The sequence below is a fragment of the Microchirus variegatus genome, assembly GCF_963457635.1.
Source record: "Microchirus variegatus genome assembly, chromosome: 8".
Taxonomy (NCBI): Eukaryota; Metazoa; Chordata; class Actinopteri; order Pleuronectiformes; family Soleidae; genus Microchirus; species Microchirus variegatus.
In genome coordinates, this window is record NC_139809.1 from 14,283,835 (window position 1) to 14,355,923 (window position 72,089).

Here is a 72,089-nt window from a genome sequence, read left to right on the forward strand (position 1 = left end):
TCTCTCCCCCTGTCCCTGCAGTCCAACAGTGACAGGAGCTTATTCCCCTCAGCTCTGCACACACTTGGTATTTTCCCTGCTGTCAGCAGCCTCTCTCTACCCTCGCGTTATCCCACAGACCAAGTCAGCATGATGTCATCATGGGATGAGGTGCGCTCTCCCTGGCAAGGTTGAAACAGGGTTTTCGGCGAGAGAGGTTTTAAACAATTCCTTCTCAACTCTTTAACCAAGAGAGGGAGAGAGAGAGGAGGAGAGAGGAAGAGGGAAGAGAGAGAGAGAGAAAGAGAGAGAGAGAGAGGCGCGGAGGAGCTGCAAAACATGGTAATCACCAGCAGCACCATCATCATCACCACCACCATCACCTCCAGCTCTGCCGCGCACTCTCCCGTCTCCTCTCCTCCTCTGCGCCGGGGCTTGCGTTTCATGCCCGAAGATCTGCGCTCCCAAAATAACCCTCAGCCAGCATGCCGAAGAAAGCAAAACAAGAAGAGTGGTATTTTTAGGGTCATTAATTTCGACCACGTGGTCCGAAGGTAAACCGGATGGCCGTTGCGCAAAGGTTCCTCGTCAGTATGTCCTGCGAGGCCGGCACGCCGCACTGGACACTGACCGCGGCGGTTCTCCTGGGCTTCCTGCTGGGGGTCGTGTCCGCGTACCCGGTACCGGGCGGCAGGACGAACGCAACTTCGCTGGAGAGACGCTGGGAAACCCTCTTCTCGCGCTCGGTGCTGGGCATCTCCGGGGAGAAGCCGGAGCTGAACTGGGAGAGCGACTATCTGCTGGGCATCAAGAGAGTGCGGAGGCTCTACTGCAACGTGGGCATCGGGTTTCACCTTCAGGTCCTCCCCGACGGCAGGATAAACGGTGCACATAATGAGAACCACTACAGTGAGTTGTAATTATACCAGCCGACACCAATGTAAATGCAATAGAGCTGAGAGAGAGTCAATGAGCATGGATCTGTGGAGGAGCATCATCTGCATGAGCGCATATGTCATCTGTGGAGAGAGGATGGATTTCCTCCACAGCAAAAGATGAATAAATCTATTAAAACCAGTATCCATCAGTTCCACTGTACACCCTCCTCCTCCTCCTCTTCCTCCTCCTTCACCTTCTTTCCTTCCCCCCAAAGCTCAACCATGACATGAATGTATGGACGCTTTTAGACACAACTTATTTTTACGCAGCGCTGTGAGGGCGGTGCGCAGACCAATGGCTTTGCACGTCAATGCGAAAAAGAAGAGAAAAAAAAGTAGTGCAATAAGCAGATTGCGCTTAATTGGGACGCTGCACCTGAGCGTCAGTGTGTGTGTGTGTGACAGACGCAGAACAAAAGGCTCGACGCGCTTGCGCTGCGGTGACGCGCGCATGCACAGTCAGTGTTTCTGTCATTGTGATGATGATGATGATGATGATGATGATTTTTGATCTAACGATGATGCTTCTTTGTCCTGGTTCAGGTCTCATAGAGATCTCCACGGTGGAGAGAGGAGTCGTGAGCCTCTACGGCGTCAGGAGCGAGTTGTTTGTCGCCATGAACAACCGGGGGAGGTTATATGGAACGGTAGGTATGCACACAATTTCATTTATTGTCCAACAATAACGCCATCATACAAAAAAAAACCCATAATAATTATAATAATAATAATTATATAGGACAGAGTTGCATTAGTGTAGTAGTAATCCACCTGCACCTATACATTTTGATTTCATCTATTTAAAGCAAGCCTGCTGCAGAGGACTGTGGGTAAATAATGATAATAATAATACTAACTTTGATTTATAAAGCAGAACAAAAACGATAATAAACACACAATCAGGTGGTAAAAACCTGCAGGAACAAGTGTTGATTTAAAGGACTCCAGTGTAGTTGGTGGCTGCATGGCGAACAGCCAGAGGCACTGAGTGATGATGAGGTTAACAGATGCAAGGGTTTGGTTTGGTCCACTGGTTCCTGTGTGTGTCTCTGTGTGTGTTTCCATGTTTTTGTTATCTTTCCTGGCGTAAACACTGACCAATGGAGACCAAAACCTGGTCCTAATGGGGCAGAACCTCATCTGTGAAGAACTGGTTAAGATTAAGGCTCAGATTTGACCTGTTGTTGGGGTCAAGGTTGGGGTTAGGCATGAAGTGGTTATGGTTAAAAGCTGTGCACAGTGAATGGAAATCATTGCTGAGTGTGTGTGTGTGTGTGGAGAAGGGGAAACCCCCCGGCAGCTGAATCTGTCAGCAGAGATGGAAATCGATTTTAAGGGCAAAGTGCTTATTTAGCAAAAGCCTCTATAAAGACTTTGTAGTCAAACAAACATTAGCATTAGCAGCAGCTGCACTTTAGCCACAAAACAATAACGTTGAAATAATACAGTTAATAAAGAATAACATCAGAGGAACCAAACTGCCATTGTGCATTAGCTCTGCTCTCCGTAACCATGGCGTTTATCCTGCTGTCACTGATTAAGATTAAGAATTGAGTTCAAGCTATAAGAGCGACGGCTACGCGTTTGTATCTGGATGTATGTCTTCATACTCCTCAGCACACTGTTATTCATCCTTTAATTATGTAAATCTAAATGTGTTATTAATTGCTGGAATTGTCATTAAGACATTAACAGAACAAAAGGAGGCTAAAAATCACACCTCACGTATAGTTTTCCACAAATTCCACAAAGTTGAGGTTGATTGTCCTGCTACAGTGTTTTCAGAAGAAACTCCTCGTGCAATACGATAAACAACACGCCAGATATTTTAATGAGCAAATTAAGGCGCTCTAATGTAAACAGTTGCTGCCAGTTTGACTCGCCAGGCGTCACTACTTCATGTCTCCTCGCGGTGGCGCTGCATATGAATGAAACTTTTGGCTGAAGAAGAGGGAGTTTACAGCGGGATACGTTAAGAGATGCTCCATCCACGTTCAATAGGTAGACTTTATACACTTTGTTCTCTATGTTGTGAATAAATAGAGAAATCCTGCACTTTCAACTTTTCACGTTTACGTTTTGTTTTCTTCCGTAAGGAAGATATCGCGATATGACGCTATTTGATTATCTTACGATATATTGATTATCACAGAATCGTCATATTGCGATATTATTGGTATCGTATCGTGGGATTCCCAATCCCCTACTGGGAAAAGAGGAAAATGGACCCAAAGTAAAAATTTCACCCTTGAATTAACAATATAAGGATATGCTGTATAATCTAATGTTACACGTTTTCTAATCTTTATGTTTTTATGTTTGAAGTTTGACAACACATGGTTGAAATAACCAGTTAGTCAACCTTGAACGTGAAATATTGAATTCTTGCTGCACAGTGATAAGATGTATTTGTAGAATGGTCGGAAAAACCCTTTAGTTGTGATTAGTTTGCTTCCAGGGCAATGATGGTTATATATATATACATGTTCCTGGTGGTGAGGGTGAGGGTGGTGGTGGGGGTTTGGGGCTGGGAGGACACGGCCTCGCTGACACATGGCTGCTGGTTATCTTGCTGTGGCCAAACATATTTGACAGGCAGAATGTGAGCTGCTTATCTGGTCCTGAGTGATGAAGCGTTAGCTCGCGAGCCTGCTCCGTGATCTGATAAGAGATTGAATTAGGCCAAATGTCCTGTGACGGACGGCGTTTCGTTGCTGTACAGTGTGTGAGTCATACATTTATCAGCTCAGCGTATAATTTACATGATGGGAATTTATGTAAGGAGGAGAGAGCAGTGCTATTCTTGTACCTGAAATGTTCCTGTTATTGATTCTTCTTCTAGGTTCAATGTTTCCTTATGTTCATTTAAGAATGAATATCTTATTTTTTCTATTTATGTTCCATCTTTTGTGAATAAGTTGAGAAGTTTGTTACAACTCTTAAACCAATGGTCCCTTCAGACCTTTTTTAAAACAGTAATAGTTATCTTTTGCTTTGGGCTTCACAAATAAGGAAATGACTTCATTTTTTTTGCCACATCAGCACCACATTATCGTTAGAATCAAGACTGTGCAAGAAGCTGAGTTTGTTTCGAAGAAAGACTTTAGAGGAAATCATCTCTTTTGTGGAGGAGGAAATAGCTACCTGCAAGGCTGTTCAAAGAGCTTTTGCCGTTTCTCAAGAAACGATTAGACTGATAATTACATTTTTGGATCCAGAAGGAGTGGAACTATGGCGAGCACGGCGTTTCCGAAGTCGTTAGCACAATAACAAGATTTGAAAGAGTAGATTTACATTGTTGTACTGTTGTACAAATACACTGTTTTAGAATAATTCTATTTTCCTTGTCACAATTATCATTTTCAAATGTAACCAAATCTAAGGCCCGTTAAAAACAAATGCACATGGCCAGGAGAGGAGAAGGGAGGTGGAAGCATCAAGGGAAGAGTTGAGGATAAAAGGGGAGACAATGGATGGATGAATGGATGTTTACGGTGGTGTCGTAAAAATATGCACTCTGTAGAGAAAAAGCGACCAGACTTGCAAAGTTCTGCTTTAAATAGAAATTGTTTGGCCGTAGAATAAGCATTTGACATTCTGATGCGTAAGCGTACGATACAAGAAAAGAATGACAACATAAACCCAGAAAAATAATGAGAAAAGGGCAGAGAAAGATGATAAAAGGAAGAATGGAGGGCATAGTGAAAGAGTGTTTACATCCTTGCACTCTGCAGTTTCACCAGTAGATGTTACACATTCTTACACACTGGACCTTTAACAAGAAGCTTTGAACAATCAGACTAAAGAGAGCAGACGGAGACCACCTCCAAAACTAACACACATTATAGTCGTGCATCTTATTTGTTTAATCTGGTCAAAAATAGTGTGGGAAATAAAGTGAAAAACACAGCAGTTTGTGGTTTTAAATGAGGTATAAAGTCTGAATTAGTAGGACACATTTTGATGGAGTTTCAGGGGATGAAGGCTATGGCTCGAAGAAAGAAAGAAGTGGTTGGATGACAAAGATCCAGATTTTTGAGTTTATTTTTGAGTTTATTTCTTATCATTTTCATTGCTTTTTTAATAAAGGAAACAAACTGAAGCGTTTTGCCACGTTGCACGTTTTATACTTCATTTATGCTATGATCTTTAAGTGTTTGAGTTTTATTGATTGTTTTACTGTCTGTGTGACATGTCAAAGAAAACTTTCTGTTACGTCAGACAATGACGTTTTCCGATTCTGCTTCCTGTCTTTATGCGACGCTAATACTGCAGCGTCAGCGTCCTCATCCGCAAAAGACAAAGAGCATCAGATATTGATATGAATTCATAAAGTTTGCTAAACATCAGCTGATTTAAAAGAAGTTCAGGCTTGTTGTGGTATTACATTTAGGGATAAACTGTCAATTACTTAATTCGGGTACAACATGGTCCATAAAATGTTGAAAAATGTCAATCAGTGTTTCCCAAAACCTGGAAATGATGATGTTCTCAAATGTCTGGTTTCGTCCACAAACCAAAATTATTCAGTTTTAAAGATTTCTTTGTTACATGGAGTAGAAAGAAGAAACTAGAAAAGATTCGCATTTAACCCTTTAACACGCAGTATGGCAGACAACACACTTTGCATTACCGTTATTACGCCACGGTTTGTGTTATCGGAAAAATTCCAACGGTTTATTACGGTAATTTGGCTCATGCTTTGTCAACAGAGCTGAGAGAGTTGGAAAAACGGGTCTGTTTTTTGGACATTGAGACTAAGACACAAACAAATCTTATTTTAAATGTATTCAAATTTCAAACGCAATATCTGGGGTTCATGTACAACTACGGTGTTTTACCTCAAAACTTTTAGTTATTCTTCATTTAAAATTTTTAATACACTATTTTAACATGGAAAAATGGACAAAAGCAAGAAATTACAGGACATTTTGAGGCTTAGGTGTTAAAAGCTTAAGAAAAAACACTCAAATCGATGAATTGATTCTCAAAATAGTTGACAATTAATTAAGTAATGGATTAATCGCTTGCAGCCCTGATTTCCTTAATAGCCTTTTTGTCACAAGATTCATTCCTCGTACCAACAGCTGCGTCTGATCTAAATGCATCTCAGTTTTACTACGTTCTCCATGTTTCATCATCAGATGTCATCCACTAACCTGCACACTCTCTCTCTCCCTCTGTCCTCTGCAGACAGTCTTCCACGACGAGTGCAAGTTCAAGGAGAGCCTGCTCGCCAACAACTACAACGCCTACGAGTCCCTGCTCTACCGAGGCTTCTACATCGCGCTCAGCAAGCACGGCCGCGTCAAGAGGGGCAACCGCGCCACCACTGCCATGACTGTGACGCACTTCCTGCCGCGGATATGACGCAGCGAACACTGGCAATAACAAAGACAACAAAACAACTTGATTTGCACATGTGGATTATTTCCCAGGTAACATTAATGTCATAATAATACGTACGTACAAAAACACAAAAAGACGACATGGACTTTTTAAAAAAAGAGAGAGAAATACGACTATATATCTGAGAGTATTTATTCTAACTTTATATGTATATTTGGTATGAGGAAACTATGGAAACGCCATTCTTTGCTGCTTTGACTATGATTTTCTTCATTTTTTTGGATATGAAGGAGATGGAGAGACATCATTTGTCCCCTCACTTTTCTTTTTTTTTTTAATGGGTGCTTTTGCTGGATTTGTCTTCAGTTAACCCCCCTTTTTTTTGGACATGAAACGGACACATTATTACCTCAAAGTAACCATAACCTGAGATGAAGCAGGGAGAAGAAATGTGTGCGTTAGCTTTCTATGTTTTTGTTTTTCTGTCAGTAACTTGGACACATTTTCCGTTCACTGTGTGTCGGTCGCTGTCCGGGCAACGAGAGCACTTAGAGATACGGCGGTGTTTTTTTTTTCTTGCTTTGTCATGAGGTGGCGGTCGTTGGATTCCACACCCCAACTCCCCCCACCCATGCATGCGAGAAACGTGGTGCTCAAGTCAGAAATAGGAATGAAACACAAGTCATCACTCCCTCAGACACCACCGGCCTAATTCCTAGAGGGCCAGAGATTTCTCTACTTTATTTTTCTTTCCATAATTAGATCAATTAAGTAATGGAGACCCTATGCTGCGCAGGACCCAGTGGAGCCTCTTGTTAATATGGAAGGCCAGATTTAGAGACCCACCCACCCCCTCCTCCACTCCTTCTCCCTCCATCATGTCCAAGGGAGCTTTGACAATCCCAGGTTTTTGCTTTCACCAACTTTGTAGCCAGATCAGACACACGTGTGCAGTATGTATGTGGATTTTACTCAGTTTGAGAGATGTTAAAATTGAGTTGTGTGTCGCATTACTTGTCGGGGGACATCACTGTAGCTAAATATCAAATGTAAACGTCCTCGTTTTACTGTCTGCTTCACGTTCTGTTCTCCCTCGAGATCTGGTCTGTTGTCGGAAATGCGACGACAGGAGCTTTTGTGACTTTTTTGGGCGATGTTTGGCACTTAGACGGTGCGTAAAATTTAAATAATGTACACTATCGTTCAAAAGTTTGGGGTCACCTATACAATTTTCCCAAGTTTTCCATTAAAAGTCACACTTTTATTCATCAAAAGAGTTGCAAAATGAATAGAAAATATAGTCAAGACATCGACAAGGCCTTCAGGAAGCTGTGCTAGCATTAGCACAAAGGTTTTCAAGGGTTTTCTAATCATCCAATAGTCTTCTAACGCCATTAGCAAACACAATGTACCATTAGAACACTGGAAATGGGCCTCTATACACCTATGTACATATTCCATTAAAAACCAGACGTTTGCAGCTAGAATAGTCATTTACCACATTAACAATGTATAGAGTGTATTTCTGATTCATTTAATGTTATATTCATTGAAAAAAAACTGCTTTCCCTTCAAATATAAGGACATTTCTAAGTGACCCCAAACTTTTGAATGGTAGTGTATATATTGTTTGGACGACGTGGACTGATCCCAGATTTTTAAGCTACTTTATGCATTGTTGAGATTGCTCACCAAAAAAAAAGAAGCAGTGAACCAAAGGGTTTTACATTGAGACGTGCATTCAGGATTTATGTGTCTCAGCACAACATACTTGAATTTAACAACTGCTCTGGCGCTTCTCTTTCTCGCTCACACAAAGAGCTCGGAGTGAGGTTGACAATAGCAATGATCTACAGTGGACTCTTGAATTCCGCATGCCTGCTCTGGTTTGTTTGTTTAACTTGGCAAGGATGCGGATAATGCAGGGTGACATACCTGAGCATAAGAGCAGCTCTGTATGGGGGGGGGCTTCGTCGTTTGATGTCAGAGCGGACAGTCGACGCAGGGTCACGGGATTCCTGTCTCTGCGATCGTCTGAGCTGCTTTAGTGCCAAGGTCAGAGGTTTAGTCTGTCTGTGATGCAGGTGGCACTTCTATGGTTTATTATGTTTTTTTACGGAGCTCGGCACTGGTGAGGCTATTTCTTGATAAAGACACTGGTTTGTTGTCTTGTAAAATGTGCAATTTAGAGTCTTTTAAAAAGCTGAAGTGAGGCACAAACATACTGTATATTATGAAAAATGTACATAATGTTCTGGTTTGAAAAGTGAAGCCCAGGGAGTAGGATGGATGTAGCGGTTGAAGACTTGATTTAAGATCTTCTTGAGACGTTAATGGTCTCAATCACTAGTTTCAGTTCTTCTGCAATACACTCTTAGAAATAAAAGTGCTAAGTAGAACCATAAAAGGTTCTTTGGCTTGTCCTCATAGGGGAACCCTTGGCTCCAGGTAAAACCTTTTTTATAAAGGTTCCACCTGGAACCCTTTTGGAGGGTTCCGCCGAGAACCCTTTTAAAACCCTTTATTCAGGAAAGGGGTTTTAAAGGGTTCTCTGGATCAAAATGGTTCTTACTGGAACCATTGGTGTTATCAGAAGCAAATGGTTCCAGGTAGAACCTCAGACTTTGTAGAAGGTCCCTTATTTCTAAGTGTGTAGAACATGGTGTTAATATGGTCATTTATGTTAAAACAGGTGATCAATCACAGCAGATTTGAGTGAACACCAGTGATTAACGGCTGGGATTATACAGTTTTGATCAAATTGTGACTATTGAGGCTTCACACCAGGAATATTATGTCAATTTGGTCGATGTTTTGTGACAAACCTTGACGATGTTGATGGATTTTCGGGAACTTGACCCTGCAATATTCTGGAAATAGCAAACTACCAAACTGTCAGGCTGTGACTTTGAGCGAGTGGCTCTTTACAGATTGATGTGATCGTACAGTATTTTACCTCACCGCCCCCTGTCTAATGTTACTGTAACACACGGTTTACGTGCCCTTTAAGCTCCGCTGATGAATGTGCAGTGTGAGTAAATGTGCGTTGTTCCTGTCATGTTCTGTTTCTGCCAGTTGAGATGGTATCAGGTCAATCAGGAATAATGGGGCAATCGTCTGAGCTGCGGTTCTCTTCTGTCTTTGTCAAAAAAAAAGACGTCAGGGAGGAGGAGGGAAAACATAACGCAGAGGCGTCTTCTGAAGGACGTCTGTCCAGAGAGTGTGTGTGTTTTAGCTTTGAGCTGCCCGTGAATGTAGCAAAAGAATCTTAATGCTTCCAGGAAAGAGGCTCCGGAGAGCGACAGACTGAATATTGTGATTCATGAGAGCTACTCTGACACGGCCGGGATGTTTGGTGTTTTAACGGCCCTGATTTCCCCACCAAATCGATTAACAATGAGCTAATTTTGCTTGGTTGTGAAAGAGATTGTGCAGTTTTGAAATCTTTTTAAATCTCCCCTGCCATGTTTTCACGATTCTCACACGTGGTCAGACCTCGTAAGAGTTTTTTGAGTTTGATCACAAAAATGTATGGTTTTCGTTCAAATGTAGGTCATCAAGGACACATTTTGACTTGATCACAGCTCTACAGTGAGAAAATAATCACTTGTAGCTCATGTCTTTGTTAATTTAGTGGCAGAGAGGAATTAGTTGGCGAGGGATTTTTGGCAAAAATATATAAAAAGGTGCAATTTCTTCTTTTAATAAAGAAGGGAATTATAGGTTCTCTTCTTTCACAAAACGTGCGATGGAAAGCGTCTGTTACTGTATTTTAATTTAACTTTATTATTATTATTATTATTATTATTATGGTCGTTATGTTATGGAGGACACGACACTGTCAGCACGCCGCTTTCCCAGCGGCTTACAGAGACCTGTGACGAGTTGATATTGTGTGCGAACTGAACTTGAGATTGTTTCTCGAGCTCGGTGTCACATTCACTCATAAAAGCTTCGAGGACTATAAGGAATATTATCCTTTTTTTCGCGAGCTGTAAAAAACTTTAGCAACGGTGTTATTCGGACGCAGAGCAGGTTTTTTTTATGACACGGCAGTAACTGAGAGAAGGTCCATTGTTCATGGTTAAATATGACAAATAAATAAATAAAAATATCACCTTTCAACAAACAGTAAAACCCTTTTACTTCTTTAAATCCCCCCATTATGCATTATATGGAGTTCTGAATGGGACTGGGTATGTGTGTCACACTTTTGATTAAGGATCCAGTGTCTGGATTTTGCCATTGTGCTTCTCATACCTGTGCAGCTGGTTTTTAAAATGTGTTGGTTCACAGGGAGCTGGAGGTGTGTGTGTGTGTGTGTGTGTGTGTGTGAGTGAGAGGATCTGGGATCAGTGTGTGTGTGTGTGTGTGTGTGTGTGTGTGTGTGTCCCTGTGTGCCAGCAGCCTTTTGTGTTTCTCTCTCAGTTTTCTATTCCTGCACTGAGGGGAGAGTGCTTCCTCTGAGTCCCCTCCTCCTCCCCCTCCTCTTTTTTAACATATACCTCACCTTCTGCCTTAGTTCCGATTATTGAAATGATTGTAAATTAGTTTGAAACAAGAGACTTCTCCAATCATTTGTTTCTGAAAAAAAAAATATGACGAGTAAAGTATATATATTAAAAAAATAATATTACAAATGGTTTTCCTTTTATTTTTGTACGTATGTGCTGTGCACAGCAGTCGACTGTATTCCTGAGATGATAATAAAAGATGTTTTGTAAAAAAATATATTGTCTTGACGTGCTTTAAAACTAAAGAAGTAAGTTATGAGAGCCTGGTAAAAAATGTTAAACCTTGAGCCAAAGTCATGTTTAGTGCATTACCATGACTTGGTAGGTGGCGTCCTCTTCTGGTGGAACACATACAGAACAAGGTCGACTGAATTCTCGTCTGAAAGTAACTGAAACTGAAACGGGTTAAATCGAATTGTGGTAACACTTATTTTGTGGGTTGGTCATGTCATAAAATCAATGCACATAACTATATAACAATAAGTTTAATTTTGAAATAATCCATATTAATAAAATTATAGAGCAGATTATAATAGATTGTGTGTGCATAGATTGTGTGTGCATTCTCAGGGCGTCAGCTGATTTTTCTGTTGTTTTATAGGGTGACAGGTGAATTGGCGTTAATTAAGGTCTCTGATTGATTTATAAAGTTAAAGCATGTTTGACCTCTGACCTATTTTGACTGATACATTATGTGTTTACATAGTTTATTTCATCAGAACTTAAAGTTGAAGTGGTTTGCCTTCAATTAAATACAATTAACGCAATATTTGTGTCCTCTTGCACGTAACTTAAGTCACTTTTTTTTACTTTTACTCAAAATTGTGGTACTTTTACTTGAGTAGAATATCTCAGTACTATTTCCACCTCTGCAAGAACCTACGATCTTGTTTTTAATGAGGTCAAACCCCCATGAATGAGTTGGGCACAGCGTTCTTGACACAGACAGGTACAGGATGTGCGTATAAGGAGGCTGAGGGCAAGTAATTTACTGAGTCACTCAGCTGTGACACAACATTCACCAGTGATTCACTCTGGTGCTGACCTGTGCTAACGATTAGGGTTAACAACTGATTTGGATTTCAGCGCACACAGACACACACACAAAAAAATTTGAGCAAAGACTAAATATGAGGGCCTACCTTGGCAGAAACAACAAGTACTTCATACATCATTCAGAAACAAGAGTGCAGCTCCCTCACACTGATAACACTGTGTCTCGCTGGTTGGAGCCAACATGAATTCCAACCCTTAACCACGGACAAACAGGCAGCCTTTGAGTCATTTGGGTAAATGAGTTAGCCAGTTAGTGCATCGACCCTCTGCTTAAATAGACCCGCCCTGGACTTTCTCCTCCTCCATTATCTGCCCACACAAACACCATCGGCGAGCATTCGCGCAGCTACAGTGAAGAGAGCAAAGAGAGGACAGCCATCCCCCCTCCGCTGAACATGAGACCGGCGTTCTTCTCGCTCACCCTGACTGCCGTGTTTGTGTCCGTAATGGTGGATTGTAGACCGAGGGTCCAGGACACAGAGCATTATCTTCCACATCATCATCATCATCATCGTCATCAGCAGCAGCACGTCGGCTTCTATGCAGAATCACACGCAGGTGCATCAGCTGACACGGAACACTTGTACTCCGAACTAAGCGGATCGATAAAACGAGTTCACAGAAACTATCTGGGTAAGTTTGCCTGCAGTTTAAAAACACATTGTTTCATTAATGTCAGCAAATGGAGCCTATTGAAAAGTATGTACACTGACTTTTATTCTGGTTTCGTATAATTTGTCAGTGTAATATCATATTTTACAAATATATGCTTTTAAAAATCAAAAGAACACCTAAAAATGAAATGTACAAGCTGAATTTTTAAGGGTTAATCATTTATGAATCTATAGTATATCATATTTTGTATCATATCATCAATACAAACAAAAATAACACAAATTCTGACTGCAAGGAATGTTGCTGTACAGTGAAATAAAAATAAAATACAATTAATGAAATTTATGAAAATAGATAGTAAATATGATACTATTACTTTATTTGGTGACTAACTAAGACTTTCTCACAGTTGTTTTGCCAGTAACAACAGATACAGGCAACGTTGTGTCAATATTTGACTTGAGAAGACAACGGTACCTCTGTATGAACCTAAAGAAAGAGCTGTACGTCTCTGTGAGTATTTAACCACAACTGTATGTGTCTATGAAGTCACTGAATTGTACATCTGTATAAGTAATTGTGTGTTTTTGCCCTTATTTACCCCAAGCAGAGACACATGGACAAAGAGGACTGCCTCTTCCAGCACATCTTTATCGATCTGCCGAGCCACTATGACGCGTTTTACTCCGCAAGTGGGGACAAGCTGCTCAAACTGCAGCGAACTAAAGCCTCCTCGGCTCTGCTGCGCAGATTCCTGGGCCCCTTGGTGAAGAGGCAGAGGAGGAGCGAGGAGGTCAATCCCTCCGACCCTTTGAGAACACACACGCTTCCCTCGCACTCGGCCAAAGACCACAAGGAAGAAACCGTCGCGCAGCCGGAGCAGGACCAGGCCGGCGCCGTGTCCAAGCAGACCATCGACTCGTGCGACGACCCCCTGCGCGTCTTACACTCAAACGGCCCAGTCAGTCCCGTCAAGACTAATATAGCAGACCAGGCAGAACATGAATAAGATAATGGAGTTGAGGTCCATTAAATGAGACAAACAGGCTGCATGGACGATGTGCGTGGACTGCAGTGTTCAGCGAGAGCCACAGAATAACATACAGGGGAAGTGTGAGGCCCACATTCAAGGCTGGTTTGTCATTACCCGAGGTCACATGAGAGCAATTAAATGTCTTAGGAAAAAAGAGATTTCTTATAGAAAATCTATCTCTGGTTGTTTGTTTGTTTGTTTTTAATGGAACTATCGTGCCAGGTAATGTTCCCACAAACCTGGTTACATCACAGCGACAGGTGGCTCTGTTTGAACAGCGGGCAACATAATCGCCAGGCGAGTTTGGGCCGACGTCCCACAGTCCTTTCACCTCATTTGTCGGTTAAATTTTAAACCTTTTGACCAAGAATGGGGCAATGTTTATTTTGCATATGTAAGACAAAGAGAAAATGCTGTAACTAATCTGTAAGTAATTATGAATATTTATAGCTAAATCTAGTGCATACTGGTGTAAAAAAACCAACAACAAAAAAACATTTTCATTAACCGAATCAAATAATGTCAGGTGCCGGACACCAATAGTTACAGCAATAATAATGATAAAAAATAGATATTTATTTATTGAAATGTGTTTTTATTGAAATTACTTTCTTTCTAGTCTACTGTTTTATTATTTATATATTTCATGTTGTATTATATGGAAAAATAAATGGTTACTATTCTCTTATCTGTCTACTTGTATTTTTGTCTGATAGTGAATTTGATTCTTCTTATTATTATTGTTGTTGTTGTTGTTAGAGGCTAATTTCTATCACAGATAAACTTCCTTTTCAAATGGGAATTAATAAAGAATCTGATGTTCAAAATGTCATTGAAGCTACTTAAAACGTCTCAGATACTGCTTTTTTCAATATTTGCTGTCAACATTTATTACTAGGAAACCGATTACCTTATTCTGAATAAGACATTGTTGAATTTATGTTGTTTAAACAAGCTGCCAATAGAATATTCTCTTTATTTTTCTGTGTATATGTCATTACAGGACATAATCCAGTGACACAGTCAGCATCGTCTTTGTTGTAACTCAACATACAGTAAAATCTCAAAGATAGCTTTTGGTGAATCCATGAAAATAAACAGCATAAAACAACACAACAGTATGTAAGTATCAGTGTTTGTTTAAGATGTTTATGACAGTAGGAATAAAACAATTGCAGTAAGTGATCATGGTAGAATCCACTGGAGGCAGAATTCTTCATGTTTTTATTTGATTATTGTTTTCCTACTTTATCCCGCACATAAAGGGAAGAGCCAATTTCAGCTGACACATGGAGGAAAGATGAGGGTCACAAACCGGACAGGTCACAGAGACAAACAACCATTCACTCTAAGGTCAATTTACAGTGTCCAATTAACCACCGGTTGTTTAAAACTGGGACTTGAACCGGTGACCTTCTTGCGTCACGCTGTGAGTGGAAAAAAGTGCAGTAGAGAAACACACGCCTCTTACAAAACACGAGGTCTCGACGTACGCGCTGGCTTGTCCTCGTTAATTCACAACAATGAAGGAGTCACTGATTTGCACAAAGTCAACAGAGCTGCAGTTCCGCTCCGTGTTCCTACGCAAAAAAAAAACTGTGGGAGCGATAAATATAGAAACACGGACTCATCAGATAACAAAGCCGCCTACGTTTACAGTAATGAACAACCAGACTGACACAGAGTGATGATGACACTGCACTACACACACAACACGTACACACACAGAGTATCTCCCATAGCCTGAGGTCAAGTGAAACTGCTCAAATCATGAATCAGCATTTAAATCCGCCATAATTAACAAATATTTTCTTTTAGGTCACTGCATATAATGATGAAGACGCATTTATCTTTATAATATAATTCATATCTCAGTCATTTTGAACAATTGATGGAAATATTTATATTATTTTGTCATTTTTGACACAAATACTACCACAAATAATTATTTTAAATAATATTATACATTCAAAATGAATCCCTAATTCGATTTGTATGAACTGTATGGTGAGGTGACTGAGCCCCAAATAATAAGTCATTTCTTCAGCATTCTTAAAAAACCCTTTAAATTAAAGGGAAAACATGACAAATATGAAGTGTATGAGGTCATTTGGTTTGTTTCTTATACTTTTCTATGGTTAATACATTTTACTTAAATGAATCACATGAGAAGATATTAAGGTTTGAGCTACTTTGTTGGATATTTTGTTTTTGTTATATAAAAGTTTCTTCTTTTTATAATCTATTTCATGACAATGAGCTAACATCTATTGGAGTATGAGCTGACTGCTGCTTGATGTAAACTCACTTTCTTGTTTTCAGTTTTCAGTTTAGGGAGACTTTTCTCCTCAAGTTTTTTATTCTCTATTCAAATTCAAATTCATCTGGAAAACTTTGTGCTCCAGCGTGAAAAAATAAAAAGTGCTGATTGTTATCACTGTTTAACGTGGTCTCCCCTGTGCACAAACACACATTGGATCCCCGACAATGCGAACCTGTCGCCCTCTTCTCTCACGGTGAGTATAAACCGACAGAGACCGGTGTTTGGACTCAACGAGAACATTGTTGCCGTGTCACAACCCTGAGGCAGAGAACAACGCAACTCCTCCACAAAGAAACGCACTACCACGCACATGTAGGCTCCGTGAGTGACGACCAGAGCATGCACAGGGACGCCCCTGACGCCGTCGTCCGGCTTCCCCTCCACCGTGGACGAGCGCGTCTCGTCCTCCTCCTCCTCTCTGTCCGTCTGTGCCCAGTGTTCGCCGCCAACCTGCTGGAGCATTTTCTCCACAAACAGTTTGACCCGTTCCTTCACCTGAACAGAGCAGAAGTCTGCTGTCACCGGACTGGGTTTCTACGCCGGCAGCGTAATGAGATGTGAGTTCATGCAAATGCAAGTTAAAGGTTCAAAACAACACAACATGGAACATCACAACCGCTTTCTGTCACAAACACAAACACATGCCAACTCCAGTTTCATCCTGATGCAACAATCTGTAACTTGCAGAGGGAGGGAGGCCTCTTGCTGACAGGGATTGGGGCGCTGTGGTGCTTACGTCAAATCTATCTTTGTAAACCTGCATCATCATCATCATCACGTACTGGACTTAACTAGAGTTAACATCCAAGTTAAGATCTAATGAATGAAGCTATCGCTGAAATAGAAAAAAAACCCGCCCCCCCGCAGCAGCACGTCCACTCACACAGCCTCTAACACACAAAACACAAAGCCAAGTGGTGACTTTTTAATCAAAGACTGTGACGCACACACTTGGTTGTGTACTTTGACTCCCCCACACTTTTAATTCACGCCAACTTCAGCAGATACATAAGAAAAACACACACACACACAGGTCAAGTGGATGCAAAGAGACCATGACACTGACTGCATTGACATCCCTGCAGAGACAGCGGTTCAATCAGGAGATGAGCCTTTTCTGCCACCTCGTGGCACTTTGTGAGCATTACATCAGAAATGTGCAGACAAATCTAATGTTCCTGTGACAATTCCAACTAAAAAAAAGATAGTTTGTGACTGAGGTAGAATTTTTACTTAAAATATGCACTTAAAGGTAGAACTCTATATATTTAGACAGTCCTTAATGCTTATAACCGACATATTTTTGTATAATTATGTTATTAATCGTTGCAATCACTGATTTGTACCCTATTTGAAGAACTAAACAACGATGCCAACAACAAGCAACACATTTATAACGAGAATAAATGCATTTTATAGCTTCAGAAGTAGATAATTATATCAAACTGAAAAATAATTCCAATGATTGCAATAGTTATGATTATGGCTGGATGTAAAAGTGCAGACAAAAAGTCAAAGGTTTGATAATTGAGCTTGTGGAAGAATTGTATTTTATGTTTAATTACTATTCATTTTAAATTGTTTTGTTTTTAATTGCTGAGGTATTGAGATATCCACCACCGACTGTTTTTCTTTTCGCCTAATACAACTGTATTTTATTCGCAAACCCCAAATTATATCTAAAAAATTAAATAGTAATGTATTTTTCTGTTTCTGTTCTGTTTTTTGGGTAATTGAAACCAAAGCTGGACAGAAAAGCTGTCTGTTAGTGAGTTAATATAGATTAAAAAAACAACAACAACAACACAGAATTTGTGTCTCACCTGCTCCTGAGTCTCCCCCTCTGGAGGAGTGAAGCCTGGAAAAGTCTGACCGGCTGCCCGGGCCATTTCTTTCACATCCTGCACTCGTCCTCCCTCTGCTGTTCCAAAGCTCTGAAAAAAGTAATTTACTCCATACATTAAAGCTATTCATAGACAGTAAGTAAGTCTTTGTTAGAAAATGCTGATGCAGGAAAAAGGTGCCACTCACTATTTCTTTAAGCAAGGGGTCACATGACATCTGGAGACCAGAACAACTATTATTGTGTTTCATTATTGTTTCAGCAGTCTGGAAGGGGGAAAAAAACACACAAATACAATTTATTTACATATTACACTCTTGTTCCTGTTAACTAGCCTACGCTGTCGGGGGCCGACAGCAAGGGGTATATCCGCGAACTTGTCCAATCCTCAACTTTCCAATATACCCAAAGTATACGCACCTGCCACTAACTGTTTTAATTAATTATTAATAAATTCAACAAAATAACTGTTAAATATTATGATATAATGCTGACTACACTTTATACATGTTCAAAGTATCCATATAAACGATATTGAACACAGAATACCTGAACTCATACATTTCTCTCTAGTTTTTAATAAAACTAGTTAACCTATTATACCTTGTTAAATATTATGAATATTAAAATGCTAACCACACCTGCCATATCTTCAAAGTGTCCAAATTTCATGAAAAAGCATATACTATGTTGATTAAATTTCATGAAAAAGCATACAATATGTTCAAACTTTCCATTCAATGCATTAATAAAGAAATGGAGGCTTAACTATTTTTTATATGATAATTAATACATTTATATTATAATGTAATAAATATTATGAATAAGTGCTAAATAAACCCATGATATCCTCAATGTGTCCAAGATCTCAATAATAAAGAAAAAATGCCTTAACTATTTTTTCTGTTTTCACTAATAAGTTAACCAGTTAACTTATTATGTAACTATTACCAATCATAGTCAAAGTAATAATGATTGTTACTTGTAGATAGTTGTTACATGAATCATTGTACAAAATTTGAAGGCAATATCTCCATCAGTCTGGAAGATAAAGCTGAAAATGTGTTTTTAGCATAATAAATTAATTAATTTGCTAATTAATAATAAAGCTACAAAGATAGGGATAATTCTCAGGTGGTATGTGATGCCCATGCAAAATTTGAAGCCAATACCTGCAATACTTTGGAAGATACAGGCGAAAATATGGTTTATATCATTAATTAATTAGTTAATTAATTAATTAATTAATTAACTAATGAATAATAATGGTAGACAGCTCAAAATCAATAGGGATCATCTACAGGGGGTATGTGACCCATAAAAAAAACCTTTCCAGTTATCGCGTTAACGGCTAAAATCTGATGTGGACGCTGACGCGCGAGACCGATTCCATAATATCCGCATTTTTGGCGGATATAATTACCATTTATAAAGTGGAAATTATCATAAAAATGGGTTTAATACATTCAAGAAAATATATGGTATATAGAAATTATGCTAAATGTGCATGTTATTTTTAAAACTAGATCACTGTACCTGCTTGGCTCGCAGAGTATCGCTGGCAAACACGTTGCTGAACACGACGTCTTTCAGGTAAACACCGGCAGCCTCGGCCTGCTGCAGCCCAATGTCAGACAGAGGTGCATCAATCTTCTGGCCTGAGATGTGAGAAATGAGGCGGGGATAAATGTGAGATGAAGAAATGCAGCAAATAGACACCTACATAGTTGTAATGATGTCATTTGTACAGATATTCTGGATTATACTTGACCTTGTAGAAGGCCTTGTTTGTTGTAGTGTGTTTCCCCACTGCAAAACAAAACAACAAAAACGGTTTAATTAAATAAGCCGCTTGTTTGACTAACATGCAGAGAAGGGACATGTTCATCTTTTCATCTCTTCATTAGATTATTAGATATCAGTGTAAATCACTACCAGGAAAAGCCAAAATCCTTACTGTTGGATTAGATTGTATAATTTCCCTTCGCTTTTTATAGAAATAAAGATATTTACATAGAATGGTGGTACCATAAATAACCCATTGTGGCCCACTGGTGGGCCTTGGAGGTACTGCACGTAGTCCTCAAAGAGGAATATAAAGAAAACTGAAAATTTCCAAGCATAATATTATTTCTTCTTGGAAGGAAAAATCAACTTTAATATAAAAATATGATGATACTAGTGATGCAGTGACTTATCCACTGGTGACACATTTCAAAGTAGTGTCTGTGAGACACTACTTTGAAATGTGATGTACAATCTTGTGTCACCTGGATGAGTCAGAGAAAATACTTTTTCTTTACAGAGCTGCTTTCCTTATTCATCATCGGGAAGTATTCGCGATAAAGCCTGAATTGTATGAATAATTTAATGTCAAATGTGTTATTCAGTTAACACTTATTGGTGAAATTGCATATTACAGATGAATACCCTGAATATAAACTGCTAGTATATTGGATAACCTAAGTAGCCTTAAAGTAGCATCTAAACTACAAAAATGTTTAGTTTGTCCACTGTGGGCTTCTGTAGCAGATTGTACACTTGTTTAAATCACAGGTCATATCATGTAAACGCTTGAATTTACCGACAGCCCCTGAAGTAGATTGAAATCGGTGAACAGTTTAAATCCCTGCTGGCTGTTTTGTGAGTCTGTTTTAAGTGTTTTATTTACACTTTGTTATGACGCTAACAGTACGGACTATTATCAGTGTGCCGGTGATGTTAGCAGCTGCACGCGACACCTGCTAATGTAGCATGAAGCTAAAACAAACACACGCAAGGTTAGTGTTAGCATGACGAGTGACATTTAATGTCAACAGCGGTTTTCTCTGTTTATCCGAACAGAGTCAAGTCGTATTTACCGTAAATATATTGTATTTGGAATGTAATTGAATGGACTTACTGTCGAACAAGTGTCAGCCCAAACCTCAGCGCTTTCATTCTGGAACACACAGCAGCCAGCACCATATACAGTAACACAAACACACACGTACACACGTACACACGCCGTCTGTCACTCACAAGAAGAAGGAAAGTCACACTCAGACATTTTTTGTAACACACTATTGGGATAAAAACGTTTCTTTCATTGTTTACATTGTTACACTAACAGTAATAACTTCTCGTGCTGCAGGTAAATCAGGTCGGAACCTCTGAACTCGTACGTGATTGGCTCAAAATCACTTCCGCCTCTCCTCTGATTGGCTCTCTCGACCACCTGTGATCATCAGTTCACTCTAATTCAGTCACTGCTGGCTGAGTGTATTTATTTAACACCTGAAGACACAATTTATCTCATTCTCATCTCATTCTCATCTCATCTCAAACAGTTTTCAACACACAACGACTTTTTTCCAGCTATGTTTTACTGATTATTATTGATAAAATCTATTTTAGATTTTTCACCTGTTGATATTTCCCCTTCTTATATATATAATAAAAACATATCCTTTGTTTTTTAACATGTATACAGTATATCAAAATCAAAATAGGCTAATTGTGTCAGCACATACAAGGAATTTGACTGCAGTTTTTTATTACTGTGTACTAATATATAAATACTGAAAATAGTCACACATACAGTAAATATATAGCTATATGCATGCATAAATATGTATATATAGATACAGATATATCTGAATCTATATGTATAGATATCTATCTCTCTATATATAGAGAAACCAGGAATGTAATCATTCTTACCCTTATATGGAATATATCCTTTTTTTTCACATTAGAATAAGAGTTTCAAAATCATGTTGCCATGGAGCTGCTGCAGTTATTCATAAATGTTTGCCTTTGAAAGTGTCCATCATGATATATGTACTTTTAATTTAGCCAATGCCAGGATTCTTCAGTATGAAGCTGTGTATCCCACAATGCTGCAAATATTTCACAATAAAAGCCTTGTTGAATGAATGAATGAATGAATGAATGAATTAATTAATTAATTAATTAATTAATTTAGGGAACTAAAAAGTGCTTTAAGTGCTTTTATTCTGAAACACAGGATGTTATTACTGTCCATTTGTCCGTTACGACTGAAAATAGGTATTTTCCTAAGTGTGTCTAAATAAAAAGACAGATGTTCTTAAATTCAGACATGCTGCTCATGCATCCAGTGTGGCCCCAGCCTATGATTTATTTCCTCCAAATGTGACATCATCTCATTTCTATTTCTTCTTAGTTGGGGGATTTCAGAGGAGAGGGGAAGTGGTTAAAGGTCAACTCCATCTCATTTTTCATGTGCACATTTTTTTGCTGGCAGTGTTTATTTCTGGGTTTTCCTTAAATTCTGCACACAGGAACACGTATCGTGCCAGTGTTTGTCGCCGCTGCTTTGTGTAACAGGTTGACCAAAAGTGGTCGAGCTGAACTTTGCTCTTGAGCAGGATCGTTCACACACGGACACACACGCACGCACTATGACATAATTCTTAGCCTATAAGCCCCTGGACCCTAACCTCAAACCTAACCTCATCACAGCTGGACGTCTAACTCTGACCTGAGCCCTAAAAGCTCGTCTTAAACCTCAAACGGCACCACAAAGGTGTTTGTCTGGACTCACACGCACGCACACACTAATCTACTGATGATGAAACAATTGAAAAGGAACACAGGCGTGGGAAATAGTGAGCTGATGTGGTGTCACACCCTTTAAAGCAGACGTTTATTGACCAGAGGTTGTGCAACAGACATTTGAGGTACATGATATGAGTTATAGAGGAGGGGAGGCAACTCGGAAAAAGGGAAATCTGCACCATTGAAACTTCCAGATATCAGAATATTTATGGTTGGACATGACAACCCGGCCATTATTTTGCGGCAGTTACAATGGTGGCAAACACACGTTATTTCAGACCAAAACATATCTTTCTTTTTTCTTTTGTTTTCACATACAGAATCCATATTGACGTGACATTCAGAATGATTACGGTTGTATAAAGCACAAACTGGACTTTGGCCATCATAGGAATGCTGTCTTTTCCCCTCGTTCACACACAACAAATCAACAGTAAGCGTCAACATGACAAAAAAAAAAACATGTCTGAGCTATGTAGAGGATTAAAAACCTCGTGAAAACGTTGCCGTGTTGTCGTAGCCCCCCTCCAATATACGTTAAGTCCAAGTGGAAGCCTCACATATTTTCCCCGAAGTTGTTTCCCCCACTAAAACAGTGGGATTTAATCCGCTTTTTTTCTTTGTTTTCTATCTCCTGCGTCCCAGGCTCCCTAACTGTAGAGGTATAGGTAATGAATTTGTGAGTTGTGATTTTGTCCAGTAATCCTGAGGTATAGGAAATACCACTGATGTAGAATGTGACTGAAGAAGGAGAGCAAAAATAAGATAAAAAATAAAAATAAAAGGTGGGACGGGTAGGGTAAGGAGACATGCTATCTAAGCAAACTGTCAAACTGTACAAAGAACATTTCCAGTCGAGTACTCATTTCATGTTCTTCTATCACCATCTACTTCGTTTTTTTTTTTTTTTTCTGAATGTATCTCTTAAGCAGTAAAATAATTATATTATAATACAAATGTTTATAAAATAGCAGCACACTCAAGTGACACATCACGACTAGGTAATGTTATTTTTTTTTTTGTATAAATGAAACAAATTCATAGCTTTTAGCAGCGCAAAAAGACAACAATAACTCAATAAAAATATTGACACTTTTTTCTTGATGTCTTCACACCTCCTCCTCGGTCCTCTCTTCACTTTGGAATACAGTATCTCTAAATCTTAGAAAAACCCTTTTGCGGGTCTGGTCACCCCATAAAATATATCAAACACAAATTGTAAAGGTGGTCTCAAATATATAACACATGCAACGACAAATTGCAGGAAAGAAAAGAAAAAGTAAAAGAAAAATCACAACCATTAAGTTTGGGAGAGAGCTTACATCAGACGAACAGAGGCAAAAAATGAAGGGGGGTCATATCAAATATTCATACAGGGATGTTTTGGCAAATGTGTCAAATAGATTGCCCCAGTTTTACTGAAAAACATCACGAAAACATTAGATCCCCACATTTTCTTCAGTCTGACAAACACACACTCAGCAAAGTCACATACCGTCATGACAAAAACAAAAGTCAAGCATTAAGTCAAAGACACCTTACTGTGGCTGAAGCCTTGTGTCCTACTCAAAAAAAAAGAAAAAGAAAAAAGAATCTGTCTTTTGCTTTGTGCTGATGTCTGTCCGGCTGATAATAACAAAAAAACAACAACAACAACACCCCTTTGCTAATGATTTGAAGCAGCGAAGCTCACAAGGGGACGGATGCATTCACTGACAGACGATCAGTCTGAACGACAAAAGCCAGCACCATTAAAAATCAACTGACCAAAATCACTGCAACACACATCAGTAAAGGTGGTCTATGCAATCCTCCTTGTCGCCCCCCCCTCTCCCACCCTAAATCGCCCCCCCCCCCCCACCCCTCTGAAGAACATGTGCAAATATTCGATGTTACAACCACCCTCTGCTGTAGCTCCTCGCTTCCACCTGTGTGACCGTGTGTGGCTGTGTTACAGATAAATAAAAAGGAAAAAAAAAAAAAGGAAAATTCAAGTAAAAACAAAATATTTTCATTTCTTGACAAAGTGAAAAGGAAAAAAAAAATCGAGATCAGAACCCACAGATCAGTGATCTCTGTGCGTACTAATTCATATTGGCGTTTTTTTAGAATTTATCAGGTCAGACTCCCCCCCCTCCCCCCCGTCCGTCAACTTTCGGAATCGGAATGTTTTGTTTTTGTTTGATCGGAATGTCCTCTCTGTTATTATTATTATTATTTTTTTTAAAAACACACATATATTTGACTCTTGCTTTGACAAGGGTATGTCTGATGTTTGGGAAACCAGCCCTACAAAGTAAACCAAAAGAAAAGGCTAACAAGGAAAAAAAAGAAAAAGAAAAAAATAATCCATTCACCTCCAATTACCACCCAACACATTTCATTTTACTCATCTCCTGGGGAGCATGTTCTCAAAGTGCTTTGCCATTGAAATCATATAGGGGAGCTGCAAACAACCCTATGTGGGACTCTAGATGCATTGACAGTATATTCTCATCCTGTACTCCTCTCATCCTCGCGTCGCGCGGCGGCGGCTCGTTACGGTTCCTCATTCCATCCTGAGCGTAAACCTAGAGCAAAAATAACCGCTTCATTTAGCCGGTGTCACTGCAGGCTGCAAGTCTGCCATTCCCGCCCCAAAAAAAGACGCTCGATATTTTTACTCTGAGGCCATTGGGCGTCTTGTGTTCCATCTTCCATCCACATCCTCCTACACAGCAGCACTAAGATCCTGCCTATCCGAACCACTGTCCCCCGTCTCATCCGACTCCTTCCCTCCCCTGCTTAGCTGACACAGTTGGGACTCTCACTTTCTTCCAAGACTTCTCCCTCCATCATGATGCGAGAAACCTGTTTTTTTTTTTCCAACTCCTCGAAAGCAGCCTTTTTCAAAAAAAAAAAAAAAAACGAAGGAAACACCATATCGTAACAATGCGCATTAAAGAACGAAGTATCTGTAATAATGTCATCGGACAGAATGGCAGTAATAAAACAAACACCTCACAATGACCTCTAAGTCAACAACCAGAGCGATAAGGGCCCTTAAGTCCCTTAGCCCATGATCCTCCTTTGCTAAATCTTTATCTCGCTCAGTTATATTCCATGCACATGGGTTTATTGTTGGCCAACAATGAACCACGACGCACCGTTAATGCACGAAGGGCAGTGATATAGCGCCGACGCCTCCGCATACCGACGGACAAAGTAGCCTCCGCTCGCTCCGTACGACCTTTTGACGTAGAACTGCGAAAGTCTACGACTTTAACTCTGCTTAAGTGCCTCACGCCGTAGGATGCACACTGTTAATATATAGATACAGGGTCACGTGTAGCAATCACGCAACACACACACACACACATACACCATTCAGACACACACACACACTCACACGTACAGGCTTGCACACACAAGCAGCCTGACAAAAAAAGGAGCTTATTGATCTCTACTACTCAGTTCCAAAATATGTCCGATAATAATATTAATAATAATATTAATAATACTACTACTAATTATTACAATCCAGGCTCTTCTGCTGGAATTGGGACACACCAAACTTTTTTTTAGCATAATGTTCTCACAGCCTCCTCCCGTCCGTTTTCATCCTCGACACCTCGGTGTGAACGCGGAAACACAAATATTATATCGTGATAATATTCATATCAAACAAAACGGAGATAGAGAGAGAAACAAAACAACAACAACAAAAAAGAAAAGACGACGACTCGAGCCCCACTGTGATCCCACGTATGCAATAATTTCTTAATAGTTTTCCACAACTTCTACCTATTATCAAGCTATGGTTATTAAGTATAATTTAAAGATCATACTATACAATCAAAAGGCAGAATGCAAATATGATTGGCTTCCCTTCTGTATATCCAAGGCACCACAGAGTTTCATCTTGAATCAAATTTGTTGCTTTTAGACGAGAGAACCTCATAGAAAAAAAAAAACAATCGCTTTTGTGGGCAGGCGTTTTGGACTTGAAGAACAGAAAATCTACATAAAAAACTAGCAAGCATTGTTCTTTTTCATTTAAAGGGCTTGTGTTTTTAAACGTTTTTTTGTTCTTTTCTTCTTTTTTTTCTGCTTTTAAGAAAAACATGAGGGTTTTTTTCGTTTTTTTTTTTTCATGACGCTTTTTTTTCTTGTTTGTAAATCCTGTAGCAACGATGCCCTCTGCTGGTTCACAAGTTGACATCACGGACGTCTGTCGGGGTCGTCGACTGGTCCAGCTCGTCCAGACCTTTGCCGCTGGGGCCTCTCTGCGTCTGCTGCTGCTGCTGCTGCTGCTGCCGGCCCTCGCGCAGATTGCTCACCAGCACGCGCTCGATTTGTTCCTGACACTCTTTGAGAACATCCTGCGAGGCAAATAAGAAAAAAAAGTTCATTAGTGGGATTATAATCATACACTCTGCAGACACAGAATGAAGTGCTGCTGTAAGATTTGAGGTCACTTTCAACGTGACTTCAGCTGGTTATCTTTGCACAAATAAGCAGTGAAACATGTGTACCTAATAAACTGACTGGTGAGTGTTTTTGTCACTAAAAGAAATGAAACATTAGGGTAAAAACACTTTCAATTTGATACTTTTCTCATAAAGAACAAAGCAAATATGCTCCACTTCTTTCCATAGGTGACTCTTAGCAATAAAGTCGCAGTTCAATCCACATTTAAAGACATAGCTCCAATGTTCTCAGAGGGGAAATTGCTTTATATGGCTGTCATTATGGTTAACAAGAGCAATCTGAAAAACTATAGTTAATGCCGAAGAACCAGGGGCCCCCCCTGTGTGGCAGCACATGGGCCCCTGGGTACTGTATAGACTAGGTGGGGGGGGGGGGGGGGGGGTTTAAATGACCACAAAAGTCTTTAAGAGCTCCTGCCAAGGCTGAGCCCAGACACAGACCAGACTCAAGCATGACATCAGTCCACCAGCGCTGAACACACCACCCCTATAGTTCTCATGCACACTTCCACATGTGCAAACACACCCGCCGATGCCTCCTTCATCCAGCCACCCACACACACACACACCTATCCCACCAAACACACACAAAACCCAAACAGTCGTCGCCTTGACAACAGCGCGGCTGAAAACACAGGTAGTACTAAAGCTATGTTAATTACATCCACCTCCTGTGGGAACACAAAGGTGGTGCTTTTTTAACGAGAGCCAGTCTTGTGTGCCTGCCTGCCTGCGGGGGATCCATCTGAACCCTGGACCAGCTCGCCTTTCACCATCAAAGGGGCCGCGGCGGCAACCCGAGAATCCACCTGGGACCGGGAGCCTCTCAGCAGTGCTGAGCCCTCATATCCTTCCCTGATGGAGGGTTGACGGAGGGGACAGGGCAGCGTGGGGATAGAGAGCAACTCGCTGGGGGGAGGGGAGGGAGCGGGGAGGGGAGGAGGGCTCAGTTAAAGGGGTGCTGAATGGTTTGTTTGCAAGAGTGGAAGAGAAAGGTCAAACTGTTGGAGGGGTGAGGAACAGCGTGACAGTCGTGAAAGATAAAGTAGGTTACAGACTCATAATATGAACGTTCCCATCTGGGCTATAAACGGAGTTAACAGTGCTCTCTGGTGGTGAAATACTGAAGCACAACCACAGCACAGCTGCCTGTATATACACTGTATATACATTAACATAGTTGTCCAGTTTGTAAAGTGAAGACAAGGATTTAAGAGCCAAGACAAGGGAACTCCTTTAGTCGAATTGAAGTCTATGTGAAAAGGAGGATTTTAATGCATCTTAGTCGCATGTTCCAGGTCTTTTTTAATAGCACAATAGTTCCCATTTACGGGAAAATAGACGATAAATAATCAGTGATTGACAGCTGCTGTCTGTGAGCTTCCGATTCGAGCGCCCCCACCGTGCATGGCCGGAGGGATGGATGAATGTGTACCACTTGTGGAGCGCAGGGAAAACATTCTTGATAATTCACAGCTAATTTAAACCTGATGGGCCACAGTTTGAGTTCTTTTTTTTAAAACTGTTTTAGCGTCTGGTGCTGGCGCTAGGCCACGACGTGGTGCGAACCGAGGCCTCGCATCACCTGAGAAGTGCATCACGGTAAGTTGGTTAACAGTGTCATAAGGTTGAAAAATGACTTCCAACCAAGGAAGTGGATGGTAAACGGGAAGATCATTTACAAACTGGACATCATGTGCTAGTGAAAAAGACCTGAAAGTCTCCCCCTGGTGGCCATTCCACGTATTAAACTTTGTTTAATACATAGCGATGATGCACACACACACAAGAGTTGATTTGATGTTGACTGATCTGGGCTGGTGTTTGTTTCTTTCCTTGGGAGAACGTTTCTCTCCCAGCAAACGAGCCTGACGTGGAGGAAACCCGACCAGCATCTGTCCTTTAATCTCCTCCAGAGGTTGGCCACTAAGGGCTTGTGTGCACACACACACACCCACACACACACACTCCCACTCATTCCCTTCCACACACACACACACACACACACACACACACACACACACACACACACACACACACACACACACACACACACACACACACACACACACACACACACACACACACACACACACACACACACACACACACACGGAATCTTCCCACCAACATGTGCCACACTGGCCATAAAAAAAAAGCTCAATTCCTGTGAGAAAATTAAGCAAAGCGCAGAACATGTTAAGGAACTGCCTGTGTCTTACCGCAAGAATGCACTCCTTCATTTCTGAAAAGACAACCCCTCCACACACCCGCACCCCCCAACCCCCCCATCTCTGATGCTCTTTAGAGCGGCAGTTCGGATCCAATGCCAAGCCCCATGGGCTTTATTCGAGCAACTCTAATGACTTCAATGTGTGACTACTGGAAACACCGCTAATGTTTTCAGAGAGGCTAGGTACTGGCATACCGGGGTGGGTGGGGGGGCAACAGCATTTAACTATTTGGCTATAGGACGCATAGATAAACCAAAGCATCTTTATCTTTATTCTGCACGACGATGCCATTTCAAATACTGAAATGTATGTTTCCTATTCCTGGGCATCTTGTTAAACACTGGTGGCAGGGGGTGGAGAGTGAGGGGTGTGAGGGGGTGTGTGGGGATGGGGGGGGGGGGAGTCATGCAGACAGACAAAACCAAAAGGAAGAAATGTGTGAAGCCATGGAATGTGTTTTAAATGCCGACTTTCACCACAGAAGACAGTGTTAGCTACTCTGGGAGGACTTGGTGGTCAGACAGCTGAAACAAACACACACACACACACACACACACACCCACACACACACACACACACACACACACACACACACACACACACACACCCACACACACACACACACACACACACACACACACACACACACACACACACACACACACACACACACACACACACACACACACACACACACACACACACACACACACGACATACAGTACGGATTTCAAGGACTCTGTGGGGCCTGACACTGGAAAATAAGGAGTCACCACATGACTCGAGTTTCCGCGAGTCGCTAACGCAGAATGTGACCTTTCTCTTTCTTTAGCCGGCGTGCTGAAAACACCACAAGTGGTGACGCCACAGGCCGTGTTCACAGAGATAATCTTTCCTCATAAGTCTTTGTTGCGTGCATTTGTTTTTTTGTTTTTTTGTTTTTTTGGCTCTGTAACACATTAACTGTTGATAATAATAATGATAAAAGAGGAAGAAAAAAAAATCACATTGACATTTCACGTCTATATGCAGCTAGGATAGGATGTTAGGCCAGAGTGGAAACCACAGCAATTAAAAAGAGGAATTAAAACAGGAAGAAAGGGGACAGAGGGAAAATGTGTTTCCGGTGTCTTGAGCCCTCTGTTTCGTACACAGATCCTGCCTCGCAGACGAGCGCGTGACACAAAAGACACAAAAGATGAATGAGAGATGAGAAAAGTGTTAAGTGTTACAACGATAAGATCTAGGAAGTGATGGTTGAAGAACCTTTAAACCTCCCTCTGACCTCTACTTCCTGTTTCAATCGCTGAAAATGACAACACTTGGCCTTCACGCTTCAAACTAAAACTTCCCAAACACTGGCCACACCAGGTGGATTAGTGGCTAAAAAACACATTCTCAACACAAGTTGCTCAAGATGGTGACTTGGCCATATCACATTTCCATCTGGAAAAAAAAAACCCACCACAGCTTCTGGATACCAAACATGCCAACAGAGTGCCAGGGGGTGGCGTTGGCCATGATGCTGTTGGCAAGCAGCAGCAGCTGTGCAGAGGTTGGCGAGAACTTGCTTTGCCTTCATATTTTGCTACTCTCCAGCGTCGCAGAAGGCAGCAGCCAAATAAAGTATGATGAATGTTTCGCGTTTACACTGCACTCGCACAAGCGCCACCCAGATGACAAGTTAAGGAGGTGAAGTGTCACAGTGATTTTGTTTGGGTTTTTTGGGAAGCGAAGGTGTCAAATGATCTTGTGAAAAAAAAACTGTGCCATTAACACTGAGTCACTCCACTACACTAGACTTTTTTTTCCCCACCCCCTACATCAAAAGTGGTGCAGGAATCTGATGTAATTTCTTCTAAACCAACAGATACTCCGTGCGTATGTTGGCGCGCACTAAAGCCCCCTCATATATGTTGAATTAGGAAGGTTGCCCTCTGCTTTGCCTCCCGTGTTTACTAAGAGCCACGGCTTGTCTGAATCCAGGAATGTGAGGAGTCGATCACAGAAACACAGAGCGACTTAATTCCCCTCAAGTCTAAGACCTCTGCTGCAGAAAACACACACTGAGGCCCTGTACTGCTGAGGCCAGCTATTTGTTTTTCCTCAGCTGCTGGGCGAGACTTCACACAGCTCGCACCAGAGGGAGCCATGCTTTCCAGCAGTGATGCATTATAGACCATAGGAGGAGATGAGAGAGGGCTGATTGTCGCGAGGGAGGCACGACACCCCCTCAGTGTCCTTTTCACACTTCAACAGCTTTCTTCCTCCTCCTCCTCCTCCTCCTCCTCCTACTTCCCCTCATTTTGGGACAGACTTTAACATACCAGGGCGGAGGCTTGGGATCAGTGTCGCGGCCTTTGATCTTGCTCCCTGTGCAGCAGCGCACACAGTAACACAAATGTTCATGTTTATATTAAGTCTGCGGTTACTAACTATGAGCCATTTTCATCGTTTTTTTTTTTTTGGCCGTTTAGGAGCTCTCGTGCCAAGGCGGGCGGCCTCAGCCCTGCAGCTGGTCCCTGGACGCCGCCTCTTGAGGCTGCCCCGCTGTCTCACAACGGTTAGGATCAGTCAAAGGCGGATGACAAACGCCCCCGCGGGGACTAATAAACTTAATAACTTATCATCTCGCTGTGTCACTCTAACTTCACCCCTGTGCCGTTTTTCTCCCCACCTACTCAGCCTCGCGGTGAACTAACGTAAGCTGTGGCCCTCTCCCATCGACGTGATGAAATCCAGGCACCCTCCGAGTCAGCAGAGAGGCCCTGCCTGTGTTTGGACTCGATTCACCCGACACCACAATATTCACTGTACCCAGACAGCTACACAGCTACTGGACCAGCATTCCTGCCTCCTGTATCGAGTTCTTAACCAGGATTTTTAAAAGATGAGAGTCTTGATCTTGTAAAGGAGGTTTTTAATCTTAATGATGCTTGGTTAGTTATATACACTACTGTTTAAAAGTTTGGGGTGCCTTAGAAATGTCCTTATATTTGAAGGGAAAGCAGTTTTTTTTTCAATGAATATAACATTAAATGAATCAGAAATACACTCCATGCTTTGTTAATGTGGTAAACGACTCTTCTAGCTGCAAACGTCTGTTTTTAATGGAATATGTACATAGGTGTATAGAGGCCCATTTCCATTGTTCTAATGGTACATTGTGTTTGCTAATGGCGTTAGGATGGTTAGAAAACCCTTGTGCAAAAAGCAAAGTTTGAAGGGCAAAATTATTATTTTGAATAAAAATCATTATTTCTAATCTTGTCAATGTCTTATGTATATATTTTCTATTCATTTTGCAACTCTTTTGATGAATAAAAGTGTGACCTTTAATGGAAAACACACAAAAAAATGTGTAGGTGACCCCAAACTTTTGAACAGTAGTGTAAATAGTAATTTTTCCCTTTAAAAAAACAAACAGTGCATTAACTATTAGCAGTAATAGATAACAATCTCATGTGCGGTAATTAGATGAGTTCATAGCAGCAGTTCGCTGGAAGTAAAGAAGAAACGGCAGATTTGACTTTGAATCATCGCTGAGTTAGTACACAGATAAAAACCATGAACACCACCTCGCCGACGCCAGCAGAGATACTAGTGAGCATTAACTCCTGTTTGTTAGTCGTATTACTCAGAAACATCCCCACCCCAGGTTTTCCACACAAGTAGTACCAAGCTCTTAGCTTGAACGGTGACTAACAACTGGAATTCTGTGTAAGCGTATATATCGACATTTGACTGAGGAGAATAAAGTAAACCCACCACTTCTGTGTTTGTAATTTTGGCCAGCAGGTCTGTGAGGCTGTCGCCCCACTGCGACTGGTCAGCTGAATCCAGCTGGAGGCCACAGATCGCTGCCCCCACACTTCCTGTGGCGATCATGGAGGGAGGGTACATGGCGAATCTGAAATCTGAAAGAGGAAAGGGTTCGAGTCAGTTTTCAGTGGTATTATAGATTACATTGTTGTTGTTATCACCTGGTGCTGTGTCTAAATCACACTTTAGATCCATACAACAACAACAACAACAAAAAGTAGAGACACATCCCTCCCAGAGACAATATGATTTGGTAATCTAGCAGTCAGCTAATAAATAATCCTTCTTTTGTACCAGGCCTGAACGCAGCGCTCACTAATGACCACGGGCCTGGATAATGAGGGTTCACTTGGCTTGTAAAGAAGCTGAAAAGCAACTACCCTCTCCCACTCCCCACTCCAGACCCCCTTTCCCCAGCCCGGCCCCTTTTCTTCCATCTCCTGAGTAAATCGTGTGCTCGCTGAAAAAAAGCCCCATAGCGCTTGGAAAGGGAGGAATAAAGAGGCTCAGTGCCTCTGCCAATGCTCACTGCTGTAGGTCCTTTTTCCACGTGTGGTCACAGGCGTGCGTCTCAAAGACCAATAACCTTGTTAGCTCCCCTCACTGTCATTCATAATGCAAATGAGACAGCTTGTGAACGGGCCAGAAGCCCGAAAAGGCAAGGCAACTGGCATACAGGGGGAGAGCGAGGGCAAGGGAGACAGACGAGATGGACAGAGAGAGAGCGCGCGAGTTTTTCACCTCACAACACACACACACACACACACACACACACACACACACACACACACACACACACACACACACACACACACACACACACACACACACACACACACACACACACACACACACACACACACACACACACACACACACACACACTCTCTGCTTTCTCTGTTCTTGCTCAACTTCTACCTTTCTTTCTTTCTGGACAACACATGGCCGGCTCAGACAGGAGGGGGGGGGCAGTGAATGGCACACATGCCCCAGGCTTTGTTGCAGCAACAGGCAGCGGTTTGCACTGGCGGCCCTCCTATCTTTTAGCATATTAATAGAGTGGTGGACCTGCGAGAGGGGAAGGCAGAAGAGTGTGACTCCATTGTCCAGAGTCATCACCTCATTTCACCCAATTGAGAGACACAGCATCCATTCCCCTCTCCGCTGATAACAATTCAGCGAGACAGGCCGGACAAAGGCCGCGGCTGGACGGAGGTGGGGGGTGGCAACTGGGGTCGACAGGGGGCAGGAAGATGAAGAAGGACGGACGGATGGTGTGGCGACGAGGCAGCGGGGAGAAGGTGACGGGGGGGGAGGGGGGGGGGGGGCGGGGGGTGGGGGGGCTGTGTGGCGAGAGGAGAGGTTGCAGACAACGCCAGCCGCACATCACTCTTTAAGTCTGTGTCCAGAACCTTGTGAGGTTTTGGAAGAAGAAAAGAGTCGCCCTCCAGTGACCCTCAACCCCTCCACCCACCCCACAAGCATGCCTCTCTTCCTGGGCCACCTATGGACTCGAGGAGTGGGCAGCCGAGGCATAGAAACAGCCTTCACATTAACATATTGCCATATTCAAACTGCACGCAATGGCTCTGAAGGAGATTTTTCATCCTTCTCTCTCTTTTTTTTTATTTTTTATTTTTTTTTATCTGGAATCAAAGAGGTAGGCCCTTTGATAGCTGTAAAGGCAGCCCCCTCGCTGCCTTTTTAACATGCACAGCCAGGCGCTTTCTCATCTTGTGGGCTCAGTGTTGACAAATAAATGAACTTATTATACACCCCTGTGTTAGCTGCTGGGCCTCTGCCAAGGGGCGATTTATTAAAGGCTACCTTGAGCCAAGAGGAAAGAGCACACAAAGCCCCCCCAGCATTACATCACTGCTGTAAGAGCAGAAGTTTCTATAGCGGGGGAAGAGGACAAAGGCATACATGGATTTACTGTATGTGTGCAGTGAGTGCAGGCTGACAGGCATGGAGGCAGACGCCTCAGAGACACAGGGCGGCAAACAATGAAGCCATTCCTACATGTTTTAAGATGCAGTGGACGGCGGACGGACACACACACACACACCACACACACACACACACCACGCACACACACAGCATAGCTGTAGGTTTGTGGGAGCGCTGAGTGTCGGGGCAGTGGGCAGCAAGCTGATTTTTCGCACTCGAAACAAGACAGGTCTGTAGCAGAACAAGGACGAGCGCGTGCAGCTGATGCGGGCTAACACTCCGGCCTGGTGGCTGCTGCATGTGGGGGGAAGAATGGCCGTATTTTAGGAGGCCCTCATTGATATTCATGTTGAGGATAAACAGTGTATGTAGCTGAGTGGGGACGCCTGCGATGGAAAGCTCCCTGTGAGCAGCGGCTGGCTGGCCTGGCCTGCACGCCTCTCACCCCCTTCAATGGCCCTTTCTCCTCCGTGTGCCCCCTCGTCTCCATTCCTCCATGTTCCTACCCCATGAAACTTCATCCTCAGGCCTCTGGTCACACAGTCTGCTTCCCTACATGGCCCATTCCTCCTGGGTGGCTGCTATTCACAGTATGCACATTAAACTTGTAAATTAATTAAAGCTGGAAAGTTGAACAACAGCCAAAAAAGGAGAGAAAAACACCTCTCCTTTTCACCCACTCTCCGCTCACTCCGGTGCTATAAATCAGGGTCTTGTATTCTATACATGTAGCTCTTATTGACCTTGTTTATTAAACGAGCAGCATTACGAGCAAACCTCGGCCCGCTGACTGATTAAGGCCAAAAACAAACATCCTTTTTGAAACTGGCATACAGTGACTTTTACCATGAAGTAAAACACGACCTCGTAGTCAAAACAGACTCAGGTCCACCGATACCTACAAAACAACAACAACAACTACCCCCAAAATGTATTTGAGCAGTTCTTCTGTGCGTAACAAGGGAAGAAATCACAGATTAAGAAGAAACTGGACTCGTGTTCCAGGCTGTCATTCACGAGTTATCCCCAGAAAACAGCATTTTCCTCCCCAATGGTAGCACCTTGTGACAATCCTCAAAGTCCTTGCTCCATCACCTCCACTGTCACAGCTGCAGCCTTGAGGCACTGGGGTGATGAGGAGCATACAGATTTGGATCACAGGCAGTTTAGAGTTCACTCTTTCTGCACTGGTAACTGCGTTTGAGCCTTGGGTTAAATATTCAAAAAGGTGCGTTGAGTGACACTGTTGTGTCGTGGCAAAGGCTGACGTGTATACGTTTGGAGGCCCTATGAGTCGGCAAAGTGTGAAAAAAGATGACTCTGTCATGTTTTTGTGGTCCGCCGCAGTCTAAGTACAGGTGATAAAACACGCGATGTTGACTTCCGCACGCAATCTGACATCAGACTGATAAATTCCTGGAATTGTTGTCTCGCGGAGCTCCGCTTTGTGCCTAAAAAACGCGAGAGTGCAGGCGAGGGCAATAGTGTCCGGAAGATCGGAAATCTGCGAAGTGTTCTTAGTCTTGGCTCCACAGTGCAGCACAGAGTTCTACACAAACTTCCATAGGATGAGTATTTACATTTTATATATGACGGCAATGTGCCCGATAGAGTCGGAAAATGATGGCTTTTCCAAATGCTAACTGCTGTTAGCTGCTGGAGCTATGCCACATTATATTCTATTTGGATAAAATAGGGTATAATAGAAGTCCTTTAAGGGTGAGAATTCAAAGAAGAAGAAATCCATCCCTCTGTGTTTCTGCCGTGACTTAAGAGTGAGGTCAACGTGGGAGGGAGACTCAGGACGTGCCACTCGGTGATTCAGCCCATTACACATTTCTAGGCACACACTGTCAGGAAGTGCCTTCCTGCTTCATCCGTCGATGATGCACGCAGACCGGACTCGGCGATGAGGGATGATAATTTAGTCGGATGCGGTAGGCTAATTTGTCGGGGTTCTGACTCACCGAACATGAAGGCAGCGTCTTCGTGTAAACAAACACCAGCGACAACCTTTTCATTGACCACATCTGAGATGAATCATTCATCTCTCGCATGCTGGGGCTGAGCCTGCAGGGAGATTCACCATGCAGCAGCAGCAGCAGCCACTTGGAAAGGAAGCTATGAGGAAGCATTCCTGCCTCTGGACAAAGTGAAACCTAACATCCAGAATGTGTGAATCATATTCGGGCGGTGACTGTTGCGTAAAAGTGAAGCGCGTGTTTGTTTGACTGTGGTGCTTTCAACTTTTCGGGAAGCGGGCGGACTCTTACTCAAAAATATGATCCAACTTTCATTTCTGGTTCGAAGTTGTAAAAAAATAGAACACAAATGCAGCACAAAGAGCGTATTCCACGGTAAAGTGACGCCTTCAGACCAACGCTTGACCCCCTTTCAGGTTTGTTATTTAGTGAATCATTAGTTGAAACTAACCAGTTAATCATCAAATTACTTCACACAACCCCACATACCAGGGGAAAAACATTAATCAAACACTCTTCACAGATAAAAGCACACGCACTCTCTGTGACTTAAATCACTCATTATTTATACCTACACTTGTATCAGAATCGTCATTGTGTCGTCCGGGCACAATCGACGCTCCCCTCTCTTGAGCAGCAACGTTGGCCCTGATCCAGTTTTCTTTTGGTCAACTTCTACAACTATTGTCACCATTCCATGCATACCATTACAGCGAGCTGCTTTTTCTTAAAAAAAAAAAAGGAAGAAAAGTATAGACCATAATCTCCTCCAATATGGCACGAAGACGGCGCTGAATGACTGCAGAGGACAGCTTGGGGTGCATCTGTCTGCCCCATGCACCCCATCTATTCTCCCACTTTACTTCAATTGAATAATAATGGAAGAGGAAGCTCGGAGTGCTTGGTGTCTGTGTGTAGGAATGGAGGTTCATAATCTCCCTTAATGAGCTTGTTTCTGGGCTATTATCCGGCGGCCTGCCTGAGGGAAGCGCTGGTGTTTCCTATCAAGTGGCCCCGCAGCGCTGACCCTCGCATGGCTCTGCATATGAAATGTAAGGGCCAGGCCTTTTGTCTCCTTTCTCTCAGCCTCTAGCTGAGCCCCCCGAGCCATTTGCATAGTTGTGAATGGACCAGCCAATGTTATTAATTAATACAGAGCCAGCCTGCGCCACCTGACAAAATCCCACCGAGTGGCTCGAACGGAACTGTTTCATCAAAAGAGAGGAGCCATTAGGAATGAGAGGCCTTATTCTCCACTTCTCCTCTTCTCCCTCTTGTTCCCTTGAAAACAGAGAGCCGTGGTTTTATGTGTGTTTTCTTTTTTTCAGTGTAGGGGCAGCAGTGGTGGGAGTGGCGGCGTTGAATGGTCTGTATGAAATAGGAAGGCCACAGGTGACCCCGTTGTCAAACGTCTTGCAAATGTAAATCCTCCTGAGAGTATCTCCTCCTTCTACCCGCCGCCGCCGCCGCGCCTTTACCTTCTCAAGCTTCGCTCAAGGAGGATTCTCAGCAGATAAACCCCCCCAGAGATTTACGGCTGGGAACGTTCCGCAAATGAGGTTTCGGATTCCCAGAGACAGTTCAGATGCACCAAATTGTTGACTCACTCACGCTCCCTCTTTCTCTGTCTTGCCCTCGCTCTCTGTTTGCCTGGATACACGTCTGAAGAGAGTATACACGGATAAATGGCCTGTTGCTAATCCAGCGCTAACTCCAGAAAAGTCTCCCTCTCCTCTGAAAACACAATGTCAGGAGGACGACTCCTGGAGGCTCGTAAATTTATTTCCACTGCCTCATTGAAGCAATTAAGGACAAAGTGCACGCTGAGCGTTTCACAATGTTGCTTTGGGAATTGGTCCGATCACTGACGCGCTGTCATTCCACACATTACTCCGCTGGCACAAAATGAGGGGTGAGAGATGTGGGGCAAGACAAGAGGAGGAGGAGAAGAGAGGAAAAGAGCAAGCGATAGTGGAGGCGAACGAGAAAAAGGGGAGGAAAAAAGAGAGGCGTTTTCCCTTCAACGTGAACTTTGGTTGCCAACTTTTCTCACCCTCTCCTGTCCGTTGCACAATCAGCGCAAAAAGGATTCCATCCCTTTGTGTTTTAAATACCTGTCACCTCCCTCGTTTCAACTCATCTGTCTATAAACACACTCCTGTGAATGATGTCAGCACAAGGAGTCGTTTCCCATGAAAGAGGCTGCAGTTAGCATTGGAGGAAGCTGCTGCTGGTGTTTGCTGATGGGGTCACTGCACGACATCACGGCAGATAACCTCTCAACGGTGGATTCGTCTGATTATTACGTGTTAAGAAGTCTCCTAACGTCAAACAGGAGAAACCTGCCCTATAGAGAGAATCTCAACATGGGAACTCAACATGGGAAAGCTATCATGTCCTCCAGCTGTAGGGTGGGGAGGCGTGAGAAGCTGGTTGTGGGGGAAAAGGGGGAGGAGAGATATGAAAACATGACATGCCTTAGAATTGCCAGTGCAAAAACAATACACTCCTCTGGCTTTTCCCCCCCCAACTGCTCTGTTCTCTCTCTCGCTGCCTTCGACCGAGCCGTCTCTCCAGATCAAGTTTAGGGCTCCTCGTTCCTGGATGTTTGATCTCCAAGGAACAATTCACCTCAAGAGCAGAAAGACAATGGCATTCCCGCCTACACCCCTCCTCCCCTGTCCATTGCTCTTCTCGACCTGATGCGACATGGGAATGCCCCTCAACCAAGCACAGTCTTCTTTGAAGTGTCACTGGATGCTCTGCGACTGCCACTGATATGCCTCTAAAACATGACCACATACCAGCCAGGGAGAAGACAGATGATGCACATCAGACCGGAGAGTCCGACGCTTAAACGTCCTTCCATGACACTGATGCTTTTCTTAGGCGTAATATTGTGCCCCCCCCCCCCAGGGGTAATGCATCTTGCACAAGTGACTGAGGGTCACGGCTGCAAACACAGCTGTTTTACTACAAATTATGGAGCGAGGAGGACTTTTGATAGGTTGGGTCATCATGTTTTTGAAAAAATAGGACAAATATCAGCTCATATTATAACAAAAATAACATTTGTGACATTAGCCCGCACTGTGTCCTACCTGTGGCACAGAGGGCGATGAAGGTCTGGACATGTTTGCGAATAAGTGCCAGCTTATCCTCGGGCAGCGGCAGCCTCCTCACAATGTGCTCAATGAAGTCATTTGGTGTCACTGCTGCCAAGTTCCACTTCAATTTCCCCAACACCACCAGTTCCCATTCCTGGAGAGAGAGAGAGAGAGAGAGAGAGAGAGAGAGAGAGAGAGAGAGAGAGAGAGAGAGAGAGAGAGAGAGAGAGAGAAGAGAGAGAGGGAAGGGGCAGAGAGAGTTTGACCCAAAATGAGAAAAAAATGCTTAAGTGACACAAAGTCAAAAACCACATATTTACATACGAGACACGGTTGCAGTGGCTCAGCCGGTCGAACTGCAAGGCTCTGTGGGGGGCCCCTGGCCCCTGTAACGGTGGCCAGTGTGTGGATGTTAAGCATTATTGTTATTGCATTAGACTCGGGCGCTGGCCAAAGCCTGCAACAGCAGCAGCAGCAGCAGCAGCAGCAGCAGCAGCAGCAGCGCCACCAACCCAGGTGACCTCACAACACTGTCTCCCTCCCCGACTGTCTGTCTGGCATCTGGGGACTTTCCTAAAGAGGCCCACCAGAGGCTCTGCAGAGTGTGTGTCGAGGCTTATGTGTGGAGAGTATGGACAGGAAGTCTGTGCCTGTCGAGCCAGGATCAGCTATAAAAGCATATTATCTTTAAAAAAAAAGAAAAGAAAAAAGTTTAATCTCTTAACTCAATCACTCATTTATTTAAACTATTAAAGCCTCCCGTTCATTGTATATTACCGCAGAAAATGGGATTATTTCCTTTAATGCAGCCAGTGTTTGGCTTCTACTAAAGCTCTTTGCTACATAAAAGAAAGTGCACTCCACATTCTGCTCATAAACAACGTCAGGTACTAAAGACGAGCGAGAGGTTTTTTTTTTTGTTTTGATTCATTTTTTTTACGACATGACGCGCGATCCTGAGCTGATGTGAAACCTGCTCTCGACGTCACAAATCAAAGTGCATGTGGGCGTCTTGGGAAAATCTGATACATAATACAAGACGAGTGCGCAATGTGTGTGTGTGTGTGTGTGTGTGTGTGTGTGTGTTTGGGGGAGGGCACTAGGTGTGGCGCTCTCTTCTCTTAGAGGGTATTGTTAAACTTTCACTTCCCAGAGAAGGTGATTAACGGAAGAGCTGGTGACTAATTTGGGAAAATATTTTGTGGTTTGTGTTCCGGACTGCGAGCCTTGTGACTAGGACGATGGATACTCTTCATTTTTCCTCTCTCAGAGAGCGAGAGAGAGAGTGCACATGGACTCAGTCATGAGACAATTCAACATGGCTGCCACTGACCTCAGCTCAGTGACCCCCTTTCATTTTAAAGCCCTGTGTGTTTTCTGATTGCACTTTTGATTTCAAGGAGAAATAAATCTCTCTCTAAAAAGTGGTGTCTAAATTTCTGATCACATGCAAATCACCTTCAGCTCTGATAGCCTTTTGCATCAATGTCAGCATGCAAACGTACAGCAAAGACCTTGCAACACAGGCTCTGTGCTGACAGAGTGGCAGAAAGGCAAGGCAAGGCACCCACTTCCTTCTACTGCCTTCCTCTGGTCACATATTCTGTGTAACTTTGTGGTTCTCTTTACCAGAAATTGTTACCAAAGATGAGGACGAAAAAAAAAACAAAACAAAAAAAAAACGATCACATGCCCTGAGCAGCTGATCTCTGTTTCCTGTATCTGCATGCGAGCCAAAATACTGCCTTATACAGAAACAGCAGAGAGGAGAGGCCTCAGCAAACCAGTTCAAGCAGTCAAGGCTTTGTCTTCACACAGTGCACATAAAGGTAGGACAGACAGAGTCACTGCAGCGGCTTTAAGCTCCGTGCACTTTTTACGTGACCTCACCTCGGGGCTCACAGTGCAACCGCTTTGTTTTAAATCGCGCTTTCTGTTCACGTGCACAACTGTATTATTCCACATTGAAGACATGGGTGAAGAGGAATTGAACATTCACGAGGCACAAATGTTTTTTTTTTTTCCAGGAAACCGTCACAAGAGCCAACAAAACCCAACAGATGCCCGTACAAGAACCCGGAGTATATATACACTGCAGCAATCAGCCCAGCGGGTAGAGCCGCCACTCAGTCAGTCAGCCCAGCAAGAGGCAGACCCACAAACATCAGCCACGTCTGAATCATAATATGTGGCCTCTTTCACAACATGGGTGGGATTGGTTGTTGTTTACCGAGAAGGAATGTTTATGTAGAACCACCACACCAGCACAGTGTGGAAATGCTTATCTGTGACGCCAATCTGGCTTCATTAATTGGCGTGCACCGGCGAAAGCATCTGGCGCTATCATGCCAACGCAGCCTTATCACATAAATAGGAACGCAGAGGAGTGACATTTACGTCCCGCTCTGACCTCGCGTCACATTATGGTTTGCAATATTTATTCATCCAGAGTGAGAAATAACCCGGCGTGACATCATATCAGAAGTGTCTGCATCCAGGGTTATTTCTTTTTTTTATGGGGGGGTGAAAGCTCACTCTGTAAAAGGCAAACTTGACTTTCCCTGTGTGTCTCCCTCTGTAAGCCTGACAGGAACAGAGTCAGAACTTTGGCTGGGGTTCAAGCTGACCTCGTTGCTCTATGCAAATATCTACCACTAGATGGCGATGGAGACCACTGCACAGACTGGATGGGTACAGTAAGAGTCCAGAGGGTCTTGTACAGTAAAGGGAGCTCTTGTGGAACAATCCACTCAGGAGCTTTTTTTTTTTTTTATTTTTTTTTTATTTTTTTTAGCTCTTCATGGATCTTTGATGACAGCAGATTTGGTGAAATGAGAACAGCATATGTGATATTTAAAGCTGGAATGCTCCCATTTCTATTCACCTTGAAATCAAAATGCAATAATAAAACAACCGTCACAATAAGTGTGCAGAAAACATGTCATGAATCTCTCATATGTTGAGTTTTTGCAGAACAAAAATGTTGCTTACCAGCAGCTCCTGTGGTCTGATGGAGTTATCTGTGTAGATGCAGAGCTTCTCTGCAGTTAATGGACGAGTCTCTTTCAATTTGGATGCAAGAAACATGCAGACTGCTCCCAGCAGCTGCAGGTTACACTTTTTGGTGGGTACCACGGCTAAAAACCTGTCTAAGTAGTTCATGGCCAGGGGAAAAACTTCTTCCTCGCACTTCTGCTCCTCACAGACCTGAGAACAGACAGCACAGCCACGTTTAAGCACAGGACCCTGACGTATCCCCCCCCCCCTCATCAAGAACTGTATATAATAGGTTTATTATCAAACGAAACAAACATCTAATTACATAAAGAGCACATATAAATTCAATGACACACAAGAGTTGGGGCCCGGCCAAGATTTTGCGCCCAGCCCTAATCGGTTGCGACATCATAATTTAATTCAAAATAGATAATTTATTGCAAAGACTGAAATAAGTCGCAAACATATAGCGTCAATAGTCACATTCCTGCAGCTCATTGACTAAGAAATGAATTCAAGTCCTGAAAACAGTCGAGCCAAAAACACCCCGACAGCGCTGCATATACGGAAACTCACTTTTTCTACAGTCGTCATATTTTCATAAAATAATTAAAAATATAAATAAATTATCTGGAGCGCTTTTCTTCACACCATAATGTGCGGGGGGGCTTTCCACATCAGACCCGACCATTCGTATCCAAATGTACACGCGGTAAATAGGAGTAAAATGTCAAAATTAAAGCCAAGTAGCAAGAGGTTGGAATAGTGTGCGTCACCGCCGAGGCGATGTGTTTATTTCAAAAATTAATTAAAATTCTCCGGTGGCTCGGACACGGACATTAATGACATGAAAATAAAGCGCAAAGCCTCGGGATTGTTTACATGTCGCTGTTGGGGAGAAATATTCGACCGAGTGACAAAAATCGAACATAATTCCAGCGTGAGGCAATGCGACGGGGGGAAGACGACAGGAGCGATAAGGCCCTCGCCCCTTCCGACATTTAAAACAGATACCGCAAACGTTGCCAACGCTTTTTGTGATCATTCGTGTATTCCGCGGACACACAAGAGCCTCCTCTGTCAATGCCGATGGGCTTTAACCGCTGTTATTGCGTTTATGACACTGTAAAGTCCTCTTAAAACGCACAAGCGCTCCTGTAAAAAACCAACATGGCGATGGAAGTAGCGCAGCGCAGCATTGCATTGGGGGGAGTGCATACGTGTGCATGGAAATATTCCGGCAATCTAAAATAATAACATTAAAAGGATCAACAGGCAGCGTGTACACGCGCAAAAGTGCGGTGTTTTAAAGGGGAATTCTGCGCTGTCACTGAGATCGCATGCCCGCACTTTAAAACGCGGTCGTTCGCGAGCGGACTTTTAAAAACATGCGCAAGAAACAACAGCAAAACGACACATTTGGTTTCATGTGAGGGATAAACAGTCAGGAAAGGAGAGCTGCGACTCTCATCTGCTGTCCATAAATTGCAAACGGAGCTCAGCGAAAAGCAGCGATGAAAACAAATCAAGTCGAGCACGGATATAATGAAAAAAAAAAAAAAGCCTCTAAGACTTCAGCACTCGGCGTTTTTCGATATACCTCCAACATCCACGTAGCGACCATCCTCCGCATAAACGGCTGAATATCTTTCTGGACGCCTTTGAAATAGGAATATTGCGGTAGAAATCTCTCCTCTATGGTCAACAAGCTCTGCAGGACTCTGTCATCGCACAGGAGGTTGGGATCGGGACGAGCTCGTATGATGGTGTCCATTTCGAGGCAGAGCAGCTCCATGGTGCTGGTGCTTTCGCTTAAGTCAAAAAGTGGGATTTCTCTCTCGGAAGCGCAAAAGCAGCGTTGCAGAGTGAAAAGGCGAAAGGGTGGCAGGGAAAGTCTGTTCGAGGCATAAAACAGTGAGACTGCAGGGGCTCCGTAAGAGTCGTCCTGCCTCTCCTTGTTGAGAACTTTTTCCTCTCTCCCCACAGTGCGCCTCTACTTTCATCCGCCTGGCCAGATCGAGCGCATTTCAAGTCTGCCTTGCATGCGCCACTGACGCAATTCCCTTCATTACCTCTGTATAGACCAGACGCAACATGCTGCACACTGCTGTCCCTCTCTCTCTCTCTCTCTCTCTCTCTCTCTCTCTCTCTCTCTCTGGCATACAAGACAAGTTTGTGTAAACTTGTTCCATTTCAAAGAAAATGCTCACAGCACTTTCTACCGCACATGCACAGCAATAAAGTGCACAATGTCTCCTTTAAGCGTATTTTCCCACACATTTATTGATTGCTTTGGTCTGAAATTAACCAACATTGTCACTTTTGATGGATAAATATACATGTATGACACATGAATGTTGCATATATGTGTTTTTTTAAAAAAATATTAATGATAATGATTATTTTAAGGGGTAATTGCACACACAGTGTATAATATTGGATTATTATTATTATATGCCTAATGTTTCATAAACAAAAATGTTCCAAGGACACATCATAACTCCCCAGAGTGAAAGTGGCCACCTAATCTGAACAACAACTTGGATTAGAAAGTGAGAATAATGACTTTTAATAATATAAATCTGCAGGTTAAAGGGACTTTTTTGTTTGTTTTTAGTTTTCTTTTGTTCTCTTTGTCTCTGGTGGACTCTGGTGAAGGATGACACACACACGCAGACACTGTACATATGCGGTCACGAACGCTGCATGTTTAATTACAGGCGCATGCATGCATGCGCATGGAGCGAGCGAGCGCACGAGAGAGCGCGCGGACAGCCAGGACAGAGCCACCCACCTTCCTCCTCCCCCCCTCCCCTCCCTCCCCAACACACACACACACACACACACACACACACACACACACACACACACACACACACACACACACACACACACACACACACACACACACACACACGTTAGTGTGATTTTTTTTTAATGGTCGCCACAAACTGCTCTTGTGGTTAAAGATAGCTTTCTAGGAAACTTGAACTTTTTTTTTTTTTTCATTCCTTGCATAATCTCCTTTTATAAAGATAACACAAATATCAGCCACTGACTTTGTTCAAACTAAATAATAATAATAATAATAATTTTTAACTTTTAAAAACAAATATATAAAACTTTATGAAAGAAATATTTCCACATGGATGGAAAATAGCAGGTGGAAACTGAACGTAAGATAATTAAAAAAAATGACTGCCAAATGATTCCGTCCCCTAACATACAGTCACAAAGAGAATCTGCATGGCTAAATATGCTAATCCCTCTCCTATTCTTAGTCGACTTCAAAGACTGTGAGCCCTGAATGAAACAAGACTTAAGTGCATCAGGGGAAGAACTGGGGACTGTAAAATCCTCACAGCTTTAGAGCTGCTGATTTCCATCCGAGGGCTTGTTGGTTATATAGCCATGCTTGTGAGAAAAGTGCTGAAATGTCTCTTTAAAGTTTTTTTTTTCTCTCTCTCTCAGTCTAAGTTGTTTCCTCCTCCATGTGTGTCTCTGCAGAGCCAATAGTTCCTCAGCTCTCGACCGCGGCTGTGCGATTGTTACTGGGCAGAATTCTCCTCCTCCTCCTCCTCCTCTCTGGTCATTTATCAGTCTCTCTCCTTAATGGGTGTTACTGCAGCTTTAACAGCCTATCAGGGCGACCTGAGTGGCATCACGCATGCAGGACAGAAGTTTCTTGAATCTGTATTCGAACCTTGTCCTTATCACAAACTTTGTTTCAATCATTTATTTGTTAAATTAAAGCAAAATAAAGTGTCGGCGGCGGCGTCAACAAGGCAGAGAAAGACCACCACCAAGATTCCATCATCGAGAAAATTTAAAAATTAAAAGGAAAGAAAGAAAGAAAGAAAGAGAAAGAAAGAGAGATGATGTGTCTGTGCTGCGGTGGAGAGGCAGGTGTTCCAAAAAACCCTCATATTCAACAGCATCAGGAGCCTCCAAGCAGCTGCACCATGGATGCGCAATTACGCATTCCAAAGCCAAAAAAAACCATCTTTTAATCACAGGTTAATAACAGAAAATTACATATTTTTCTTATTATTTTATAATCAAATCATAAAAATAATAATAATTATCATAATAATAGTTTAATCTCTCTCTTCGGCATCATCAGCACATGGAGATAGAGTCTTGAAATTCTGCTCCATAGAAGCGAAAATCAGTATATATGTATGTATATACATATATATAAAACAAGTCGGAAGACAGCGCATCCTTAACTGACTTTTAATAACTTTAACAACTTATCAAGATGCTGCTGTATATTAATTATCCTTATTTATTTATTTACTCATTTATCTATGTATTCGTTTATTCATTCATTCATTCATTCATTTATTGAGTTTATTCTGCAGCTCAGCAGTGGAACAGTGACACCAGCGACTCCTCTGTGAAAACTGAGAGACAGCAGCAGCAGCAGCAGCAGCAGTGCAGTTTGTGCCCGGAAGCGTTCAATTACCATATCAGAATAAAATCTCAACACAAGCCCATGGGTCGGAAACGTTAACGAGACCTGTGAGGTACGAGGAGGAGACGTTTGTAGAAGTTTAAAAAATAAAAATAAATGAATAAACTTCGATGAAATTGCGACGCAGCAAACTCTCCCGTCAAAGATTTGGTCATATATTGTTTTAAATATCATATAACAACAAAAGCGCACAGAAGTGCACCTGTTTGCAGCGCCACGAAAATAAAAGAAAGTCTCGTCAATTCTTTGAATTATTCACAATTTTAGAGACAATAAAAAAAAAATCCCCTCACAAAACAATTGTTTTCCGTTTTGTTTTCAATAAAAAGAAACCTGACAAAGTGAGACGTGGTCACTTTTTCTTCTTCTTTTGTTGTTGCACTGACTCATCATCACATCACTGCACCTTTCACTCTTTAAATCATCGTTATAACAAACAGCAGGCAACACCCCGACGACGAGGAGGAAGAGGAAGAGGAAGAGGAAGAGGAGGAGAGAACCAGAGTCTGCATGGGCTACTTTTCCCCTGCAGCTTGTTTTACCGACATCAACATGATGCTGAGAAAACAACACAAATATGAGACAGAGGGGGAATTTGGCACACTCGTGAAATGACAGCAGCTCAGCTCTGACTGAAGTTTGTCTGCAGGTGAAAAAACAACAAACAGCTGTGCCTCTTTAATCGAGCCAGAAACACAATTAATACACTTTTATTCCTAATATTAACGCACAAATAAACCTTTTATGTCACGATCATGTGAATATTAAATGTTAAAACATTAGGATTTAACAAAAAAACTCTAGATCTTTAAGTTTAATTATGAATAAAATAATAATAAAAAGGTTTTTGTTTCTCCCATTTTGTGGCTAAACTGGTTTAAATAGATACAAATCTCTGGAGCTATGTGAAAAAGGAAAAACACACACAAACACAATCTCAAGACAACACACCTGCATCAACAGGTCAGCAACTGCCAGACAGGAATTACATTTTTTTCTTTTTTTATGTAAATAAAAATTAAATAATAATAATAAAAACGATTATATGCATGTTATTATAATCTGATTTGACTTCATTATCATGTTTGTTTAGGGAATCAAAAGACACAAAAATATCAAAGAGATTTCATGTGACAAAAAGAACTTTCTGTGAAAATGCACCTGTCTGTTTGAGCTGAATTGTGCCTTAATTGTTTATAGACCTCATTTTAAAGTGTTAATTCATGCTTAATGTTTATTTTTATGACGAGAGGTGGTCGTCATAATTTTTGTAGGATTTTTGATAAAGGTATGAACCCTTCTGCTCAAACAGATCATTGTGAAATGGCCGAGGAACAGACTGACGTGTGCTCAAATTAATTCACAGATTTAATTATTTCCACGTAAAGGATGTAAATAAAATGAAACATTTCATACTTAAAATTCAAACGTGCTCATTTTCTAATTTCCCTGACATTAAAAGTGTTAGATTTCCTTTTTATTTCGAGTTTATCACCATTATAAAAATGTACATTTGAATTAAATATAGACGACGCGTGGAGGGGATGTTTGGGGAGGTGGGAAATCAGGAGAGCAAAGCTAGTTTTTTTTATGCGTAACTCGATTACATTTTTTACTTTTAAAAAATACACACGACATGTAAGCAATCACAAAAGGGGCGTTCACGGTGACAGTTTAATAATGAAGCAGCTAATTTAATCAGTCAAGCAGCAGGTGAAATGCTTTCAACAGCCCAGACACAAGCATCTAACAGCCTCCTCCCGCTCTGCTCCACAAACTAAAGCTTTCACTTTCCAGTAAATGATGAAAACATCCATCATCAGCTCACATTAATCATGTTTTTTTTTGTTTCTTTATAAAAAAAAAAGGGACAACTTAATAACAAGTGCTAAAAACACACATTTCCAGATGTCCCCGGTTTTGATCTGCCCCCTTTGTGGTGGTGGCCACCGTTTGTCTGTGAGGCTCAACATTTCCCGCTATGTGCTGTGTTTTTGCTCGGTTCAATAACCACAGATGTGTGTGTGTGCGTGTGTGTGTGTGTGTGTCACAAAACAACAATACAGAGAAAAGCTATTCATCCACGATGAATCAAAAAAACATAACAAAAACACCAGGCTTCATGCAAAAACTTCACGGGAGCATGAAGAAAGAAAAAAGAGATCTCCAACTGCTGAGGTTAAGACTTCACACACAGTTGGTGGTAAAATGTAAAAGTGAATATAAATGATAGAAATAACACCTTCTGCTGCAGCTCACTGATCCAAACGTGATGTTTTGGACATTAAAAAGTCCAAATCGAATCAGATTACGAGCTCAAATGATCGACATTGAGATCCACGGGAATTCAGATGAGCAAAAGTCTCGTTTCTCTCAAGTGAACAAATGACACAGTCAAACAATTCTCTTCCTCCTTTGATAAAAAAGCTGCTTTCCACCCAACCATCGCTTCTGCAGTGGAAGCTCATCCCTGACATCTCCACTATAACCCAACCACCTGTGGGATCCCTGCCATGCCAAGCTCCATGACTGATGTTACAACAACGCAGCTTTGGCATGGAGAGCCTTTGCCCTGCAGACTTCCTTCACACTCCCTCAGAACATTCTTGATGCAAACATGTCCTCCCCGAATTCTCCTCCGAGACATTCCCTTATCTCATTAACTGGGAAAAAGAAACAAAGAAAGAAAGGGGGGAGAAGGAGAAGAAAAGATGCGAAGAACAAGGTCTTAATTGTTGTCCTTTTGACGTCTTCGGGACAAGACGTTGACTGCGGGAGAGGAGAAAGCCCTTCTCTGTGTTGAGGAGGAGACGCCGAGCTCACAGGTGAGATACATATCAGAGAAGAGCCTCTGGTCAAACCGCTGCTCATGAATGAAAGAGAGCAGAACATGTGTGTGTGTGTGTGATCCAGCCTCTTTAAACGCCCCCTTAATTTAGCTGATTACTCAGGATTACCCAAACATTTTATGTGGGGGGGAAAAACATACTTTTTTCCAAGAAATGTACGTTCGATATAAGTGAAAAACGACTTAATTTCATCCATTTCTTATTCCAAGTTGTTTTGGCGACATCGCCCACAATCAATGTGTGGCTCAGAACCCAATCAGTGACTGATTCAGAGCAGAAGAGCAATTGTGAAGCTATTTTTGGAGACTTTGTGGAACACAATCGTTCTCTATATGTATATAGGATGTAGTTGTGAAGCTGTGAATTCAGCTTTGTGTCAGTATGTTGGGTAAAAGCCATTAAAAGTTAATTTAATTCCACTGTGAGAGTCCAAATCTTCTCTGTTAACTTATAATTGACAATGTGCAAGAGCATGAGTAACATTAACACTATAGATTAAGTGCTTGTCTGTAAAATGCTATTATTAACTGTTCATAATATTCTTCCAACAGTCACAGAGGATCATGTGTGTTTTGTCGTCTTTCTGTCCAGTCACTTCAGCAAGAAGTTCTTTGTACAACTGCAGGTAAATTATTATCATTTTTAACCTTAATTAAAGTATGGCCACATCCCTACGTCTGCATTTTCTTTAAAAAAAATACATAAACGCTGCTGTCTTTATTATACAATCAGCCACTGTATGAATTAAACAGCTTTTCAGTCATGGTTTCATCTCTTTGTCAGATCCATAAAATAAATACCTGTTCTTAAAGGAACTCTATGTGACCATGGTGTCATCAGAGATTATGAAAAACATTAAATCTTAATTTGTGCGGCTTCAGTGATAACGACGGCACGCGCGGTTTATTCACACTTTAAACGTTTGATTTACAGCCTGCAAATAGTGTTTGTGTTTGTTTTGCTGTTATGTTGTCAAAAAGGAGCAGAAGAGTAACTCTTCATAGATGGAGAAGGAGGAGGAGGAGGGGGAGCATTTTTCCAAAATCTGGACTGCAGTACCTGTTTTAAACACTAGTTGCTCATGTGCTGCAGCTCTGACACAGAGCTCATGAAGCTCTCACACATCACACACTAAATCACGACATGACTGTACACTTCATCCTCGCGTTGTGACTTTTGGTTTTTCACGATGTTGCAGGCGCTGATTCATTCGTAGCACTTTTGCTCTCGGGTTGTCACAACAAACGTTCGACTTTTCCCTTCGTCCTTTTTCCTTTTTATGCGTCTGACAACGTCTCGGCCTTTGCACTGAACACGCACGAGCGAAAGCAATCGTTAATAAAACTAAAAGCGCCGTCGCAATCCATCACGGACGCCGCCCCGGTGACAGATTGCTCAGAGACAGGAGCGAGCTTCCGCTGCCGACTGTCGAGAAAGCCGTGTCACGGGAACAATAAGGTCTGGTCGGGGGGCCTTTTTTGAGCCAAACCTTCAGTTAACACACAGAGCAAACTGTCTGGGATTCATTTACCTTTCTTCCATAACCCCCACCCCCACCATCTCATTCCTTCATCCTTCCACCCCTGACCTTCTTTCACATGCTTGACCCCTGTCTTTAAAAGTCCGTCAGCAACCTTTCATGTGGCCATCAAATGTGGGACCAAATGAGCCAGAGAGGACGATCTGCCTGCTGAATAAAGTGCTTTCTTTGAATTTTTTCCTCACATTTTCTACCTGCATAAACACAACAGTGAAGGCTTGGTCCACATGGAGCTGTGCAGAGAGACTCAGCTGCTGCTGCAGCCTCTTCCCCTCTAGCTCCTCCAGAATTTTCCCATGTTCATATCACTAGCCCTTGACTTTGTCACTCATGGAACAGCTGCTTGCTGATACCACACTTTCAGCTCCAGCCTATTGCACTCCCCTCCTTCGCTCTTGCGCACAAACCAAGAACAAAGACAATGTTGATCAAATGTAAGTCCTTGGTCTGGACTGGAATTTTTTTTTTTTTTTTCATGTCCGTCAAAAGCTCAAAACTGGAAATTTTGCAGGGCAGAAACGTTCAGACTTGTTTAGAAATTGTGTGTCTCTCTCTCTCTGTGCTTTGGGAGGATCAACATCCCGAGGATGTCCAACGTGGGATAACAACAAGTTCAGACTAAAACACTGAGCGGGACTGGAGGTCAACAAGATCTCACTGGTTATTGATAAAGTTCCCTGGCATCCAAACAAAGGCACAGATCTGAGAAACGCTCCTAATGTCATCACATGTAACGCTATTAACGTCCATTAGCCACGAAAAGGGATCCCAGATATGATAATTGAGGGACTGTGGCACTGAGAATCACTTAATAAGTGAAGCTTTCATATAAATTAAGTTAAAACTATGATCATATGTTGCACTTATACACATGTGAGCTCACGTTTCTGGACCACTACAGTCTACAGACATCAGTGTTGGAGCTGCTGAGGGTGAGGAATATCCATTTCCTGGTTATTAATCATGCATTTTATTACACACCTTCACCAGAGGGAGGGGAACAAAAATGTAATGGTACAATCCTGTGAACCACAAATATGTTACAAGAATGTTTTTTAGTGTAGGTGGTAACTGGTTAGGGCGAGGAAAAGATCACGATGTCTGGTCTTGAACTCCAGTGCTGCACTAAAAAACACGACAATAGAACATTCTGTTTAAAAACGTCAGACTTTCGCACTTTGTTTCCCACCCTCCAATGAACCAAAGAACATCTGCCTCTTTATTTAATTTACCACATAGATCCCCCCCCCCCCCAAAATAAACCATGTCATTAAAAATACACCCCAAAAAAACACCTGAGCGCACAAAATCAACACAAAAAATGATGCTACGGTTGCTCTTGCTTCCCCTGCAGATGGTTCATAGGATGTCAAAAGCAGAGATGAGAACAAGATTGCTGCTACTATCATAGCGGGGGTTCCCTCCGTCACTAATAATAACTTAGCGAAGGGAAGAGAGGATGCACGTGCATCGAAAAGTTCGAAAAAATAAAGATAGCGACATTGAGAGAGAAAATGGAGTGTGTGCAGAGTTTGGTGCAGATTCATTACGGCACCGCACATGAATGTTCATGTCCGTCCTCCCCACCACGCTCCCCGCATGGATCACGCTGCAACAATCTGATCCTTTTGGGAAACTGAGGTGTTGGGACTGTAATTTATAGGCCGTATCTTTCAAGTCTCTCGCCGGGGCTCTGCTGGTGGCGTCAGCCGCTGAGCCCCACTCTCTCTCTCTCTCTCTCTGTGTGTGCGTGTGTGTGTGTCTGTGTGTGTTTAACGGCTACATGTGTCGCTCCCTATCTTCGCTCTGCGAGTGGCACAAAGGTAAAAGGGAAGCTTAACAGCCTGGGAAAAAGTTGAACAGTGTGAAATTACCTTGATCCAAAGATTCCTGCCGCATACCAGCCCAATGAACCCATAACAGAGCAGGCACTCAGTCAGAGAGCCCTGCCTGCAGGGAACAGCTGAGACATTACAGAGGAGAGGGAGACAAGGAGAGGGAGGGAGGTGGTGGTGGTGGGGGTTTGCATGGGGAGGTGAAAGAAAGATAGATGGAAGCAGGAAAAGAGGCCCACCTCCAGCTAATCTCCCCGTCCACAGAGGTCAGAGTATATCTAACATCTAATGTACATCCCATGATAACGCAGGACAACTGGTATCTGACCAGTGAGGTTTGGGCGCTGACAGGTTCCTCTGTGGAGGAGCAGCAGCTGTGTGCGACGACACCGTGCTGACACAACACAGAGATGACAGTGTGGATTTATGAAGGCGTCACGTTCACGGAGCGACAGGCCACGTTCTCAGGAAGCTCGGACTTTTGAAAGTGTGAATCTTTATTCCAAGCCTTTATGTGAAATATGGGGCCAATTCCAATTCCTATCTTAACCCTCAATCTTAACCCTCAAGCTCAACCCTTAATCTTAACTGGTCTTCAAAACCAAGTGTTGAGGGTTATTTTGTCACTTAGAAATGGGACACCCCTTAAATGCAGATATGTCTTCAGACTGTAGGGGGCAGAATAACGCGAAAGCTGCGTCCAGTCTGTCAACTCCAAAAAAGAAGAAGAAGAACACATTTACGTCACGATTATTTATTACGATCCGTTTGTCAGTCAAGTTATTAGGTTGTCAGTTAGTTATAAGATGATACTCATACAAATACCACAACCACGAACATATTCAGCTGACAGTTACCACACACCACGGCTTATTGAAAAGTAAACCATAGCAAACGATCACTTGTCTGCACCGGCCGGCTATTGACAAAAGATCGTAAAATAAAAATAAATATTACGCAACAATGACGTCAGTAATCCATAATATGGGCCTGAACTAAGATAATACAATGGTTTTCATATTTTTTATATCTCTATTAACAAAGAAAATACTTAATTTGGAGCATACTCGTATCGCTGCCTTCGGTGCCATCTTTGTTATGTGAAAACACGCAAAGCATTCTGGGTAGCCCTTGCTCCAGCCCTTAAACTCGCCCCTCAACTTAATTTTTCTGAAAATCGGGACAGCACTTGCACTAGAGGAAGTGCACATTTTTGAGATTGAGGGTTCAGATTGAGGAAGGAATTGGAATTCACCGATAAACTAGAGATTATGAATTGTTCTGAAGACTAACCTGTGACGGGGAAAAGCATTTAAGAGTTTATTTAGCTACTGTTCAAAAGTTGAAAAGATTAGAAATTTTGCTTTTGTCAAAGAACCAGCAAAACTGTTTTCAGCTGTTCTAACATCATTGCACAAGGGTTTTCAAGGGTTTTCTAATCATCAATAGTCTTCTAACGCCATTAGCAAACACAATGTACCATTAGAACATTGGAAATGAGCCTCTATACACCTATGTACATATTCCATTAAAAACCAGACGTTTGCAGCTAGAATAGTCGTTTATCACATTAACAATGTATAGAGTGTATTTCTGATTCATTTAATGTTATATTCATTGAAAAAAGTGATTTTCCTTAAAAAATAAGGACATTTTTAAGTGACCCCAAACTTTTGAACGTAGATGGTTTAGAGTCATGCTTTGATGACCTGATGGTAAATAGGATGTTGGGGCTAAATTGTGATGGTCAATCATCTACAGTGAAAAACAGGCTGTGGATAAGTTTGACTTCACAAACCACCTGACCCTTGGGTAAGTGAAGGATGACACTGAAATATGGATCGCTGGAGGTCAACAAGATAGAATAATGTTGTAGAAACTGTTTCTGTACTTTTTTTTTTGCACTGTTCTAAATGCATGTTCATGTTGTTGCTCAGTTACTTAGGAACACTTGAAGTGACTGAGAGAACGTCACTCGCTTCAAACGTGTGACTCACTGTCGTCATCGTCCACTGTTGCATTATTTAAATGTGATGCTTTTCCATTTAGAAACTGCAATGTTTGCTTCTTCCTTCCCTCAAAGTTTTTACCTTAACTTAACAGCTTTGGAGTCATTGTGATGGTTAAAGCTCACATAGAGTGGTCCTATCATACACACATATGTGAGTTATGGAGGTTTATTGACACACATTAACTTGTTTTTATGGTCAAAAACCTCCTCGTTCCTGCAAACGAGCCGATAGAAATCTCTCCTCACTGAAGCTCTCGTCAGTCGCGCTGTTTCAGACAGAAGAAGACAGAACTGTGTTGTGATTGGCCAGGTACCTGGAAGTGACGTAATTAGCACGTCAGCTCTCAGAAGCGCCACTCCCCCCTCTGGAACGGTGGATGCACTGCTACTCATTATCAAAACATAGTTAAAACAATGTTTAAAAATAGCTTCGTCACTACTCCCCGCCGCAGTCCCTTTACGCCTTTGACCTCGAGTTAGACCCAAAGACTGAAGACAAATCTGCTGTTCAGGAGACGGGATCCTTACGTAACAATTCCAGGCTTTTTTAGAGCGCTTGCAGAGCCCAAGAATACAATAAAACCCATCGTTCTCAGCAGTGGCTAAACTGTTTGTTTCCAAACTTTGGGGCTTCATAAATGAGGTAATGGCGCAGATACACACTAACAGAGTTAATTGGAAGTTCGGGTCTATGGGAGCTTTAAATGTTGTTTCCTTGGCCTTTTACTGCTCGACACACACAAAATCTAGGCAGTGAGAGCGTAATTTTAGACGTCCATCGTGGCAGAGTGGGCGAAAAAGAAGCAGAGGAAACTATTGTTGTTGGAGGAGGAAGCAGAAATTTGAGTAAACATCGGACGTTTTTTACGACAGTGACGATAAATCGGTCAACACAAGGGGGAGCTCTGGAGAGAAAAAGGTAAAAAAAAAACTCACGACAGGCTAGAGGATAACCACACTTTTCTTTATCTTCTAACTCTAAATGGAATAATATTTTATGAAATTAGACATTGTGCGGTGTTAAAGAAGGTGTGTGAGTTGTGATTGAAACCCTAATCTCCTCAGATAGAAATGTTTACTGACGTTACAAACCTGCTGTGGAGCAACAGCACGTTGCTGATTCCATCTGCGAATCTTTGAGAACGCTGAACAAACATGTTTCACCATGTTCCGACCAAACGGGTAACGGATCGATCGGTAATTAAAGAGCGTAATTAAAAGAGGATTTAATAACGAAGAGGAGACAGTTGCAGCCGCACACTATATCACAGCTCTCATCATATTTGCGTAACGGTTGCCTCTGCCTCAGACACAACAATGACGGGGATGAAGTTTGCGTTGGCAAAGGAGCCAAACACCCACCTCACACCTCACACCTCTCAGCCCCCGAGGTGCTGTCTCCTTCTCAGACTTTCATGATATGGTTGTCAAAACTAATAACCCATTTGGCAGCCGTTCACGATGTGTGCACAAAACAAAACCGGTTCTCTCTGTGGACACGGAGAGGAAATCCCCACTTTTGGAAAGAGGCGAGTTTAAAACCGTGTTCACACTGACGGCACACAGTTGACAAATTCGCACTATTGACACTTTATGACGCTAGAATTCACGCGAGATCGATAAGATATTTAGAGAGATGTACTTCATTATTGAGAGAAAGTACAAAACAGAAAGAAAAGTAGTATTTATTTTGCTTTGGGTCATTGGTAAACTGAATAAAAATAGCTTTTTAATAGCGATTAATCATATTTATTAATAAAAGGAAAATATATTTTGACCTAACACATCCCCAAAATGGATACTTTTATTCACACTACATGACTTTTAGTTGTAAAATGTCACAAATTTCAAGTTGATCTAAAAAAAAAAAAAAGTATAAAACAACATTGACAAACTGAATAAAAATAGTTTTTTTTATAGTGATTTATCACATTTATTAATAGTTCTATTGAAAGGAAAATATATTTCGACCTTATAGATCCCCAAACTGGATTCTTTTATTCATTCACACTACATGACATTTAGAGTTGTATTATGGCACAAATTACAAGTTGATCTTCGAGAAAGTATAAAACAACACTGGTAAACTGAATAAAAATAGTTTTTATTGTGATTAATCACATTTATTCATAGTTCTACTGAAAGTAATAGATATTTAAAGAGATGTACTTTGTACTTTGAGTTGTATTATTTTACAAATTACAAGTTGATCTTGTAAGCAAACCTAGCATTTATTTTGCTTTTGGTCATTGGTAAACTGAATAAAAATAGTTTTTATAGGGATTAATCACATTTATTAATAGTTATACTGAAAGGAATAGATATTTAGACCTTACAGATCCCCAAACTGGATACTTTTTGAGTTGTATTATTGCACAAATTTCAAGTTGCTCTTCGATAAAGTATAAAACAAAATTGGTAAACTGAATAAAAATAGTTTTTATAGTGATTAATCACATTTATTAACCATTAGACCGAAAGGAATAGATATTTAAACCATATAGATCCCCAAATTTGATACTTTTATTCGCAATACATGCCTTTTAGAGTTGTATTATTTCACAAATTACAAGTTGATCTTAGATAAAGTATAAAACAACATTGGTAAACTGAATAAAATAGCTTTTTATAGTGATTAATCACGAGTTGTATTATTTAAGTATAAAACAGAAAAGAAAATAGTATTTATTTTGCTTTAGGTCACTGGTAAACGTAACACAAATTTTTTTTTTTATAGTGATTAATGAGATAGTTCTACTCAAAGGAATAGATATTTAGACCTTACAGATCCCCAAACTGGATCATTTTTTTTGTTATTTTTGAGTTTTGAGTTATAGAGAAAGTATAAAACAACATTGGTAAACTGAATAAAAATAGTTTTTATAGCAATTAATCACATTTATTAATAATTCTATTGCACGATTGCCCAATCAAAACACTGATGGCAGCTGAAGGAAGTGATATAAGAAGTTAACATGCATCCATATTTGTGTGTCACTGCACCTGCCTGTTGCGTGGCAGTTTGTTCAAAAGTGTATTCTTATCACAATATCTGCACATGCCTCTGCAGACGTGCCCTCGCTCTGTCACTGTTTTTTTTTTTCTTTTTGTTTTCTTTCTGGAAGCTCTGCGCGTTGTTTTCTGGCAGGAATATACAGTGAGAGAAACCTATGAAGCTATAAATGCTCATGACACATTTTGACGGCGGCGGCCGGATGCGAGCAACAATGCACCCTGAGCCACATCGAGAGCAACCTGAAGCGCGAGGACGTGAGGAGTGGCCCGAAGGTTCATCAGGTGCACACATCTGCTGTTGTTTGGGGAGTGAAACGTCAACGTCTCGAGAAAACACTTTGAATGAATATTATACATGAACGTTACCATGGAGCGGGTTCATCAATTAGAATCAAATCCTTGTTTACGCACTGATTAGTTGAACTAAATCTTTCCAGTAAGAAAACAAATCATGCACCTCCAAAGCTAAACAGTTAAAGACAGGACATTGTTTGCATTCCGGCTAATTAGATTGAAGCCGGAGCATTTCTCAAAATTCAATTCAGCCTTTGAAGACCCGACGTCAATGAGTCAATTCTTCTAAACTCGACTGTGTTTCTGGATATTTGTGGAAAACAAACAAATAAACAAACATCACGCAGTCATACTTTTACCAATCAGCCCTCATTGATTTAATCGACTCGCAGACTTGTCCTTTTACCTTTCTCTGTCCTTTCTCTGCGACCGCTCTTGATGGTATGCAGTAGCAGTCCTTTTTTTTTTTTTTTTTTTAAATGTAAACAAACAGTGTTGGCTGTTTATCCTCAAGGGCAAACAGACATGGTGAAAGTAATTCCCACCTTGTGAGAAAATTGCAAAGGTTTGTGTGAGTTTCGAAATCCACGCTGATATTGTTTTAGCTCTTTAAAAGTTTAAAAATCAGCCACGGCCCATATATGATGACGATGTTGTTTTTTTTTGCCATTGAAGACTATAATCTGGTCTATAATCTCGAAAAACTGCACGTTGTGTCTGTGCACTTTTATAGTTTAAATAAAGACTGCATTTAAATATTAAATACATTAAATAAAAATTAGACTTTTGTCAGATTCCTGTGAACAAATATAAGTAAGCTTGCATGAATAACAAAATTATAATCATAATATATGTATAAAAAATGCTCATACACAAGAGATGCAACCATGAAAACTTCATAATCTCTTTAAATATTACACATATTTAATCTATGTTCACATTACCTTTAATAATAATAAATAATAATAAAGCTCCTTTCTAACATTCAAGGCCACTTTACATATGAAATAAGAAGAGTAAATCAAAGACACAAAGGTGATGAAATAAAAATTAAAAAGTCAATGGTAAAAAGTTAAGATGAAATAAAACGGACAAGAGCTGGAGGTTTAAAAAATACAAGACTTTTAAAAAGCAGAATACTGAAGCAGATGGCTGAGGCGGTCATGATGGGTATACTATAATCCGAATAAGTACATTTAAGTTGGGATTTGAAGGTCGACAGTGACCAAACCATCTGTCCTCCACTCAGAGATCAGAGAGAGATCAACTTCAAAATGGTCACACTTTTGATAATTTTACATTTCAGCACTTAAGTTAAGCTTAAACTGAAACGATCAATAAAAAAACCCCCACAAGAATGAAGCTAAATGAACCCCAATAATCCAACCAGAAGAAAACAAGGTTGAAAAAAAACCCTCTTTTTATTGATTTAACAAATGAATGAATGTGTCATCTGTTCTTTAAAGTGACCTCGAGCAGCTATAGGAGTTTCTGCTCAAAGGAGGCAACAGTGAGACCTCGCTGTAAAGCCACTTCTGACTATAATGGACCTCATTGCTGTTTTCCGTGTGCTGGCGTTCATCCGCGGTTCCTTTCAGACCCATTACGGCGACTTTGTGCTAAACCTGTTAGCGTGTTGTTTTAACCTAATCCTTTAAACTAATCCTCGCTCCGTGGTTGAATCAGGTGACAAACGGAATGGAGTTTCATTTATGACACAAAACAACATGTTTAATTGTGGAATTTTTTGGGACGGCGGCGGCGTGACATGTGATGGAGTGATGTCCGCTCGGGGTTAGTCAGGTATCACATGGAAGCATTAGCTCGTAGGAGAGGAACCATGAAGACCTTTATTTTGTTCTCTCCTTAATAATTCTACAAGGGACTGATACTAAGACCCTGTCCCAATACCTCCCCTAACCCTACATTTTTCCCCCTAACCCTAAATTTCCCCCCTAACCCTACATTTTTACCCCTAACCCTACATTTTTCCTCTAACCATACATTTTGCGTGTTCACGTGTAGGGTGGAGCAAGGGGAAATGTGATTTTTGCCCTTATCATCAACCCTCAAAATGTAGTGAGCCCTGATGCGGGCTTAAAAAGAAGTGGAAGATGAAATTACCCATGATGCTTTGCGAATTCAGCAAGCCGGCTGATATTTTTCAACAAAGATTGCGGCCACGTCTGCCGAGGAACATTTTCGTTGTAATATATTTTCGCAAAATAAGCACGTTACGATGTCGAATTGTGTTGGAATATGTTGGCTATATATATACATCCAAAGGACTGCTGAGCTTTGAACACTAATGTCAGAAAATAGTGACGATTTATGAAAGCTGCTAGCTAACTAGCTAGCGAACGGCTACCCGCCAAGCGCCCAGAGAGAGCACGGCCGCCACGCAGAGCTGCATGACGGGCAAATGTTCTCGAAGCACCCGGCAAAACAGCCGCCTGAATGAAAATAGTAGCACGCTCCACCGGTAGAATTGTCAACATGTGACGTAGGTTAGCACGTTCGTTACGTACACTGCGCTAATTTGCATGTAGTGATGTCCCGATACCACTTCCCTCAACGAGGGGAATTTACGGTTGAGGGCACTCAAAACCAAGGGGAAATATTAAGGAGGAAGTATTGGGTCTGATACTAAATGTTCTCCCTTGTAATCTGGGGACAACAATGGGAAACAAACCAGTTTCTGCTCCTCTTTCCCTAACGGCATGCAGGCGGCAACTCATTCATGTTCCATTACCTCTGGAATGTCTACTGTGGAATAAGGAATCGGCCGCACATCACAGGCTGGCATTCATCTTTCAATCACTCCTCTCCCTCCCTCCATCCGTCCGCCCCTCCCTCCCTCCATCGCCCCCCCCACCCCCTGTAATCATGTTAGCTCATACATAATCGTATTTCAATTACTGACAGGAGGGTGACCCTTGCCTCCCAACATGCCTAATCTAATACATGTGTTTCCTAAAAAAAAAGACACAGGGATGCCTTGTTTTGGTCGGAAGACAAGAAAAGAAGAAGAAAAAAAGAAAGAAAAGAAACATGCATCAGCATGCAGTGTCATGCCAAAAGCTATAAAAAGGGATTTTCTTCTGATTCATCCAGAGGCTATTTTTAGCCGGAGGTATATAGGGATGTAAACACTGTCAAAGGTGGATGAGAAAGAAGAGGAAAAGAGAAAGGGAGGGAGGGAGGGAGGGAGAGGATGTGTCCAGAAAGAATGCCAAGTTAACAATCTCACAGGGTAAGTGTGTGTCTCTATTGGCCTCCTGTGTGTGTGTGTGTGTGTGTGTGTGTCAGGAGAGGGGGGGGGCCCTATGAACTCCAGGCCATTCTGCAGACCCACTATTCAGGAGAGTGGAGAGAAAACACCAAAGACACCCCCCGAGTCATAAATCTAGTGCTCCCACCCCTCCCTCCTCTGTCTGCCCCACTGGGTAAGGTAATTCTTTCCTGCAAGAACTCTTCCCATCCTCTTCTTCTTCATCTTCTTCTTCGTCTGCCCGCTCTTTCCCGACGGCGTAATTTCCACTCTGTCACCCGGTGTGTGTGTGTGTGTGTGTATGCTTAGTGGTCTTGTGTCATTATTATGGGCCAATTTGTGTCAATGCTAACATCCCATTCATCATAGTGGGTCTGTGGGTCTGGAGGGGGGAGACGGTTTCCGCCGAGGCTCAAGGGGCTCACATACCTCACCTCTCACATTTTCACCATGGTGGCATCCGCTCCACTGCGGGGTCGGAGGTCAGAGTTCCAGAGACCTCTTGAGTGATCACTGACTTCTCCCCCCCCACCCCTCCTCCTCCCCTCTCTCCCTCTCCCCTTACATTTATCCCTGCTCCCATCCTCACCAGCTCCACCATGCCAGTCCCCTCTCTTTCTTTTTCACCTTTAACCAAATCACCAGTTTTTCCCCCCCTATGTATTAGATTTCCATCCATTCCCAGTTTTTCGGGGGACCCTGACGTCTTCCTTTATGTTTCCCCCTTCTCACGCGACATCGTCGTTTCGCCTCTGACAAGCACAAAGCTAAGATAATGGACGCTGGAAAAGCCTTATTGGATTTGATCAGTTGGAACTTGTTTCATTAGTCTCATGTTTCTGCTGCGAGATCTGGAACCACACACTATACATTATGTTCCCCCATTCCCGAGACTTATCCCACCCACCGACCGACCAACCCACCACATCCCAACCCCCATCACATCAATGGCTGACAGCCCTTACTCTCACTAAAACTGCAGCATGCGGGTTGATGGTTTATTTCTTATGAATGAGCGACCAAAAAAAAACTAAACTGCATTCCTGCCTCAGCTCTGAGAGGTTGTTTGGTCGCTTCAGGAGAATAAGATTAAGTATACACTACGTTTGGGGTCACCTATAAACTTTTTTTTGTTGTGTTTTCCATTAAAAGTCACACTTTTATTCATCAAAAGAGTTGCACAATGAGTAGAAAATATAGTCAAGACATTGATAAGATTAGAAATATTTATTTTTTATTCAAAATAATAACTTTGCTTTAGTCAAAGAACCAGCAAAACTGTTTTCAGCTGTGCTAACATAATAGCACAAGGGTTTTCTAATCATCCAATAGCCTTCTAACGCTAACGATTAGCAAACACAATGTACCATTAGAACACTGGAAATGGGCCTCTATACACCTATGTACATATTCCATTAAAAACCAGACGTTTGCAGCTAGAATAGTCGTTTACCACATTAACAAGTTACAGAGTGTATTTCTGATTCATTTAATGTTATATTCATTGGAAAAAGACATTTCTAAGTGATCCCAAACTTTTGAACGGTTGAGAGATGATGATTGAGAGTAAAATGCACAAGAAAACATCGACAACAAGAAAAACGCTGCGGAAAATGCAGCCGCCCTTTACGCGTTCCCTCTGTGAACTGCAGGCCACGGAGACAATGGACGAATTGAGGCTAATGTCAAGGTGAAGGCTCAGAAGGAAGAGCCAGGATAACCCTTTGATGATGAAGGCCTCTTAATCTCAAAAGTGTTGCGCATTTCTGTGCGTCAAGGAACTCTCACGGACAATTTTAAATTTTTTTGCTTCCCGTTTAGAGCGCGGAGATGTTTTGCAGCGAGAGGCTTTTTCACTGCGTTAACTGAAAAGGATCCTTGTTGTTGTGTGTGAGCTTCTCTTGCTTGTTTAGAGACGGTGTTTGCTGTAAATCTGTGCAGTGGGAGCTTGGCTCCGGTGTGTCGCACTTCTGCCAGACGGAGGCAGGGCACGGTGGAAGTAAGCCATGTGGGGCACGCACAAGTCCTTCTCCATTTCGCTCTCTGCCAGCTCCTAATTATGCCCAATTACACCTTTAACACAAGTGGGCCGCTGTGGACATTTCTCAGGGTGTGAGGTCAAGCATTTCCTGTGTCTGTGAATGACCCAACGTCGGGGGAATTGTCTTGCAGAGGCCTCCCTCTCTCTCTCCCTCCCTCCCTCCATCATTCACTCTCTTCATCTCTGTGACCCCTCCTCCACTAAGCCTTGGTCCCAGACCTCCAACATTCACCAGTGAGTCAGATAGCTGGGATTTAACCTCTGCGGCTTACGGGGGGGTTTTCTCTTCTCTTGAACACAAACAAACAGGAAAAGGCACGCACCACCACCCGACTCCGACATGTGCACGTACATGCACGCTCCTTGTATATAAAACTAGGCGTCTTAGCATCCTGAAAAGCTAAACTGATTGGGACCACGTTGCATTTTTAAGATGCCTGCGTCCTGCTTCCTCTCCAGTTCCACAGAGACACGGTTTTCTATTTATGTCATCTTTTCATCCGTCACGTGTCGACAAAACACCTCGGCGCGAGAGTTAATTACACTCCTTCGCTAATCTTATCTAATTGGCAGTGTTTGTGTTTTTGTGTGTGTGCGCGCCCGGCAGCACACGAGTGAGTCACACAAGCTTCTGCAGCAAAACCCACCTCAAAATGGCATAGTGTACCAACAGGTTGGGTTCCCACACCCAGTAGGAAAATAAATACTTCATAATCACCACCTATCAAAACAGGCAAACGTACGCGGGGTGAACCGAAAAAATGGTTGCATTCCACGGGAAATCCGTAGCGAGCAAGTACATGCTCGCTCCTCCACGCCGAACATTTCAGAGACACAAGGGAGAGATTAGGAGCACATATGGGAGGGCCACGAAAACCAGGATGAAAGATGGTCGAGGGAGATGGGGGTTAAGCCTCGTATTTTCACAAGGAGGAATCGGTGGTTGAGGTGACACGGCGATTCATGAATTGACTTAAGGTAAAATCAGCAAGTGAGCACAGCGACTTTGGCGCATGATTTATGTCACATGAAAATCCGGAAGTTGCACTCTCTATTGGCAGACCAAGCTTATGTGGGACATGGGACATGGGAATTTTGCAGCATGTATATGATATCAAGGGTTGAGTACTGTTCATAATTGATCGGTATCAGTATCAGTATCTGGAATTCAGTGCCAGTACCAACTGGTACCTTATTTCGATACTTTTATAATGTTTTTCAGTTGTAAAACAACTCACTTTCAGTTTTTTTATGAAGAAGATTTAAGAACGGTAAATACATAAACATAAATAAATGTTTGTTAGAAATAAGTACAGAACATTTAGGACAACAACAAGACCTCTCTCTTCCACAACCAACACTTCTTTGTTTTTGTCTGCCCTGTGTTTACACAATCAGCCGTGGACTGTGAGCTAACTGGCCGAAAGTTAGCCACGCGGCTAACGCTAGCCACAGACGGCAGGCTAACGACGAGCACAACGCTTTTTGAGGAGTCGCGAGTCAGCGGCTGTCCCCGTTCGAATAGGACGCGACATGTCACGGCTCTCTCCGTGATCAAGAAAAGACACGCAAATGTTGGTAGCATCAGCTACTAGCTACTACTAGCACTGCTAGCGGTGGTACGCAGGACTCGTCACTTTCCATGAGTCAAAAACAGTACATTCTTCAGATTTTAAATAGTGCTGTCAAACGTTAACGCGTCAACGACGTTTAACGGCGTCAGCGTTAACACACGGTGTGTTTCTATGACGACTGACCGGAAAAAGACGCACGTAACTCGTGTTTACGTGACTCCCGATTGTTAAAATTAGTCTGTAAAGTAATGCTAAACTTTAAAAACAGAGGCACACATACGCAGTACACAGGTACGCTGGTTATTTGTAGCGCTGCTCTTTTAGTTTAAGAAACAGACTGCTCCAGTTCGACTGTAGGCGCGCTAACGGCGCTAAAAGGAGCTAATGAAGCTAACGGAGCTAACTGGTAAACGGTGCCTGGACTCCGGTGTCGCGGCACATAAACATGACGTCATACGCGTCTTCCGGTTAGTCGTCATGGAAACGTGTTATTCGTTTGCACAGCACTAATTTTAAATAAATACTGTGTTTGACCAGGTGATTCATCAGGTTTGAGGTGTTTCCCCGGCCCGCCTTGCATTTCGTGTCGCAAATATTACTGTGAGCTTTCACACTCACGGGGGTTCAGGAAGGATGAGAAGGCGTCGTTGAGTGAGTGAGTAAACCGGTTTATTGCAAAGCAAAACAATGAAAAGAACAAAAGGAGACAGCTGTTGCTGCTGTGTCAGCGGAGCGCTGCTCTCTCTCTGTCTCTCCGTCTCTCCGACTCTCTTCCTCCGTCTCTCACTCTCTCTCTCTCTCTCTGTCTGTGTGCGTCTGTCAGGACCCAGCCTACTGCAAGAGACCAGAACCAGGTTACAAACGTGCTTATATAGCTTACTGATTACCTGATTCTGTCCAGCTGTCTGATCACCAGCTGAGCCACTCCTCCCTTCCCTCCAGCAGCCGTCGCTCTAACCAAGCCCCACTGCCACATACCCCCACCGCCCGACTTAGGCCGGGACCCCGCCGGCCGCAAGCCCACTCCCCCCCCCCTCCGCAGAGCGGGAGAGAAAGTCGGCCACGGCCATGCGGTTCCCCGGCCTATGGATCACCTTGAACCGGAAAGGCTGTAACGCCAGATACCAGCGAGTGATCCGCGCGTTGGCATCTTTCATGCGGTGGAGCCATTGGAGCGGGGCATGGTCCGACCAGAGGGTGAATGGGCGCCCCAGGAGGTAGTAGCGGAGGGCACCGACCGCCCACCGTATGGCGAGGCACTCTTTTTCCACCGTACTGTAGCTCACCTCCCGCTGAGCTAGCTTCCGGCTGATGTACAGTACGGGGCGGTCGACCCCCTCCACCTCCTGGGACAAAACGGCCCCCAGCCCGCTGTTCGAGGCGTCGGTCTGCAGGATGAAAGGGAGAGAAAAGTTAGGTGCATATAAAAGTGGCTCCCCACAGAGGGCTTGCTTTACCCTCTCAAACGCCAGCTGACACGGCTCCGTCCACTGGACCGGATCTGAGGCACCTTTACGGGTCAGGTCGGTTAGGGGGCTGGTCAGCTCCGAGAAGGCCGGAATGAACCTCCTATAGTAACCGGCCAGCCCCAGAAACCTCCTAACCTCCTTTTTGGTCTTGGGTCTTGGGCAGGCTGCAACTGCGGCGGTCTTTTGCACCTGTGGCCGCACCTGCCCTCCCCCCAAGTGGTACCCCAAATACCGTACCTCCCTCCGTCCAACTGCACACTTCCCTGGATTGGCCGTGAGCCCCGCCCTCCTCAGGGACTCCAGCACTGCTCCCACCTGCTGCATATGCTGCTCCCAGTTCTCACTATGAATGATGACATCATCCAAGTAGGCCGCAGCATATGCAGAGTGAGGTCGCAGCACCCGGTCCATGAGGCGCTGGAACGTAGCCGGGGCCCCGAACAATCCAAACGGAAGCGTGACGAATTGGTACAAACCATACGGAGTGGAGAAGGCCGTTTTCTCCCTGGACTCTGGCGACAAGGGAATCTGCCAGTAACCCTTGGTCAAATCCAGTGTCGTAAAAAAGCGAGCCGTGCCCAGCCGATCCAGGAGTTCGTCGACCCGGGGCATTGGATAGGCATCGAATTTGGACACCTCGTTGACTCTACGGTAGTCCACACAGAACCGTATTGACCCATCGGACTTGCGAACCAGTACAATGGGGCAACACCAGTCACTGTTGGACTCTTCTATTACCCCCATCTCTAACATGGCCTGAAGTTCTGCCTGAACCGTTTTCCTCTTGTGTTCTGGCAGCCGATAGGGTCGTGAACGCACTGTCACACCCGGGGAAGTTTCTATGTGGTGGTGTATGAGGTTTGTGCGCCCTGGCAGGGGAGAGAACACGTCGGCAAACTGCCGCTGCAACGAGGCCACGTCTGCTCTCTGGCCCGGCGAGAGATGATCGTCAACGGGGACCGGCGCCGACCTGTTTGATTTAGTCACCTCCGGTCCCAGTTCATCTCTCTCAATCACCGTGGTGGCCAGAGAAACAGACGCCACCTCCCTCCAGGCTTTGAGGAGGTTAAGGTGGTAAATCTGTGTTGCTCCGCCCCTGTCAGAACGCACAACTTCATAGTCGACATCCCCCACTCGCCGTGTGACCACAAAGGGCCCTTGCCACTTGGCGAGTAATTTGGAGCTAGACGATGGTAGCAATAGAAGCACTTTATCTCCCGGTGAAAACTGTCTAAGTTTAGCCCCTCTGTTGTACAGCCGCTGTTGACGTCCCTGGGCCTGGAGCAAATTCTCCCGTGATAACTGACCCAGTGAATGGAGCTTTGCTCGCAGGTCCAGGACGTGCTGTACCTCGTTTTTACTGGTGCTTGGACCTGCCTCCCAGTTTTCCTTAACCAGGTCCAAGACACCCCGAGGTTTTCTGCCAAACAAGAGTTCAAAGGGCGAAAAACCCGTGGAGGCCTGGGGCACCTCCCTCACTGCAAACAACAGAGGGTCCAACCATTTATCCCAATTACGACTATCCTCGTGCACAAACTTACGAATCATGTTCTTTAGTGTTTTGTTAAACCGCTCCACCAGGCCGTCAGTCTGGGGATGGTACACACTAGTCCGAATTGAGCGGACGCCCAGTAATTCGTATAGTTCGCGTAGTGTACGTGACATAAACGATGTGCCCTGGTCAGTCAGGATCTCTTTCGGGATCCCAACTCGGGAGATGACCTGAAACAGTGCCTGTGCAACACTCTTCGCCGAGATGCTGCGCAGGGGCACTGCCTCGGGATAGCGCGTTGCATAGTCCACTAGAACTAATACAAAGCGATATCCCCGTGCGCTCCGGTCTAATGGCCCGATGAGGTCCATGGCAAGTCTATCAAAAGGGACCTCCATTAACGGTAATGGGCGCAAGGGCGCTTTTGGGGTGGCCGGAGGGTTGACTAATTGACATTCGGGGCAGGATGCACACCACCGACTTACATCCGCCCGAATGCCCGGCCAGTAAAATCGGGCCATGATCCGGTTCAGTGTCTTATCATATCCGAGGTGACCCGCCATGGGGTTGTGGTGAGCCGCCTGGAAAATAGTTTCTCGGCGGCTTTTTGGGACTAACAACTGGGAGAGCTCTTCCCCTGTTTGAGTGTCACGACTCACTCTGTATAATCGGTCTTTAACGACCACAAAGTAGGGGTGAGTGAGTGCTGCGTTAGGGTGAACCGGACAACCATCAATTTCCATCACCTGGTCAAAGGCGTGGCGGAGGGTCTCATCCCGAGACTGTGCGAGTGGAAAATCTTCCATGGGAGCCATCTGTGCCCCCCCCCCAGCAGCGTCGGGACGCGGCACCTCCGCCTCACCACTAAGGACAGCACATAACTCACATTTCCCTGACTTACGTGACCGCACCCTCATGGTTTCCCCCGCTAAGCTCGTAAACCCCGGCCAATTTGTTCCCAAAATTAGAGGGTGCGTGAGGCGAGTACTAACTCCAGCCTTTACTCTATGTTTTTTTCCCTTAAAATAAATTTCCAGAGCCACCACCGGATAATCGTGAATATCCCCATGCACACACCTCACCCTCACCCACGATGCCTCCAACAATGCCCCGGGTCGAACCAAGCGCTGATGGATCATGGTCTGTTCACAACCAGAATCCAGCAGAGCTTGGTGTGTACCCCCTTGTATACATACCGGTATACGGTACGTCCCTTCCGAACCGGGGGAGGTGGCCGGCGGCCCAGCAACCCGAACCACTTGCCCCACCTCCATGAGAGGGCACTCCGCCCTGATGTGGCCGGGCTGCCCACACCGCCAGCACACCTGCCCTGGCGTCTGAGGAGCCCCCCGGGGTGCCAGGTGATCAGACACGTAGGCTGGGCCCTGTGGAAAAGATGGCAGACGGTGGTTAGTGGACCGGAGCGACGCTTGCTCCGGCTGTGTGTGTGTGTGCGTGTGTGTGTGTGGGTGTGGTGCAGGAGCCGATGCCGCTGGGAACCTCCTCCTCGGGGCTGGAGTGGGACGGCTGGCAGGGATCGTCGCCGGCCTTGACTCCTCCCTCATGCTCCGCCGGGGAAGAGAGAGATGGTCCTCCGCGAGGACGATCGCTGCCTCGATGTTGGCGGGGCGGTGGCACTGGACCCAATTGGCTGTGGATGATGGCAACCCCGCGATGAACTGCTCCAGCGCCACCTGTCCCACGACGTCCTCAGCGGAGTGGGTCCCCGGCTGGAGCCAGCGCCTCGCTGCGTCCAGGAGCTGCTGCGCGTATGCAAATGGGCGCCCGGCTTCTTCAAAGGAGAGCCCCCTGAACCGCCGCCGGTGTCCCTCTGACGTACTGCCCAGCCGGTCCAGGATGACTCTCCTCAGCTGCGTGTAGTCGTGGCGCGCGGCCGCCGGCAGGCTGTGCGCAGCCAGCTGCGCCACGCCGGTGAGCAGGGGAAGAAGCCGGACTGCTCTTTCCTCCTCCGGCCACCCACACGCCTCCGCCGTGCCCTCGAAGATGTCCAAATAAGCCTCCGGGTCATCTTCCGCGGTCATCCGCTGTAGAGCGACGGGCGGAGATCGGCCCCGACCGGGCTCCGGTTCGGCGCTGTGGGCAGCCGGGCGCTGCAGCAGCTCCCGCAGGAGAGCACGATCGTCCCGCTGTGACGCCGCAATGTCCGCGAGGAGCTGGGACTGCTGCTGCTGCAGCGTGGTGGTGCTCTCCTGCATTGCAGCGAGGTGCTGAAGGGCCAGCGACAGTGGCGATTGTCCTTCCATCGGGTCCCTGCTCAGGTGCCAAATGTGAGCTTTCACACTCACGGGGGTTCAGGAAGGATGAGAAGGCGTCGTTGAGTGAGTGAGTAAACCGGTTTATTGCAAAGCAAAACAATGAAAAGAACAAAAGGAGACAGCTGTTGCTGCTGTGTCAGCGGAGCGCTGCTCTCTCTCTGTCTCTCCGTCTCTCCGACTCTCTTCCTCCGTCTCTCACTCTCTCTCTCTCTCTCTGTCTGTGTGCGTCTGTCAGGACCCAGCCTACTGCAAGAGACCAGAACCAGGTTACAAACGTGCTTATATAGCTTACTGATTACCTGATTCTGTCCAGCTGTCTGATCACCAGCTGAGCCACTCCTCCCTTCCCTCCAGCAGCCGTCGCTCTAACCAAGCCCCACTGCCACAATTACATTGAGCGATGTCTGCGTCTAACTTCCGACACACTTTCGGCTCGCCATTATTGCTAGTCTCGCGCCACGTATTCTCGCAACGCTCTCCCAGCCACTGCAAGTACCGAAACTTGGCACCGATTCATTACAAGTGAAACAGTATTCTGTAGAAAAGAAGCGAATCGGTACCCGACCCAAATGACATCACAATTTTGTGACATTTCAAGGCCTAGTGGCCAAACAAAAGCATGAGCAACTCACATGGACAAACAAGATAAAAAGACAGTGGGAGTGTGACATTACTGTTCAGGTCTTTTAAATCGATCAAACAACCGTTCACCCACTAGCTGCTCCATACAGTATTTTATTTTTTATGAATGAATCAGCAATTAGAGCAGGCCTGACGTGCACTTTTGTTTACTATAAAAGATCTGGAAATTGGACACACCATGACACTTTAGCAACATCCTATCCTATCAGTTTCAAGACATATTTGCACCCAGTGGCCAAACCTGTATCTGCAAGAGAAAATAAAAACAAGAGAGGAAGCAAACCCACATCATGCACACACTCACACAAAAGAGAGTGGGAGTAAGACATTGTTCTTAGTTAAATGAAAAAAAAGAAAAACTGGCAGGAGAATGTGTATGGTTCAATCATGTTTTAAAGCACTGGAAAAGAAAGAACCACCCACCAACTCACAGAGCCCTGCACACCAGGCAGTGCATGCACTCACTGCAATGACCGAGCATTTCACTGTGCCAAAAAGACAGGAGTGGAAA

General features: G+C 43.3%; 4 protein-coding genes across 4 annotated transcripts; 2 read left to right on the forward strand and 2 right to left on the reverse strand.

Moving 5' to 3' along the window:
• Nucleotides 1–357: 357 nt before the first annotated feature.
• fgf6a (fibroblast growth factor 6a) lies at nt 358–6,287 on the forward strand (the record flags this gene model as incomplete). The annotated part of the gene is made up of 3 exons (XM_083894125.1): nt 358–888; nt 1,461–1,564; nt 6,111–6,287. The coding sequence occupies exons 1-3, from the start codon at nt 543–545 to the stop codon at nt 6,285–6,287; spliced, it is 627 nt and encodes a 208-aa protein (XP_083750251.1). The 5' UTR covers nt 358–542.
• A 5,944-nt stretch (nt 6,288–12,231) lies between these two features.
• Nucleotides 12,232–13,460, forward strand: LOC310930747 (fibroblast growth factor 23-like; the record flags this gene model as incomplete). Its single annotated transcript, XM_083893788.1, has 3 exons — nt 12,232–12,469; nt 12,861–12,964; nt 13,059–13,460. The coding sequence occupies 3 exons, from the start codon at nt 12,232–12,234 to the stop codon at nt 13,458–13,460; spliced, it is 744 nt and encodes a 247-aa protein (XP_083749914.1).
• Nucleotides 13,461–14,508: 1,048 nt separating this feature from the next.
• On the reverse strand, nt 14,509–20,634 carry tigara (TP53 induced glycolysis regulatory phosphatase a). Its single transcript, XM_083894418.1, has 6 exons — nt 20,553–20,634; nt 19,422–19,459; nt 19,187–19,308; nt 17,839–17,916; nt 17,631–17,741; nt 14,509–16,302 (listed from the first exon to the last, which is right to left on the reverse strand). The coding sequence occupies exons 1-6, from the start codon at nt 20,615–20,617 to the stop codon at nt 15,919–15,921; spliced, it is 798 nt and encodes a 265-aa protein (XP_083750544.1). The 5' UTR covers nt 20,618–20,634; the 3' UTR covers nt 14,509–15,918.
• A 5,581-nt stretch (nt 20,635–26,215) lies between these two features.
• ccnd2a (cyclin D2, a) lies at nt 26,216–44,705 on the reverse strand. The gene is made up of 5 exons (XM_083894199.1): nt 44,393–44,705; nt 42,787–43,002; nt 39,790–39,949; nt 32,703–32,851; nt 26,216–26,592 (listed from the first exon to the last, which is right to left on the reverse strand). The coding sequence occupies exons 1-5, from the start codon at nt 44,585–44,587 to the stop codon at nt 26,419–26,421; spliced, it is 894 nt and encodes a 297-aa protein (XP_083750325.1). The 5' UTR covers nt 44,588–44,705; the 3' UTR covers nt 26,216–26,418.
• Between the last annotated feature and the right edge of the window lie 27,384 nt (nt 44,706–72,089).

What these genes read in the sequence shown, in the direction of transcription:
- tigara (XM_083894418.1), bottom strand. Translation starts at nt 20,617, where the DNA reads ATGGTGCTGGCTGCTGTGTGTTCCAGAATGAAAGCGCTGAGGTTTGGG. An exon ending in ATACTCTGCGAGCCAAGCAG is followed by an intron (nt 17,917 to 19,186) that starts GTACAGTGATCT and finishes TCCCCCTTCCAG; the next exon opens with ACTGCTGAAACAATAATGAA. An exon ending in ACCCCTTGCTTAAAGAAATA is followed by an intron (nt 17,742 to 17,838) that starts GTGAGTGGCACC and finishes TACTTTTTTCAG; the next exon opens with AGCTTTGGAACAGCAGAGGG.
- ccnd2a (XM_083894199.1), bottom strand. Translation starts at nt 44,587, where the DNA reads ATGGAGCTGCTCTGCCTCGAAATGGACACCATCATACGAGCTCGTCCC. An exon ending in TCGCTACGTGGATGTTGGAG is followed by an intron (nt 43,003 to 44,392) that starts GTATATCGAAAA and finishes GTCTGTTCTCAG; the next exon opens with GTCTGTGAGGAGCAGAAGTG. An exon ending in CATCGCCCTCTGTGCCACAG is followed by an intron (nt 32,852 to 39,789) that starts GTAGGACACAGT and finishes TTCCTCTTTCAG; the next exon opens with ATTTCAGATTCGCCATGTAC.